This window comes from Anguilla anguilla, chromosome 8 (assembly GCF_013347855.1).
Source record: "Anguilla anguilla isolate fAngAng1 chromosome 8, fAngAng1.pri, whole genome shotgun sequence".
Taxonomy (NCBI): Eukaryota; Metazoa; Chordata; class Actinopteri; order Anguilliformes; family Anguillidae; genus Anguilla; species Anguilla anguilla.
This window is the reverse complement of record NC_049208.1, coordinates 37,955,014-38,027,102: the sequence shown is the minus strand read 5'-3', so window position 1 is coordinate 38,027,102 and position 72,089 is coordinate 37,955,014. Positions and strand designations below refer to the sequence as shown.

The window sequence follows — 72,089 nt, the reverse complement described above, 5'->3', positions numbered from 1 at the left end:
CTTTGAGAAATTATAGTTTTCTCATAGAAAAGTTGACTAATTATGCATGTGATTAGTTGCAATAATGCCTTACTGAGGAAGTTCAGCTATATTTTCAACCTTCCTATTCAACTAAATACAATGAAATTTCAGGAACACAAAAATAAATGATGACAAACATATCTGATATGTTTCATAACCAATGCTTTATTTTACGAACTTAGAATAAGGCCGTTCTGTGTCTGAGATGTATCTCTTGAAAATTTTTCACTCGCTGCTTTCAATCATTACAACCGGCACACTTCTATAGCGCCAGTTGTAATGATTTATCTTCTATGTAAAATTGATGATAAAATATTAAATATATCCAAAATGCGAGCAAAATACCAAATATATTCAAAATGAGAGTAAAGCTGATATAGTTTTTGTTACCCTTCATCGCTACCAAATTATGTATGGACTCATTGATTCATATCATGAAGTAAAATGTTAATTCCATTTGACAAAGATTATTCCAGTCTGTTGGGCTTGTACTAAACTATTGCTGTGTGCCTTTGTAGCCAGTGAAGTAATATATTGGCATTCATATCTATTTTTTTAAAATACATTTTGCAAATATAAAAGCAGTGATTGCTGACTTCCTGAACATTTCATTAAGTGGTCATCCATACCTTCATGTTTCACTAGGGTATAAGTATGAGGTGACATACATGCCAAAATCCCTTACCCATCCATAAAAATGGGCAAGGTGAAAGGTGAGAAGGTGAGAAAACGCAAATAAAATTTGACAAAAGTTTGACCTTCATTTTGACCTTCAGGTAATGGCTATAAGGCAAGAAAATTCCCATCGCTAAGAATAAGGCAATAACGAAGTGCTTTAAAACAGCAGGAGCTGTGATGGACCTGCCTGGAAGAGAGAACAAGTGTATTTTCCCCCAATGCACATGAGGGTGGTTCAAGGACCAAAAAATTCATCAAGGATCATAGCTGGAGAATTGTAGAAGTATTTGTTCATATTAATTGAGGGTGCTAGTAATTTAGGAGAACACTTTACTTGTCTAATGAAACTAGCAATAATCCAAAGTAATCGGGATAGATTACACCTTTTGAGTAATCCATCAGATTATGTCATGTGCTTTGTAATAGGTACCATATTAATCTCTCACTCGTCAACTTGAACTCTTACAGTACATTGAAAGGTAAAAGACAAAGTCACTAGTTGAATTAAGGGAGCTGTGTCAGGTTTGCAATGTTTAATTGTAGTTCAGTGATACCTTTGTGCAGTAACACTTGAACTTGTTGCTGTAAACTGCCAGAATGTGTCACGTGTTTGTTTGAAGTCCTTTGAAATGGCACTGTGGCTGAGACCTGGAGTTTGTACAGTCCGTTTCAGTTTCTGTTTAAGTACCTCCAGTGACAAGAGGCCTCAAGAGTTAGCTTCCCTGATCATCCACTATCAGGGTGGATCGGAGGCCAGTCCCGCAGAGATAGTGGATTGGCGTGATGAAAGCGAAGATGCAGAAGTTTTGTACCAACTGCAGCTCTTGGCCAAGTTCACCCTCTTTATCAGTCAAAGCAAACAATCCTTTCCATTCAGTGAATCTCAAAACCTGAAAGGGGCCCTGCCATAATCAATAGTGCCCTGTGTCAACTCGGAGATGCACCGAATCGCTCTGTCCTCATTCTGTTTTTCATTCATTATCCCAGACACACTCACACCCTCGTCCCCCAGCTGCATTAGCTTGATAAATAAAGATATCTCATTTTCTGTGGTTAGATATTTAATAATGTATTTCCTCTGCCCACAAGTTTCCTACCTTTTCACATCTCAGTTAATACATTACGCTTTGCTCATATCTTCCTACTAAGCTGTGATATCTTTTTTTCTTTGATCTGATATTGGTCATAGGCCTGTCCTTCATCTGAATTGGATTGCATTTCTGCCAGAATAATTGCATTGCATCTTCACTTGTATAATATGATTGTGTTTGATGTTGTATTGATTCTTGTTAATTTGTGCATTTAGTGCATTTTTAGGGGGCCAAATCCAAGTGGTATAATAATAATAATAATAATAATAATAATAATAATAATTATTATTATTATTATTAGTGTGGTTATCTTTGGCAATCACACTACTATTATCTCACGTATTCTATTTTATTCCACCCATTCATTTGGACCACTACTCCTCCCAGAGATGTCGCACCACATACACATGCAATATGTCAAATAGAGCGGCTTCATTGGGAGTGGTGTGCTACTACTTTGTGGAAAGTTTCAGTGCACGGTTTCTGAAAAATTCAACTTTTTGTGGGCAATTTGAACCAACTGAAAAACAAACCAAGTCAAAAAAAAAAATTACCAAAAGAAACATTAAGTTGAACGAACTCAAAAAAAACTAAAAATTAAGTTGAAAAAACTCAAAAAATAAAAAATTTAGTTGAAATTTCTTGAGTTGGATCAACTTAATTATTTGATTTGAGTTGGTTCAACTCAAATTTGTTGAGTTGGTTCAACTCAAATTTTTTAAATTATTATTTGTTTTTCAGTTGGTTCAAATTGCCCACAAAAAGGTAAATTTTTCAGAAACTGTGCACTGAAACTTTTCACAAAATAGTAGTAGTAGTAGTAGTAGCAAACTCAAATTTTTTTGAGTTGGTTCAACTTATTTTTTTTTCAGTTGGTTCAATTCAATTTTTTGTTTTATTTTGAGTTGGTTCAACTTATTTTTTTCAGTTGGTTCAACTTATTTTTTTGATTTATTTTGAGTTGGTTGAGCTAAATTTTTTTGAGTTGGTTCAACTTAATTTTTTGATTTATTTTGAGTTGGTTCAACTCAATTTTTTTGAGTTGGTTCAACTCAATTTTTTGAGTTGGTTCAACTCAATTTTTTGAGTTGGTTCAACTTAATTTTTTGAGTTGGTTCAACTTAATTTTTTGATTTATTTTGAGTTGGTTCAACTCAATTTTTTTGAGTTGGTTCAACTCAATTTTTTGAGTTGGTTCAACTCAATTTTTTGAGTTGGTTCAACTTAATTTTTTGAGTTGGTTCAACAAAATTTTTTCATTTATTTTGAGTTGGTTCAACTCAATTTTTTTGCGTTGGTTCAACTAAATTTTTTAAGTTGGTTGAACTCAAATTTTTTGATTTGGTTCAACTTAATTTTTTCATTTATTTTGAGTTGGTTCAACTCAATTTTTTTGCGTTGGTTCAACTAAATTTTTTAAGTTGGTTGAACTCAAATTTTTTGATTTGGTTCAACTTAATTTTTTGATTTATTTTGAGTTGGTTCAACTTAATTTTTTGAGTTGGTTCAACTCAATTTTTTTGAGTTGGTTCAACTTAATTTTTTGAGTTGGTTGAACTCAAATTTTTTGAGTTGGTTCAACTTAATTTTTGGATTTATTTTGAGTTGGTTCAACTCAATTTTTTTGAGTTGGTTCAACTCAATTTTTTTGAGTTGGTTCAACTTAATTTTTTGAGTTGGTTGAACTCAAATTTTTGAGTTGGTTGAACTCAAATTTTTTGAGTTGGTTCAACTTAATTTTTTGAGTTGGTTCAACTTAATTTTTTGAGTTGGTTCAACTTAATTTTTTGAGTTGGTTCAACTTAATTTTTTGAGTTGGTTGAACTCAATTTTTTTGAGTTGGTTCAACTCAATTTTTTTGTTTGTTCAACTCTATTTTTTTGAGTTTGTTCAACTCAATTTTTTTGAGTTGGTTCAGCTCCATTTTTTCATTTATTTTTAGTTGGTTCAACTTATTTTTTTGAGTTGGTTCAACTTAATTTTTTGAGTTGGTTGAACTCAAATTTTTTGAGTTGGTTCAACTTAAATTTTTGAGTTGGTTCAACTTAATTTTTTGAGTTGGTTCAACTTAATTTTTTCATTTATTTTGAGTTGGTTCAACTCAAATTTTTTGAGTTGGTTCAACTTAATTTTTTGAGTCGGTTGAACTCAATTTTTTTGAGTTGGTTCAACTCAATTTTTTTGTTTGTTCAACTCTATTTTTTTGAGTTGGTTCAACTTAATTTTTTGAGTTGGTTGAACTCAATTTTTTAGAGTTGGTTCAACTTAATTTTTTGATTTATTTTGAGTTGGTTAAACTCAATTTTTTTGAGTTGGTTCAACTTAATTTTTGGATTTATTTTGAGTTGGTTCAACTCAAATTTTTTGAGTTGGTTCAACTCAATTTTTTTGAGTTGGTTCAACTTAATTTTTTGAGTTGGTTGAACTCAAATTTTTGAGTTGGTTGAACTCAAATTTTTTGAGTTGGTTCAACTTAATTTTTTGAGTTGGTTCAACTTAATTTTTTGAGTTGGTTCAACTTAATTTTTTGAGTTGGTTCAACTTAATTTTTTCATTTATTTTGAGTTGGTTCAACTCAAATTTTTTGAGTTGGTTCAACTTAATTTTTTGAGTTGGTTCAACTTAATTTTTGAGTTGGTTGAACTCAAATTTTTTGAGTTGGTTCAACTTAATTTTTTGAGTTGGTTGAACTCAATTTTTTTGAGTTGTTCAACTCTATTTTTTTGAGTTGATTCAATTTAATTTTTTTTGTTCGTTCAACTCAACTAATAAATTAAGTTGAACCAACTTTCAACTTACAACATTCTAGCAACTGCCTAGACCACCATATCAACTACCTAGCACACGATTTCTGAAACACGTTGTTTTCTTCCAAAATAGTAACACTGAATATTTCTCTAAGAATAATGTTTACATTATGTATAAAGCTCTGTTCAGCACAAAGTTGACTTCACATTGGGGGCAACCACACTTCACTATTTCTGCTGGAATTGTCTAGTTATTATTAATTATTAATTATTATTATTATCGCCACAAGATCCTGCTCTACAATATATATATATACTCAATGAAAATACTGGAACACATACACACACACATATGTAGTATATGTATACATATACATAATATCTATACCATAAAGTACCTTTGGGTAACATACAGAGCAATCAGCACTATATAACAGATAACAATCTGAAAATTGAATAATCAAAGGGCTTTTTGTAGAATTTTTACTATACATGCTGTGTGAGGCAACAGTAATGTTTATTTTAGGAAATTACTCTCACATTGATAATAGGATAAAAGTGTGAAATATGAATTACTGCTCGTGGGAGGCTGATAAAAGTTTTTAGATTGCTGAGATATCGCAAGCCAAATTCATCAATGGAACTGAGCATTAAAGGGATAATGTTAGGCTCTCTGTGGCATTATTAATGTTATCAATCACTATCCGATATAAGCACTCTCCCATTGTAGCTGTGGGTGTTTGAGGTCTGAATCACCAAATATTTTTAGAATACCTTAAGATATACAAACAAAGAGCTTCCATCCTGTTGATAACACATATTTTAGATCCGGAGTACTATTTTTTAACAAACACACTTGCTTCTCCCATGGAGAGATAAAAGAGTACAGATTGTATGAGGCAATAAGGTGATAACATTTCATGAACCAAAAACTGAGATTAGACTGACAGCAGACAGAAAAACACATTTTTGTACCTGAATGAACTCTTCCCAAATGTCACAAAAATTCTTCTCTCCTTAAAGATAAAAAACTATACGTGACTCATTGCTCTCCGTCAACACATATATGCCTTTGACATGATTGTCTATATTTCAGTACATTATGCCAATTTCCGAGGCAAAATGACTTTTCCAAAAATATAGGTGACATTCAAACCTATTACTATTTCTCTGCTTGATGATAAATAAAAGCAACTGGGCAGCTTTCTGACTTTTCAGATTGGAAAACAGATAGAATAGATGAGTAAATTTGACTGTCTTTCGTGGTTTGTCAGAAGTAAGAAGTTTGGAGTGTTGTGGGCAGATAGGCCCAGAATACCACAGCCATGCTGAGAGGCAGGTAGGGGGTTGGGTTTGGGGAGGTGGGGGGTGCAGTGCAGTGACGCACCAAATACTGAATTTAGGCCAGTACCACTACACTGGGAATAACTCAGATCTAGGCTATAATAAATTAATGCTAAGTGCCCTGTTGGCCAGGCAAGTTTCTTTTGGATGGAGGCAGGCAGTCCGTGGTTGCAGCGTATTTTTTTTTAACATTCGCAGCCAATATTGACAACGGTCAAACAGAATATGAGAAGGATAGCTTTGGGCCACACGCAATGGCTAGTTTTCCTCATGTCCCTGCCCTGTTTCATCTCAACTTCAGGGACCATCCTAGTCGACATTAAATATTTATCCATATGGGTGCTCCAGGGGTAAAAGGAGGAGGGCTTCACCATGAAATGTTGTGGTTGACATCAACTGATATGAACTTCAAGAAGAAGAAAAACTAATAGATGAGAAATTGGGTGCATTGCGTTATCTCTGTGGGGAAAATCAGGATACTGCAATGAGCCTCATCTTTACCATTGGCAGGCAGGAAAGCAAACAGAGGAGGAGTAAACAACCTGAAAATGAATGTTATGATTGTCACCGGACGCAGGTAACAAGCAAAAATCCCTGACAGATGCCTTATATAAAAGCATGCAAACAAAATTGCCAGTTAAATGGAATGGGGGGTGGGGGTGTGATTCACATGGGACTATATTAAAGGGTCTAGAGGAAAAACTGTGTCCTGTGAACTGGACATAACTCTTGCAGGAACAAGACTTGACATAATTCAAATGTTGTGTGCAGGTCTAATCAGAATGACCGTGGGATAAATTAACATCACCTTGCAATTTTGAAATGAAAGATATTACTTCCTCACCCCCCCCCCCCCCAAAAAAATCTTAATTTGTCTTCTTCACTGCTCATCTATCCTGTTATCTTGCTTATTTATTTGCTGTGATACACTGGCAGATATGTCTAGAACTGCATGGTACCAGCTGATACCACATGATTCATTTCTCTGTGAAGATCTTTATGGTTTCATACTTTACAAAATGATAGTTTATGGTAGCTGCCCTTTACTTCAGATCCATTATCAAATTTACTTTACCATTGATTATATATGTATTCCTGAATCCGTACCAACCTTATTTTTTGAAGGCCTAGAGCAGTGGTGGCCAACCTTGGAGGGCCACACAATACTTGTTACTCAGTAAGTAAGGTTGGGCCTAAACTGACAGCTGGTTTTCAGTGGGAAAGCCTACCCAGTGGCTCTCTGGGATGGGGGTGGATCACCACTGAACTACACTCCTCTTTTTGCTTTTGAAATAAAGATGAAATTGACCAAAAAGGCTTACAGTAACTAATTCAAATATTTAACAGTTTTAGTGCATGTGATACTAATGGCTGTTGGGTTGGTAAAAAGTAATGATTGTAATAAGACAGATGTACATCTGATCACTGACCAATCAGAGCGCAACTATCTATAATTGCAACTTGTATGTTTATGTAAATGGGAAACAACAGAAAATTCTTGTATGTGCTTTATCAACAGTGCAACATGCTACTAACTGCTGACAGCAGAATGCTTGCTCTCTTAGGAGTATGGGTACACGTATTGTTAAGCACATCATTTTTAATGAGTATTACTACCCATTCAGAAGAGGTAGTTTTGGACAGGATGAAGTCATTTTGTTTGTTTAATATGTGCATTTAAAACACGTGGAAACACAAAAGCTTGCAGCCATGTCTCACATTCAAAAGTATTTTTGCATGAACACTCAAAAACGGAACTATTGCTAAGGATAAAATATTAGCCAGGAAAATGAGGAACCTGTCTCCAGCAAATAGAATATGATAATACGATCAGTCAAATCTTATCCCGTGTTATTACTGAACACAGTGTGGGCGTTGCTGCGGCTTGTTTCTCAGAGGAGCTTATGACAATGTCTGGACAAAATTCCAGGATTTGAAAGGACAGCTCATATCAGATGCTGCGGACATCCAGGCTCTGCTGTGAATCCTGGAGGAGGATCAAACGCAGCACTGAGGCCCAGCAGACTACCCCGAGACTGGACTCCTCACTTCAGTTTCGCTGCCTGTCGTGCTTGTTGATTACAGTCGCAAATACCCTACCATTGCTGAGCACCTGGCAAGTACAGCACAACACTGTAATGGAGAGGTATGGCTGTGCTGAATTGCAGTGTAGTAGCAATATGCATACAACACCCTGTTTAAACCACCTCAAATCACATTTGGCTTGAAGTCCTGGTTTGACTCTTTTTAACTTGTCGATAGTCAATTCCAAAATCCATCGGTAAAAAATAGGCAGAAGGAGAGATGCCAAAATGGGTACTTCCCTCAAAACAAAATGCTTAGATTTCATGTAGTATCGTTTGCACGTGTTTCATTAAAACCGGAAATTGGGTTTTATTGTTGATGCCCGTTCAACTCAATGCTGTTAATGACTGGTGTTTGTTAACCACTCTATAAACATAAAAGGAAATATTTCCGGCTACTCTTCCAGCAGTTGTCAAGAAACAAGCATGCGTGTGTTCTTGGCTGTGTGTTTTTAGTCTGAACATAACTATAGACAATTGCATATGTCCAGGAGACCCAAACAAAAAGCCAATATTTTCCACCATACTGAAGGGCACCTTGAGATCACAGCACACAAATAAAGGCTATTGTTCTTATGTCATGAGTTTCCTGAGTCGTGAGTTAGTTTCTTGTGTCAACAGTGATTGCCCAAATATAATAATGTAGGATTGCTGATCTACCATCATGCTTCTACTGTCCATAGCCAGTCCTTATCCATGATGAGCATATAAACCTAAACTGACCCTTGATCAGCACTCCTTATGCTTTATAGCGCTATTGCACTTTGACAGGGATGGGCATTTTTAATCGCCTTCACAAACATTTCCCATTATATGCTGCATATGCTGCTCTATTGTATCCTTAGGGTGCTACAGAACATTTTGCCATTACCATGGAAACGTCATAACAGTCACTGTTGTCAAATTTTCTATTTTACACTTATCTAGAAATATGTGCACTCTGTGGGTGGGATGAAGGGAATTTGAATGTGAGAAAAACCTGGCTAAATATAGCAACTGCATAGATCCAGACAGCAGTAATTAGAAAAGAGGGTGGATTTTCAAATGTACCCAAAAGACATTCAATTATGAAACTTTTCTGTTCCTAGGCTTGTTCATTTGCAAGAGAGAACCTTGCTACCATGTGGACCTGCATGGCACGTTGTGGATCTGTATCTAAAGAGGATAATTAAAACCACATAGACTTCCAGAACTGCCCTTCACTGTATTCATCCATCCATCCATCCATTATCTATACCAGCTTATTCCTGGCCAGGGTCATGGAAGGTGCTGGAGCCTATCCCAGGACAGTTTGCCAGTCCATTGCAGGGCCACCATTCACCATTTACTACCCCAGTTTAAATTTTAAACAATCTGAAAAGTTACATATATTGGACAATCTAAATTCTTAAATATGAAATTGTCTCCTTGTTCAGACATTTAGAGGAATCTGTGTTGATTTGTGTTGTTGTTTATTTTTGCTTTCTGCTTCTTGCTCATCTGTGGAATTATCTTTTTGCAATTTTGTCATCATTCCAGAATAATTTTTACATGATGCAGTCTGAAAAGCTTTCCGTGGGTGCTGTGCTTTGTGAAATTAGACAGTGTGTTTATTCACAGATGAAACGAGAAACAAGAGAGAAGGGAAAAATGTTACTTGGACAGACTAGTGAACAGTTACAAGTGAAAAGACAGCTGCTTGCATGGCATGCTCTACAGTGCTTCATTTCCAAAGGCTGGGCTCCGAAGCTATGTATCTCTTAGACTTAGATTAGCAGTTTTTTATTTAAATTTATCAGAGCCTACAGGAAACAATTAGACAGGAGAAATCACTACACTGTATAATCCCTTACTATAAAGGGGTCAGTACTGACTGAATAAGTATTAAAATATTAAAAACAGACTATGACTTGAAACATTTATTGGAAACCTGTGTCTGTGTCTGTCAATATATTTATCAGGTTATTTAAGCTCTAATTAAAATCCAATAGTTTCTTTAACAAGGGAAGTATTAAAGGCACTCTCTAGCACAGTGGTAACAAACCCTGATCCTGGAGATCGACCAGTTGGTTTTCATTCCAGCCCTAACAAAGCACACCTAATTCAAAAGCTAGCGATCTCATTGAGCTGCTAATTAGTAGTCAGATGTGCCAAATTATGGCTGAAATGAAAACCTGCAGGACGGTAGATCTCCAGGAAAAGGGTTGGTTACCACTGCGCAAGCAAGTTAGCACAAGATTTACTGCCATGTGAACATAACGACTGTGGCATTTGTGTGCATCTTTTTGGTTCTGGTACTCAATAGTACTGTTTGCACTCTGTTGTACAATCTATAAAACATAAATATTGCATTAGACTATGGATAAATATATAGATCCAGAGAGTGTTTTCAGCAGCTAAATACATTCGAATTTAAACAGCAGACTTTGAATGCCACTAAAGTTGATCAGGCACTAAAGTTGTGCTGTACAAAAGGTGGGCTTAGCTTCAATGAGGTTGATTTGGACCGATGATTCTATGTGTCCCTACACTGGTTCATATTGACTGTTACATTTTCCTATAATACTTTTCAGTTATTGCTTATACTGTGTAAACGACCATGTGTGTCCCATAACATAATTCCCATAAGAGTATTTGAAACGGTATTATTGATTGACACATTTGACAACATGACTCCCCGAAAGCATTCTCTGTTCCCCACTGAAGAGGAACCAATCTGAGGCCTGCATATGAATATGCTAGATGTGGTGGGCTTAGGGCTAAATGTGAGAAAATGCATCATTTTTGGAGGCTTGCAATTTTTTAAAGGAATGTAATGTTGCAGCCGGTAGCTGTTCCAATACAGCGCAGCTCACTAATAGACAGGACAGCTGAATGCTCACATACTGTGGATGCAGTCATGTATCAAACATATGAAATTGCCATGATTTATGGGTCTAAGAATCTATGTATGATGACATTACAAGTTTGATGTGTATGCCAAATGTGTAGCCTAGTGGTAGGGAGTTTGATTGGCAATGGTGGAGTTGCTGGTTTGAGCCCCTGGTGGACATGTAGGGACACTGACTTGGGTCTGGAGAGATGAAGTTAGGTCCCTACAAGAATGAACACTGCCATTGGGCCCTTAACCCAACCAACTGCTCCTGGGGATTTGCCTCTGTTCTCTTTCTCTCTCTCGCTCTCTCTCTGACTCCCCAAAAATATACATATATTTCTTATTGAATCCTGGAAGATTATTTTTGGTGAAGACAAAATATTCCCATGTATTTGGAATATGCACTGTAGAATGTGATACAAATATTTTTGAAAGCAACTTCCTCTCCTCTCCCACATACAGTTTTAAAAATATTTTCCTTACTGATTACAAACTATTACTTCTACTCTCCTTATGACAAGAGAATAATTATAATTTGATTGTAATGACTCCCAAGTGAGTGACTAAACAAGCTGTAGGTTCTCTGTATTTTGTATTTTTATGCTAAACCAACAAGTGACCCAAGACTGTCTTGTAATTCCCACTGTGATATAATTGTTACTCTGTTACAAACACTAAATCAACCCTTTTTCATCCCAGTGAAACTGATGTTCTGGAGCAGTGTATCATTTTTGCAACCTTGAGCATTCCTCAAAGATGGTCAAAATGTACTTACAAAACTGACATTGTTGCAGGGAACGGGTTTTCAAATGTATCTTTTAACAGTAGCCATGGGTTGGACTGTATAGGTCATGTGTACAGTGCAACCATGGCTCAAAAATACAATCTATGAGTACATTAAAAATCTAATTTAAAAAAATACTTCACTGTTTTCCATATTCCTATATGTATCGGTAACTGTATCAGTTGTTAGCCTTGTTCCTACTTATTACAGTAGTTTCTGAACCCAGAGTTCCACTTTGCACACTCATCATGACACCTAACAATACTTTTCTACATCCTCAATGCTCTTTGTACTGGTTCACACCATAGCTTGAGTTAAGTTTTTTCAAAACGTTTTGCCCAATTTCAAATGAAAATATTTTTTAAACATTGGCTCCCGTTAATACAATTACAGCGCTAATTAGTGTGTTGATCAGCCATCTTCATAACTAAAAAATATGAAAATGTATAGCAAAAAAGTAAATACTAATAAGTATTATTTCTCTAATTATCAGTTCCATTGTGTAAATGGGCGTGTGAAAACCAGAACCAACAAGTCTTTGCATCTCTCGCTCTCTCTCTCCCTCCCCCCTTAAATATATTCTTTAAGAACCAATCCAGCTAACATCCCCTGACTGCTTAAATAATTTAAATATCCACAATTCCTTGGTGTTCTTAGACCTTAGATTTAGTCTGGCATCCTCAAAGCTAATTAAACCATGTGTGGTTAATGTAAAATGGCATATGGCAACACAATGAAAACTTGCATTTTCTACAATATTTTCTTCCCTGCCTGAAATGACCTGCAGGCTTAGTGCAAAACATCCATGCTGTTACTTTTCACCATTGTTCTGCCTTATCTAGATAGCCTAAACACTATCATATATACAGTAAACAGTATTAATTCAGTTTGTTCACAATAATCAAAGAATAGCATGACCTGTTACATGGCAGCCAACAGCAATAAATAACAGGTCAGGCATAGTCTATCAGGATCGTCAGCTATCTTGGCTTAATTCTGCCCGCTTCTTTGCGATATAGTGTATACCAGGGCTGCCCAACTCTGGTTTTGGAGATCCACCTTCCAGTAGGTTTTCATTTCAACCCTAATTTAACCCACCAGATTCTACTAAGTAGCAGTTTAACGAGATCTCCAGCTGTTGTGTTTTCTTAGGGTTGGAGTGAAAACCTACAGTTTACAGTAGATCTCCAGGATCAGGGTTGGGCAGTCCTGGTGTATACCTTGATTTCTTGTTATTGTTGCTATCCTATCATTTTAATTAGCGACTTGCATAATTACAAAAATCTTCCTCATATAGGCCTATTAACAAAACGCAAATGAAATGTACTGAATAACAACTTCATAGAGTTCCAAGTCGGAGCATTGAGGCAGCTAACTGAATAGATTGCTTGGTAGTATAGAGACATGCCTTATCTCCAGTACAGCGCATAGTTAATTGGCAAACGTTCTGTAGATCAACCTTTAGTAAGGTAATCTCCCGCATTATATTCAGTTATTCGTTGTTAACCGGTTACCCGTTTAAGTGTCATCAGTGCACTCAATATATTGAAGGACTGCTAATCTGCCGTTGTTCCTTAATTGTTCCTATTATGTTGGAAAAATACTGGGTTCACATTTGCTTATTTCTGCGCGTGGCTTGCGTACTTTGCGCGCATTTCTATTTCGGTTTTGCTGGGCTGTGGCGCTTGAAATCAAATTGACTGATGTTTCTAACTTATGCGTTAAAATAAATTATATCTCAAGAAAAACTTAAAATACAGACAAATGATATGTTCACTAATGTAAAACTAAAACCACTATCCGTGCCCTGGTATATCAGTAGCCTAAATACAAATAATTTAAAAACAAATTATTTGTGTCGCGTTTCCTCATACAAACTACCCAATGCTGTCTCAGCAGTTACAAAGGCATACGCGATTTTTCAAGTAAATGTAGTTTTCCAAGAACAATATATGTATTTCCATTATTGTCTCTGTAGACTGCTCATGTTACAGTTCTCGTAAGGTACAGAGAGCCAGGAACAATTTAGATCTAACCTTGCGATTTTGTCAGTACCGGGAAAACAATGATCGCAGTGTCCTCGTGATTTAACATTGTAGCGCAAAGCCTGCGTTCACTGCAGGAATGAGAATGCCATTTCAGGTAAGATTAAACTGAATCCGGCAAGTGACAGAGCATGGGCACGTGCCCTGCGCAATTGAGTTCAAAAGGAAAATGAAACGGGCAATACTGCATTCTAAATTGCTATTTTAAATTTCAAACATGGAAGCTCTTGCAAGTGATCGTCTGCATTACGCTCGTACTTTGAATATGTAAATACACCACTTTCTAAAACCAAGAATCTACGAGCTGCGCAACTATGTAGAAAGCATTGTATGAGGCATGTCATACTGTAGGCGCGGACCAGAACCGTAAGTGCCCCGCCGTTGCTTCATAGAGACGCCCTCATTGGTGGGCAGAGAATGATTTGTCATTTCTTTGCCTTCATGGGAATAATATGGGATCACATGATTCTCCGAAAACCCCCAGTTATTATAATATGTTTATGAGTGGGAGTGGTCGGTTGAGGTGCGGGGGAGGGGGTGGGGGATGCTTGGAGAGAGGCAGGGATACCCGGGGGAGAGAGACGGACCACCGCAAGCACGTCCAACAGGAGAAACTACTGTACCGAGGACGTTTCTTAAAATAGAACGATACATGCAGAACCAATCTGAAGGAGCGTTCTCAACTGAGGACACTCTAAAGAAGATATAACATAATGGTTCTAAATGCTTATCTGTCAACGGACAAAAGCTGTAGCCTATATTAAACACTTAAGGAAACGTTTTTTTAAATCAAAGTGCCTCTTTATATCTTCTGGAAAAAGTAACACTATTCCACGTTTAGATTGTTCCAATAATATAAACGAGAAACCTCTATTTTCTGTTAATTTCTTTGTATCCAACTTCAATATTTTCCGTCAAAACAGACGTCCGAGTAATTTCGATGTGCACACTTACGCCGCGTATTGGCTGAGAAGACAGTTGAAGGAACCAACAGGAGAATAACGGGGATTCTGTGAATTCTGGCTGGAATTTTCCCCTATCTCTCAGGCTTGCTTGAATCTGGATGTGGCTTGCACACCTTACGTACGGCGAGGATCTAAAGGGTCGCGAGGGCAGTTCATTCAAAGACAGGGTTTGTGTGGGAGCTGTTTAACTAATGATTCGTTATTCATGTTTGTCCTTGGTTTCAAAGGAGAGACATTTACTCTTGTTTTCCCTCTTCTTTATCCGTACCAGTTAAATGAAAATAGCCACTCGCCCGGAATCGGAGACAAGGAGTGAATTTTCAGCCAGTTTTTTTTTTTTTTTGAGAGCCTCTCCGCGTATGATTCCTTCTCGATCTAATTCACTGTAGGAACATCGCCTCTGATCATAGACCCCCCACGGCGATCATCCAGTAAGTTCCAATGTTCAGATCTTCTGTTAATTTCCCCTTTAACTCTTAAAACTCATATATGGTCGCCAAATCTGCAACGTGAGAGCCATGACTTTATGAGTTTCCCCAGTTTATTAAACAGCCTTATGGCGTTGCTTCGGATTTTCACAGTTTAATTTCAGTTCGTGGAAAACTGAGATTTTGCTTCCTAGGGCGTGTATACATATGGATGAAACGGCGACAAACAGGTTGGTGCTTACTGCCAGAAACTTCGAAAAAGATGTAGCCTACAACGATACTCTTCCTGCCACGTCTTCTTTCTCCTGGACCTGATTTGTTTTTACCAACTCCGGGGGATGCCACGGGCTAAAGCTGAAACAATTACATCAAAAACAAACCGACACATATTACACACGTGATAAAAAAATAACCTGAAATCGTTTTCATTTCGATCCTTTTCATTATACTGCAACATTGACTGTCGTATCACGAGAAACGTGGGCAATCTCTTTCCTGGTCGTTGATGGCACTACGCACCGAGAGGACTTGGTTTGGGCAGGTCTTGCGCAGAGTCTCTCGGCTGCAGGGCACCTGGTCCCGGCGATCGAGCAGTCTCTTGTGTCTCTCTTCTAACCAAGAACAGGATACGGGAACCTGTTACAGGGACCATAACCGTCCCCGTTGCTCCGGTATTCATCGCACTCATCATCACCAAAACCACAATATCTGTCCCCCTGGTTCCAATCGCTGCCAGAGCTTTCCTGACTGCTGCGCCTTTTTGGACAATCCGAGGGGACATGAACCCCTCACTCGCCGGTTCCTGGTGGCCATGAAGCGGCAGAACGTGCGGACCCTGTCCCTGATTATCTGCACGTTCACCTATCTCCTGGTTGGGGCGGCGGTGTTCGATGCTCTGGAATCGGATTTCGAAATGCGGGAGAAAGAGCAGCTTGAGGCCGAGGAAAAGCGACTCCAAGGGAAATACAACATAAGCGACGAAGACTACAGCAAACTGGAGACTATCATTATGGAGGCCGAGCCCCACAGAGCCGGGGTTCAGTGGAAATTTGCAGGCTCATTTTACTTTGCAATTACAGTCATCACCACTATAGGTAAGTTTGCTGTTAAAGTTTGCTTACCTTCAGTTACTTACGCGATTCCTACGTACTTTTGACATGAGTTAGAAATAACTTTTATATGCTTTTATTGTGGACGTTGAATTTAAGTGTCCGAGTCATAAGGCGATATAGCTGTACACTATACATGCTTTGCGACGTGTATTAAATCGTAGCCCACTGGACGGTGCATGGACCTTTTGCTGCAGCCGAAACCAACGTACAGCGTAAAGGACAAGTGGATACTTAATGTGCAACACGTATCAAGCTCACATACTGTCTTGGGTACTACCGTTTTCTTTGCTTTGTTTGGCGTATATTGTTTGTTCCCAGAAAGAGGAGAACTAGTAAAATAGTCCAAAAGGATGTTCAATCATCCTGCATTGCCACCTGCCGATTTCATGTATGAGCCTGCAAAATCAATACTAATAACCTACATCATAAGTTTATTTGTATCTATATGAAAAGAGATGTAAATTATTACGTGGCAGTTTTAAGGGGTAGTGCATGTGATATGTTCAAGAACAAAAGACGATGTTCACAGATTTATGTAACTACAATCACGCAGTTTAGAGTATCCACCCTTTTATTCTACATCATTGACTTATTTCGGGATTAGATAATTTAGATACAAAAGTTATTTAAGAAGTAACCAACTAACATTTAATTGTATTCTTTATTCCAGAAACGTATCGCCAAAGCAGACCTGCTTTATCCTAACTTGAGTTGCAAGAAAAAAGGCGAATTTCTGTCTTGTTAGTTTCATTTGCATACAGTTAAAACAAAAACGCCACAATCCTGTGTCATTTTGTAGGTTCTGACATTTTGTGAATCTAACTAGTAGGCCTAGGCGATTTGCACGGTCATATGCATGACATATCCTATTAGACTGTACCATACGAACTGCGTGGTGCTGAAGAACAGCTCCAGGATTTTATTTCGCCGAGGACCACATTAGGTTGCAAATGAGGTCCGGAAAGCCTCAAACATAGTTGCTATTGTGAGGTAGTTCTTATAACTTGTTCGCACGAGGACACACAGTATCAAACTGTATCAAACTACCAAACAACGATGGAACACTGCAGACTGCCACCGCTGTGTTTCAACGAAAAACATAGATCACAGCGTTAAATGGGAACCTGGAATCTAAAATCTAGACATGAATAGCCTACCTTCTATTATATAAACATCCACTTCATCTCGTTGCTGGTATTTGAATGATTAGCCTAGTGTGGATGAATTAAAATGAATCAACAGCGGCTGATTTTGCAAAGATACTTAAATTAGGCCTACGTTTTTTATACATTGAATGCCCACAGGTGTTCTTTATAAAACTTCCGATTCAACTGAGAGCGTGCGGCTTTCCATTAAAAATGCATATAACATCAATAGACATTTAAACACGTTTTTTTTTTCATCGCAGTTACAATTAGCTATAGCATATTTAGCCATTGACCGGGCAGCAACATATCTGACAATTTTTAAACAGGACCTGAATTGTTTTATTTATTTATTTTATTTATTTTATCTCTGTAAATAAAAATAAGCATAGGCTACAGGCTAGCTATCGAATGTCAATACGGTCTGAAGTAAACACAATATTTTTGCAAGTTATTCAAATTTTTATATACTTCTTATGCTTTGGATAAATTTAAAAATGAGAATGAACGAGTATTTGGCATCGTGCTATCCATTTTTGCGCACAATTCCTCCTGCCGAGTTTGATCAATATGCAGACCAGTTGTTGCTTAATTGTGGTGGAGGGATTTGTCAGAAAAAAAGTTTAGAAGAAAGAAGTAATGTTCAGCAATAATTGGAAGAGATGCAAGATCGTAGACATTTTGTTGCTGAACATTTTATGTGATTACTACAGTGTATGTGTTAGTGGTGGAGGGGGTGGGGGGGGGGGAGGACGTAATACAGGCATTCCCCTTTTCAGCGAATTGTCAACTGTTTTCTTCGATTGCTCTTGGAGGCAGCCATCTGCGGATGACGTCATGCTACTTGGTGATGTTAGGCTGTAATTGTAATTCGATGAGTCAAGGCCACAACACGTACTTCTACGAGTGTTTAATTTCAGATTACAGATGCTGTGGCGAGGAAGCAGCTGCAGCATTCGTAACAATCTTTACAAACTGCCACTACACTTCTGAAATGAAATACTCGTATTATAACTGTCAGAGAAGAACAGTTTTTCGAATAAGCAGAACTGTTCCTTACATTTTACCATTTTCTGTCTTTAATTCCTCAATATTACCGAATAATGGAGGGCTACTGCTACTGGGACTCTGTGGGTCTACACCTTTTAGAGGACTAACACGGGTTAAATATTTTTAACGTGTGCTGGTGTTATGGCAAATTTAAAATTATATAAAAACTGCAATCCCGTGCGAGTTCAGGCTATATAAAGCCTGACAGGACGAAAAACACTCACCCCCTGAACCAGTGAAGCAACAAGTCTCAATGTTTGTGCGTCGACCATGAAAAGATAATAAAACAGTTTGCTATTTAACATAGTTATTTTTCCTCATTTCTGATTTCCTTTGATTCTGTTCTGAAGTGCGCCGAAGTAAATAATGTTCATTTTGTTAAGACTGAGAGGCGTTTGGGATTATATGAGGCCAATGTTTCTTCTGCGACATACCTTCATGCCTTCTCTACCTTTTACTTGACACGTTGTAAGTCTCGTGCACGAACACCGTCTCCTTATCACAGTGGTGGAGGACGTTATTTTTAAACATTTCCTGACCACGGCTGAAGTTACAGGTTCTGGTGCATAAATCTTATTAAAGTCTGAGATACAACTGCGTAATTCAAGGTAAATTGTCTTTGTATTGATTTTTTGTTGTTAGTGTTGTTATTGTTTCGAACAGCTCTCTTTCGATGTCATTTTCTGTGCTATAGTATTTATTATTATCTACCTCTTGTGCGGAAACTTCACCTGTGCGGGGTTAAAAAAAAATCGCCTAAGGGTGCTCTCAGTAGGCTATCTAATGCGGAGAAAAAAGGGGGTTTAGGTTTATCGGCTATCGCGTTTTTCAACGCAAAATTAACATAGGCCTAATACCATCGAATAAATTCTGATTTTTGAAACAAGGAACGACCTGTTTCATAATCAATAACAATAACTAACCACAAAAAGAACATAGCTGCAGTAGACGATTCAAACATCATCCTTACTTCGAGTTGAAACGAGTAAGTACAGGTTGTTAAGATATACAACAGGCTACTTTACCTGGTGTTTGTGGTAAAATAAATAAATAAATAAATAAATAAATAAAATCACTAGACACAATCTCTCATTGGTCAGTTTCTGAGAGTGTACTTTAAATTTTGGTCGTCACTTCATGATTATTAATTAATATTTTGTTATACAAGACATCCATTTAGTACTCTGGCACTGTTGGGCCTTATGCGTTACAGCTACACTAGACACAGACAATCAATTACTTCTTGAGAAGTCATTGCACTGATTGTACAAAACTCACCAAACAATATTGAATAATTGCTTTAATGATACACTACATTCCAAATTTGTGGTATTGCTTAATACTTAGCTTGTAACCACAGGGTTGCAGGTTGGACATCTGGGTAGACAGCTACTGTCATATACTTAGCTTGAATTAAATGGATTATATGTTCTACAAATGTATCATCTGTGGATGAGAGCTGAGGGCCTCACTAAAGATGCTGGCCTTAACAAACAAATGATTCAGGGAAATTTCAGACTAGTTCCAGTATAAACAACAGGAAGCTCAATTAGAGATTAGGCCTATGTTATTCTCTCTTGCTGTCTCATTGGACATCTATGAACTAACAGGTGGTATTTGCTTCAGGTCAGTGCAGTAAAATTTCCATTGGTCACAACAGATGGCTGGGACAGGTACTGGAGTTTCTTTTTGTCCTGAATGCTATGGCATATGTGAAAATCTGGGTGTAACTTCTAAACAGTATATTAAAGAAGTGAAAACTTCATATGCTGCAACATGAAAATCTATAGCCACGCAATTGTAACCAAGTGACCAGTTAGCTAGCTGGTATTATCCAGAAATAAGAAGTGGACAGACATATTTTGAGATACACTGTATTTCTCTTAACTGACCATGCAGTTGTCTTCAGAGCTGAACTTTCTAAACAAAGCCAGAAGCCAAACATGGGTCCTTAATACAACTTTATTTCACTACATTTTTAAAAAATCCATCAGTTTGATCTCTTAATTCTTCTCAGTTGTATTTGTGCAAAGGCCTCAGTAAACTCAGGACAGTGAAAATGCTGCATAGCACACGCAGAATTTTTCTTTAATCTCTTCCATCCACCAGCTGAGCTACATGTATGTAGTCATTGGTCTGGAGGACTACACTTCTCAGTCACATGATAGTCCAGAAGATGTGTGATGAGACAAGGGGAACCCTGTTGACCTAATCCTCCCTCTCTTTGCTACGATCAATTCTTAGTGGCACTGTGGACCTCCCATCTATAGTGGGCGCTGGTACAGTTTGGGTCTGATTAAAGACCATGTGACTTGTCCCTACACCAAGAACACTGCCCCCTAGAAAGCCCAGTTCACTCCCTTAACATGTAGAAGTAGCAAAAAGATAATTGTATTTCTGCCATGTTCTACAAATTTCTGGTTATATTACAGGTCATTGTGATGTACTTTTGTTACGTTTCTTTGATTTTGGTTTTTGGAATATTGACTGAATGGTAGTGATTTAATGTGCTCCTTTTTGACCTTTCTTGTCTAAATAAGCTTTGCTTCTCAACAATAAAGATTAAGTTACCGCCACTACCACTGCCTCTGCTGCTGCTACTGCTACTACTACTACTACTGCAGCTGCTGCTGCGGCTGCGACTACTACTGTTACCAGAGGTGGATAACCCGGCTTGAAAGAGTAAAAAGACTGGCCATTTATTTGCTCCACCACCATGCACTAAAACAGCTGATTCTAATTAGCATAACTCTTCAGCATGATGGGAGAACTAATTATTGTAACCAGCTGGTTTAGTGCATGTTGGTGGAGCAAATACATGGGCAGTCTTTTTACTCTTTGAAGCCGGGTTACCCACCTCTGACTGCTACTACAACTACCAGGCTACCGCTTAGTAGAAACACTAGAAATTTGAAGTTAAAATACCTCCTATCAAGACATATGATTTATTGGATTTTGAAGGCGTACAATCAAATGACTGTACACACAAAACATGCTTTCTTCTGTCATCACTGCCTTGCGCTATACATATATATTTTAAAGTAAATGGCTGTTGTATTGGAAAGCAACACAGCATCAGGTGGAAACAGAAACTCTGTGACCTTTAAATGGGGAAAAGTGCTATCTTTCTGATAAGCTTCTGTTCCTGCAGTGGATTATAAATAATGAGTCTAAATTTGCCTTGCCTTTATGAGTTAAGCATTACTATATGGCAAATCATGGTTATAGTTTACCTAACAAGCAATAATGGATACCATACACTGTACTGTAGAAAGCTGAAACCCATATAGATAGGTTTCTATATGATATGTTCCATTTTGACACGGTTGTTGGTGACACAGCAGTGGAACATTTATTTAAGCTGTTTAGAACAGGTTGGCCCCACCACCTCACATTGTACACAGTTAAGTTACACTGTGTCATCTATTACCTTCTGAGCTTGATCCACGGTCTTTAAATAGACTCCGTTAAGTCTTGGTGCGGAATTAATGGCCTGTACGTCTAGTGACTAATCACACTGGGATTTAACCTGCTGCCCCTACTGATGAGGACAAAGTACGAACAGTTACGGCCCTACAAGGCGTACTGCCTCTTTTAATTCCCCCCCCCCCCCCCCCCACCCACCCCACCCACCAATAATTCCCTGAGGTCCAATCGCGAGGCTCCGAGCATGTCTCAAGCCCTTTGCCTTATCATTAAATTCAGGCACAGTCCTCGCTGAAAGCTTTGCCGACATGCCAGCTATGTAACCCACAGGTCCGTGTGTCTCTCTGTGTATATCTCTAAAGCCAGAATATGTATTTTATGGCCGCCCATAGTGTGCGAAATCCCCGTGCACAAACGTACTGTGTAAACAGGCCTTCACGATGTGACCCGAGCAGATCTGTGTGGGTCGGTGCTCAGACATCAGAAATGGTGAAACCCTTACATACACAGCTGACCATCTGTGATGACTGGACAAAATCAGTTTTCATCACACAAAAATTCAAAGAGAGAGAGAGAGAGAGAGGGGCTTTACATGCCATTGGCTGTTATTGCAGTCAGGGACCCTCTCTCCTGGCGATTACTGGTTGAGTTCAATATGACATCCTATTTGAGGGTTAGTAACAAGCACAGCCGTAAGCAGGAAAGCATTCTAAATATCAGAGTCTACTTCAAAATCTTAATGCTAAACCCAAGGCCCATTTTATATTGGAAATACAAGTCTCTTTCTTCTTGTTACTCTTCTGTATTCTTCTCATTTTTGTTTTAGCATAGCAGATTTGTGCAGTACTAGCTACGATGCATGATCACATGAATTGAAATCACACATTTAATGCCACAATATTTTGGCGTGGCAGTTACAAAGAATACTGAGCCAAGCCATGACTTTGTAATGAAATATATCAAAAAATGAGAGATTAACAGAAACAGAATTAAAATAAAACAAAATAAAATAAAATAGTGCCAACGAATGTCAATATTAAACAATGAAGGTGAGACAGTGGGTATAGAACTTCAAAGATTAAATAGAATGAATTCATAATGTACAAACAGTAGAAATGTTAGAGGTGAATGTTTAAAAAAATTTTTTTTTTAAAGAATTGTACATGAAACAGGTCACAAATGATCCATCTCTGTTTTGTCCACTGGAGGATTCTCATTTTCTCTGTGAGAAAACAGACGTTTCCCATTCAAACCAGTCCTTTTCATCTCTGCTGAGTCATCCTGTTTTCAGGTAATGTGGCTAGACTGTGGCATTTAGTATTCATAAAGATGATGTGTGGAAGAAAGTGCTGGTGAGGAAAAGAGAAGGTGTCGAGGTTATGTACAGCGGTGTGCTTTGAAGTGATGTTCTCGAAATAATAATCTATGTGACTGACAAGCCAATGAATTAAAAAGTAACACAGAAACAGGGAGAGAACAAAATATCCACGTGACACAGGGAGCAGAACAACTGACTCTTTCTGCTAAAAAAAGGCATTGTATATTTCCATCATGTCTGCGGCACTAAATTCACTCTTCCACTCTTCAGGTTGCCAAGCGTCTGATATCCACCCCTTTCAGTGATTAATTGCTCTCACTGTTTTCCAGGTCTGGGGTTTGTGCTTCTCTGGGCAAACCCATGAAACCCTTGCCAAATGCCCAAAAACAATCATGCTTTCGGATATGCTCTTAGTAGTTTTTCTTTGGCATCATCGTGTCCTTCAGAACTCCTGCACATTCACAGCTTCTTTGCTTTAACAGTAGGCATCTCAGGAAGAGGCCTGCCATTCAAACTGGGCTCAACAATCTGTTAGCTCATGCAAAATACAGCCTAGATTGCCACTGTAAATAAAAGCACAGACCGCTCATCACATAAATAAACTTGTCCATGTTTGCTTTCTTCTGCCTGTCTGGCAGTCAGATTGTATTTGAGGCTTATAGATGACAGATGTTATTTGAATTTTTATTGAATTATGTTAGACATGCTGTGTAAGGCGTCTACGGGAAAAAGGATTGAATATTGTGATCATATAGGTGACTTTTGAGATAAATGAGCTAGGATGAGAAAGAATGATATCCTACCCCTTTGAAGGATGTAGAATGGGATATTGTATGTATGTTAGGTCCTCTGGTTCTACCTTCTTTTGATGGGCTGACCACAAATGTTGTTTTAATGGACTGTGGTTTCCATTCCTGAAAATCCACTCAGGCAGAATTGTGCTTGAGTGCAAAGTGGCATTCGACTCTGGGTGTTATTGTATGCAAAATGGGTGTGGTTAGGTTAGAATAAAGCCAAAGCATCGCTTTGCCTTGTAAATTGCAATGGGCTGCTCACTCTTCTAGTTCGTAGGCCCATGTACTGTAAACAGATACTTAAATATTTCCTGAAAGTCAAATGTGCTTTTGGCTGCGATGAGAGCCAAGCCCCTCCCGTGGAAACAGTACCACTGTTTGTGTTGCTCTGAGAAACTGTCCTGCCATTGTGTGTTGATGAAGGGGGCGGGGGCAGCCACCCCTGTGAACCGGCACAGGTGCCGCGAGTCATGCACCCCCCCCCCCAGACCGAAGACTGAACCGCTTGCACCCGTCACTTGACTCCCGCCTGCGAATCACCACCTCCCGTGACGTTTTCGCCACATTCTGTTTTTTTCTTTTTTCTTTTTTTTTTTGCCATCTGTCACGGCCCACATTAGAGTGTCTTCATGTTCTTAATGCATTCTTCTGTCACTTGTTTGCTCTGCTTTTATCCGGAAAGGTGTGGTTATTTTTAGGCATTTTGCCGGGCTGTTCTGTCGCTGAACTTTTATTACAGGTCCGCCTGAGAACCTTTGAGTAGCAAAAATGTTCGGTAGCCTGAGCCACTACAGTGAGCCATTCCAAAAAGGCAATGCACTATCAATCTGTTTTTCTGAATAATATAATCATCAAGCCTGCCTCCATAGCATTAGCAAGTAAATGTAACAGATGCTAATGTGCAGGGGTTAGGGTTTGATAGCTGTGTATTCATCACTGGTAATGCATCTTTGAAGAGAGCCAACGGCAGCAGCAAATATGTACCGGGCTCTCCGAGCAACACGCCACCGTTGACCTTTGTCTTTCGGCTGGCCCGATCATGGCATCGCTTTCGGAGAGCGTGGAGGTGGACCTGGTGACTGCGCGCAGAATCGCGGCTACTGGAAGCGTCAGGCTGAAGCAGTGCCACTGCGAGTCAGCCTGGGCGGTGCGGTCTCAGAGAGCCGGAGGGCCCAGGAGCCCCTGTGAGACACGCGCTTGCGGGAAGCTCAGCCGAGCGAGGGCCGACGGGGCCCTCCAGCGCCTACGACTCGGGGGCCCCTGCCAGGTAAAGACGGATTTTGTTTTGTCAGGTGACATGCCACCGGTGCGCGGGACAGAAATGCTCCAAATCCTCAGCGCCTTATCCGGCTGGCGGGCCGGGCCCTCTTTGCCGATGACTGACAGCGCTCTGTGGGAGTAGCATTTTTGCGAGCCCTCTCTCTCGCACTCACCAATCCTGTACACAGACTGTAATCCTGAATGGATTTATTTTGTGGTGAGTGCAACACAGACAGATTTGGCAGTGCAGCTGTGCTTTGATTTCTGTAGGGACAGCGTCTGCAGCACAATTACAACCGATCTCCCCTGAGAAGGGGGTACACCTCCAACAACAAGTGGGGCCCAGCCTCTGGGATTAGTTTGATGGCTTGGATCGTAAACGGGACTTCTGCAGACCATGTGCGCGGTGCACAGAAATCTAACGTCTGTACACAGAGAAAGGATCCAATGAGGGATCGAGGACAGGGAGGCGTGGTCCATCACAAACCAATCATACGCAGGATCTCACAAAATCTTGTCTTTGCCCTTTCACAGCCTGCGATTTGCTCTCTGAGGTCCCTAATTTATTGCCCCGCCACAGCTAACACGCACGAGTGAAGCTGGCCTCGTGAAGAGGGTTTTTTTCCCCCAGAAATGGACAATAAAGTCTGGAGAAACACTGTAAGGGATATTTGTTGGAAAAAGGGGACGTGAAGTTCAGTCAATATTACTTTACAAAGCTCCAAGTCAATTATGCTCATTCTTTCTGGCAGGCAGGTTACAACAATTTGCTAAGTGGAAAGATGATTCTGGAAGCAGTGTCAAGATTCATTTAGATAATGACACATACACACACACACACACACACACATATATATATATATATATATATATAGACATTATCCCCCCAAAAAATGTATTAATTTTCATTCCCCTGTGTACATTCTGTGGAGAACACAATGTCTCTTCCCCACTTTCATTTAAAATTGTTATGCATAAAAAGTCCTGATGTGTGCACATTACTTCAGATGCATTCCTTTGCATTTCAATAACTACATCATTCTGCACTCTGGGATTAAAAGCAGATTTACTAAATGAATTATTTTCATGATGCTAATGGGGTGCTTGCAATTCAGGGAGATTGTAATTCATTTACATGGTTTAACAAAACTGTGCCTGATCATTGGTAATAAATTAGCTAATGCTTTGTAAAACAGGCAACGCATGTAACACATGCAATTAAGCGGTAACTACTAACTACAAAGCATATTTTCTGTTTTATGCTACTCCAATTTCAACCTGGAAAAAGTAAGATCCCCAACTTAACCCATCCATAACCGTAAGACTGAATCATGACCCTAAGCCAAAAACACTACACAGTTAAAATGTTCAGTGTTAAATTAACTCTTACAGCATGTAATGTGGTCCCAGTTCCACTATAAACTTTGTTGAATTAACACTGGACATGTTACTGTGTACCTCCTAAGTCTGGTTGAGTGATATACCTATATACTTTTACTCATGTACTCACTCTCACAATGCCTATGTACTCAAGGATACTAACTAATATCTATTGGCAACAGAATATAAAAGATGATTATTCCGGTCACAATGTTACTGTGAAAATAGGGCATTGGGCCCTAATGTGGAACAGGATTGTCGAATCAGCAATCTAAGTACAGGTACAATATAAACTATTGATTATTTCTGCTAATGTTGCAATTAAGGGTTTATGAGGTCCATAAATCTTCGGCATTCCAGGGCAACACTGCCATTGCTTACTACTGGACTAATGGTAATAATACCATGCAATGAGTTTGCATGATGCATTCTTCTGTATCCCCTGAGCGTGTTACATTAATTAATATAATTAACGAAACAAAATTTTTAAACCTTTCTCCCATCCACTAATCAGAGATTCAGTGAAATGCACAGGGTCCTCAATGCAGTGGTTCACATGGGCGGGAAAAGTGTACCATGATTAATAATGCATAAAACAATGCAGTTATTACTTTTAAATATTGATCTATGCCTTTTAAATATGCATAATGTAGGACATTTCAGTAATGAATAATCCAGGATTTAAAAAGTAGTGAAGTTAGATGTGCTGGTGGAAGTCTGCACAGCCTTTTAAACTTTGTGAAGAGAATGAATTTGTTTGTTGGATCTATCTATTGTCATCTTGTTATAAAATGCATTCAATTTGACTTTCATTTGTATTGTGAATGCGTTCAGAATTGGCATTCAGAGCACAATTCGTTCAGTGTTTTGTTATAAAAAGTCAACATAATCTTGCCTCACCATTTTATGTATTTGCATTTATGTATTTTTTGGATGTATACTACGCGGTTTGTACATATTTTGGCATCACGGATTTGGATTTCTATCCCAGATGGAGTTAAGGTTGTCTCATTTTTCAAACACTCAAAACCCTCCACCACACGAAGAGACCAGTAATATACTTGCTATTGCCATTTATGGCATGAATGCTATGAATCTAAACTGACAACATAAGTGTCCATTGCACTTGCAGAATCTGTAGTTCTGATGTAAGAATGAAGAACTTCATAAACCCCCTAATGGATATTGCTTGGAGAAACCAATCCAGAGGTTTGCTGAACATTGATTGGTTCAAATCACTGAGTCACTGACAATACATAAAGTCTCCACCAGTTCTTACAGTACATTCAGAAAGACTCACTCTCCCACTATCACTTGGTTGGGTTGAGGGGATGTGCATGTGTGTTTAAAAAGCAACAAGTTTCAGGGTCACAACAGTGAACCCACCTGTGACATGTCTGGAAGATCTTTTTCTTTCATTCAAATGAGAACCATGTTCCCCCCAATTATTACCCAATGAGCAAAAACTTGAATCTAGACACCTGGGGGAGGGGAAGGGGGAATCTAGGTTGAGAGACATTTTGACAAAAACGGACTAGATTAATCCCAATATAGCTCAGGTTTTACCCTGAAATAACCCGACTACAGTCTAGTTGGCTAGAAAATTCTCACCTTTCAACCAAACGTAGCTGAGTTTTCCCCTGAACGCCAAGGCGGTGTTTCATTCACTTTTTACCACAAAAATGTGGTATTGTGATGAAATTTCCCTCTTGTGCAGTGTTTATCCGTTTTGGGCTGTATGAGAACACAGGACACAATCCAAGCCATGACATATTACCTCGCTCGCTAATCCTGAGATTAGCCAGGGGCTTAATGATTCGTGAGTTTCTCCAAGAGTGCCTGGGAGTCTGGGGCCAGAACTCTCCCCGCTTCCGGTGTCACTTCACATCCTCATCTCGCAGCTCGTCTCACGTCATCCTTGTCACGTCCAGTCAGGATACCCATAACCCGCCTGAACTTTTCCCACGTAAACAGCACCATGTTTAGGTTGCATTTCTTGTTTTTGGTGCCCATTGTGTGGTGCTTTCAAAGGAGGGATCGGGTATTTGTCATATTTGTGTTTTTTTAAAATACCATCTAATGTATCATAGAACTACAGTGAGCTCCATAATGTTTGAGACAAAGACATTTTTTGTGATTTGTAATTGAAAAATTCACATGTGGTTAAAGTAAAGTTTCTTTTTTGTACACTTTGGTTTCACCATGTAGAAATTGCAGCAATTTTATAACCCCCCCCCCCCCCCCCACATTTCAAGGCACTACAATATTTTGGTCATTATAATAATACTATGTTAACAAACTTTATGAAACTATTTGTCGTATGTTCTTTGCATGTAATGACTGCTTGAGGTTTGTGATCCTTCCCTGGTGATGCTCTGCCAGGCCTGCACTGCAGCCATCTTCAGCTATCGTTTGTTTTGGGGCTTGTAACCTTATGTTTTCTCTTCAGCATATAAAAAGCATGTTCAGTTGGATGCAGATCGGGTGAATGACAGTTAAGAATTTTCCAGTTTTTGGCTGTGAAGAACTCCACACTGCTACTTTAGCAGTAAGATTGTGATTACTCTCTTACTGTAAAGTGAAGCACTGTCCAATGAGTTTGGAGGAATTTGTCTGAACTTGAGCAGATATGATGTTTCTGTCCACTTCAAATCATTCTGCTGCTGCTATCAGCAGTTACATCATCTATGAAGACAAGTCAGCTGTTGCCTGTGGCAGCCATACATACCCAAACCATAACAACCTACCAACATGTTTTACAGATGAGGTGGGGAGGTCTGCTTTGGATCTTGAGCAGGTACCTTTGGCCTCCTCACTTTGCTCTTGCGATCACACCGATACAAATGAAATGAATCTTGGTGTCATCGGTCAAAAATACCTTTTTCCAGAACTCTGCAGGCTCTTTTAGGCACTTCTTAGCAAACTGTAACCTGGCCATCCTGTGTTTATGGCTAACTAGTGGTTTGCATCCTGCAGTGTAGCCTCTGTAGTTCTGTTTGTGAAATCTTTTGTGGGCAGTAGTTACTGATACATCCATGCCTGCATCCTGAACAGTGTTTCTAATCTGTTGGACAGGTGTTTGTTTTTTATGGTAATATGGTGAAAATTCTTCGGTGATCAACTTTAGAGGTCATCCTAGGCCTACCAGGCCATTTGTGATTACTTAATGATGTTCCAAACAGTTTGTGGTAAGCCTGAGGTTTAACCTATGTCTCTTTCTTATTTTACAGCCTCATAATGACTTCCTTGAATTTCATTGGCACAGTTCTGGTCTTCATGTTGACAAATGGCAATAACAGATTCCAAAGGCAATCAAAAGCCTAGAATCAAGACTAGACTCTGAATGATCTCTTATACCTGTACTAAAGTGAAGCCATTTGTCCTAAAAATTATGGTGCCCTGAAATGAAGGTTCATTATTCATTATTAACTGGCAGTTCATTATTATAAATTGATATGGAAAAAATAGTGTTTTAGATTAAATAAAAATTAGTTAAAAGTTCACAGTATTTCACAACAATTTCATGAACAAAGTAAGCACTGTTTTTTTTTTAGTTTATAATAAATATTTTTCAACCCTTTTTTTGCGATTCAGTGTTGTGCATGAAATTAATTGCACACTCACAAAAAATGAACAATGTTCAAAATGCCAATTGTGGTTAAACTTAATAGAGGCCTTAACCTCTGACGGAGAAAGAGAAAATACTGTATTGAGAGATAAGCAGCTGTCACTGTCAAGTACTGGCTGTGTACCCCTGATTCACAGTATCTGGGAGGTTTATCTTAGTACAACAGATAAAACCCTCTGGTCATATTGACTGGTGTGTAAGGATATTATGGGTGCCCTTCCTTAGCTGCTCTGTGAGAGCATCTGTGCAGACACACCTGCTGTTAAAATGAAACAAGTAATCTTGTTGATAATTTTGTTATTTTACAGGGATTTCACCTTTGCATTTTTCGTCTTTCTAGATTCTTTGTGGAAGTTTCAACATAAAGTTGAAGTCCTGCTAGGGTATAGAATCAGCTTTTCTGGTTCTGTAGTTTAAAAAAATGTTGGCATATATCTGGATATTAAGGCTTTTTAAATTTTGGACAATTATATAATGACTTATTTAATGACTATCTACTTGAAAGAGTAGGGGTTATATTTATAGTTTTGATTTCTTTCTATGGAACTGAACTAAACTTGAGCTTCTTACCCATCTATCACATAGAACTGCACAGTTCTCAGTGCATTATGTTTGCCTGTTAATTTTCACAGAACTATTATTTGACAGCTCGCTGGTATTGAAAAAGATTAAAATAAATAAAAATAAATAAATAATATAATAAATAATAAAAAATAAATAAATTAGTTGCCTGTTGTGATTTCGTGTGATATGTTCTTTCGGTAACAAAGGCCTCAACAGCATCCTGAAAAAGTGGTGCTCTTCCAGTGGACTCTGACCAAAGGGGAAGGAAAGGGTTAACACCCATCACCACAGGGAGGCTGAGGTACTGTTAAGACTTGTGCCGGCTGCCTGTAATCAGATATGTGCACATAGCCAGTCCACTGCACAGAGAAATTAGCCTTTGAGGTTACCTTATTTATTTTCTCACAGTGGGGCCCTGGATGCGTCTTGCCTGCCCTTGAGGCCTGAAAAAAGGAGAAAAAAGAGAAAATATTAGATGTGGTGCTTCACAGCCGTGGTGCTTGGTGGACACATATGCTCTGCTGGACACCAAAATCTAAAGGAAGAGTATGGCTAAAACTGTGCTCACAGCACCACCTGCAGTAAACAGCAGAGACTACCATGCAAGATGTGCTTTGCGTGTGTGTGTGTATGTGTGGGTCTTTATGTGTGTGTGTGTGTGTGTGTGTGTGTGTGCCTGGATGTGTGTCTGCGTGGGGATGATTGTGTGTGTGTCTGCATGTGTGCGTGTGTGTGTGTGTGTGTCTGCATGTGTGTGTCTGTAGCCTTGTGACTGCGCGTGTGTGATAGTGTGTATGTCTGCATGTGTGTGTGCGCATGTGTGTGTGTCTGCATGTCTGTGTCTGTGTGCGTGTCTGTGTGTGTGTGTGCATGTGTGTGTGTCTGCATGTCTGTGTCTGTGTGCGTGTCTGTGTGTGTGTGTGGGGTTGTGCGTGCGAGTGCATCTCTGTGTGTTGATCCTTCAAACAGTGAGTTTCTGGAAGATGTTTATAAATAGTAAATGTATAATACACCGCGAGGGTAGCCATTGAAATCTGGGTAAACATTTTCTGGGTTTCAAGTTCTGAATGGCATTTATTTTGTATTTATTTTATTTTATTTTTTTACATGAAGGGGATACACCTCATTAAGCTGAAAGACAGTCTAGTTTAAAGGATAGTGATATGTCCTGCCTTTCTACATTGGGAATTGGTTGTTTTTGTCACTGTGTTTGCATAGTGATGAAGCAACTACTGTGAACTCCATACTGTTTGGGACAAAGACTATTTTAGATTTGTAATCAAACAATTCACATTTTTAAACACCCCCCCCCCCCCCTCCATTTCAGGACACCATAATGTTTGGGAGATATCAATGTTATGTAAACGACAGTAGTCATGTTTAGTACTTCGTGACATATCCTTTGTATGTATTGAGTAATGGCTGCTTGATGTCTATAACCTGTAGACTTCACTAAGTGCTGAGTATCTGGAGTTGCTCTGCCAGGCCTGTATTGCAGTCATCTAGAGATCCTGCTTGTTTTGGGGGCAAGTTGTGTTGTGTTTCATATGCTGAAGACAAAACCTATGTGCAAAATTGATTCAGATCAGGTGAATGACTTAGCCAGTCAATAATTTTCCAGTTTCTGGCTTTGAAAATCTCTTTTGTTACAATAGCAGTATGTTTGGGATCACTGTCTTGCTGTAGGATGTCCAAGTCCAATGAGTTTGGAGGCATTTGTTTGAACTTGAGCCCATACAATGTTTCTGTACAGTTCTGTACAATTCATTCTGCTGCTGCTACCCACAGTTACATTATCAACAAAGTCAAGTGAGCCAGTATATGTAGCAGCCATACATACCCAAACCATAACACCCTCACCACCATGTTTCACATATGAGAGCGATGGGGGGGTGGGGTGTGGGGCTGCTTTGGATCTTGGGCAGTTCCTTTTGGCCTCCATACTGTGCTCTCGCCATCACTCTGATACAGGTCAAACTTGGTCTCATCTGTCCACAAGCCCTTTTCCAGAACTCTGCAGGGACTATAAATCAAAAATTGTGCAGTACAGCCCCAAATCGAGAAAAAATATGCCCTTGTCGCAAAAATCACAGAGTTCACTGTAGATTACAGTATGCAATATATATTAAAATCAGCAAAGCGTGGTCAAAGGTCTCTCCTCAATTAATCATACTGTTTAACATTTAACCTTATTCCGAGCATTTGACACATTTCTTATAATAAAATGGAAAATCAGAGGTTTGGTTTGTTCGGCACATTAAGATGATATAATTTGTGAAAAATAAAACAAATAATAGACTGGACTGTGTTCATGCTTTAATGGAAACATTTTTTAATTTCCATTTTTATTTTAAAGAGCATTATTGTGTAAGACATTTGGCATCAGTAAAAATTTAAACTTGCATCCTCAGTTCAAAGGGCACATTGCCAGGTAAAAACCAAATCAAGCAAGTTGTCAAAGTGCTGGAAATGGTGCTGTGTCTACCCCCCTTCCCATTTAAGTGGTCTGCTTTTTATTAATGCATATGTTTATGTATATGATTCCTATAGATGCAACATTCCCATCCCACACCCCTCACGTAACAACCCCATGTCCACCACCCACTGACACATAAAACTACGATTTAGAGTGGGGAAAGGGGAGGCATGTAATGGGAAAGAAATTGAGACAAATAAACGAAAACCTCAATAAAGATGGACAGGATCTCATAAGATACATATACAGACAAGAGACAATCATTTAACTAGTGTTATTTGTTATATGGAAACCTGGGTTTGGATATCTCTATTACAATTTTTATACAGACAAAGCAAACAAGAGGAGCAAAAAATGTCAGATGGTAACTGTCTCTTGGGAGCTATGCATGTATGGTTTGTCCATTCAGGTCTATTTGGGCAGAGAGTTTTTTGTATGGGGTATTTCTCTCTGGTTCAAGTGTGAAACTGTAGAATTAACTCACCAGCAAGAATCACTGAATCGTGTCCAAATTTAACATTTTTTAATGAACAGTATTTATTATTTATTATTTTATTTTTGGAGAATGCTTTTGTTATTTTCATTGAAATTTGGTCTGTGCACACTTGACATATGTTCTCACCCCTGCGGCTTAATTAACTTGAATTAAAAAAATGAGAGATTTTCTTTTTTAGATCATTGAGAGAAAATATGTACACACGAGCGCATTGCAAAAAGGAGCGCCCTGTTGCTGTTGCACTGCTGTCGGGCTGCATGTGTAGCGGGCCTGATCGTTCTTTTCTGCCGAGGAGTGAAAGTGAGAGAGAAGGTCAACTGAAGGGCAACGGAGACAAACGAGCCAGGGACGGCGAAATCAGAGTGTGCGCCGGGCTGGAGAGCGCATGACCGACCCCGGTTAAGTCATCAGACCCCGGGCGAGGGACACCGCGCCTCTCATACTGACCGCCGCCGTTTTCCACGGTAAAAAAAAAAAAGGCGAAAGGCTCAGAGTCCGCCTTGCGCAACGTTTAACGTGGCGAGTTAAAAGCAACCCTTAATTGACAGTTACCAGGAGTCGCGCGGCTAATCTCTGCTGGCCTCCATTTGAAGGCGGACCAACTTCAATGTAGCTGAGCTTGCAAGGTTTCTTATTAAGGGGGGGTGGAAGGAGGGGGGGCAGGAACAGAAAAGCATTGACACAGAGCTAACGGCTCTGTCTCCGCGCGGGCCGCGCGCTAATCCTTGTTGCTTAGCAGCGCCCAGAGACCCGGGCACGGCGCGGAGCGTGGAATATTACTAGGTGGCAAGAGCCGCCTCGTGTTCACGAGAGGAAAGCATCGGCGCTCCAGCTTATTAAAAGAAAGATGCTCAAAAGTGGGATAGCACAGCAGGGTGTGCTAATTTCCCCCATTATAAGCCCTCTCCTCCGCGCTCCTCTGGCGATAGTTGTTGAGGAACCCGCGGATGAGATTGCCCAGCGGGGACGGCACCTGAACGACCACCGGGGCGGATGAGTCGCGGGAGTCGCCTCGCCTGAAAAGTTCAAAACTCGGCGAGCCATTTTCCAATTGGGTGACCGTCCCCCGTGGCGTAAATCACTTAAGCGGGGGAGCGTCTGGCCGCGCAGAGGGGCTCGGATTGGGGCGATTCGCTCACCGGAGCCGCTCTGATTTACGGGGCCGGGGGCTGGTCTGGCTCCGGGTGATGTAACGGGGAGCGACAGGCGGGCGCTGTTATCGACGTGCGCGCGTAACCTTCCGCGCGGCCGCTCGCCTGCCCGCCCGCCCGCCCGCCCGCCCGCCCGCCCCCCCGCCCCCCTGAGATCGCGCGGCGGCGGCGCTGGGCATGTGGCCGCTCTTTGTTCCCGTCGCTCTCTGCTGTCGCTTTGGTCAAAGGCTCAGATCAAAAGGGGGGGTTAGATAATCCAGGCCCCACCGGGGTATTACAGACTCCCCTCTTCATGTGGAAGGTTATCGTCCTTGTCAGACAAACACACCGTGGAGTCAAGGGGTGTGTTTTCTTTCCTTGATTACAAGCTGAAGTGATACGGTCCAGGGCCAAGGTCCACCAGCTTACATTTCATACAGTAGTTTGTGAGTCAATCCCAAATTGTATCAATTCAAAATTCTGTCTGGTAGAATGTAGGATGTGGTGTTAGGTAAGCCTGCAGCTTCGTTCTGTAGTCTGTAGAAGGAGGGCACCTACAGTACTTGGATCTTTCCACAGATGACCAGTACGTTTCCATACCTTTTGTAAGAAGTTGCACAAACTTCACTGCTCCACTGATACAATATTTACTTACATATTTACTTAGCTATCCCTGCATATTTCTGAAGATTTTATTAACAAAAAACATCTATTTCAATCTGTAAAATAAAAATGTCATATTATTAAGCATACAATACACATTTGGGCTAATTATTAAAACATGAAGGGGTGAAAATATAACAATATCATAGCAATATGCAATTACATAATTACATTAATACAATAATATACTGAAAAAAATCTTCGGTGTGGTTGTGTTGCGTGATTGTGTCTGATTGGCTGGATTCTTGAGTAGCACATTATTGTTTGTGTTTTTTTCTGAGCTGTGGAACAAATGTACTTGTCTGAGAACAATGTTATAAGTCATAACATGCCAATGCAGTGACCTAGCAATAAGTGTGATGCATTTACCTGTTAGTGCCATTTTTTCTTACAGTATGCAAAGCTTTATTTCCTGATTGGTCTTTTGTTGGACACTAGTCATTCTGGATGAGGGATGGGTGATAGTCAAATTTCTCTGCCACTTGGGTCCACTGTTGGTTTAGGCAACTAAATTTACACCCATCCTGAAATATGTACGCCATTTTCCACAGAGCATTCTAAACGAACCGTTACCTGCCTAGCTTGCAGGATGTGTATTGCATATAACATTTGAAAACATTTGTAATACTGTGTACTGTCCCAGTATCTTATAGTCTCATTTGCATCTAATGGTTTCTTTGCACTTTGCCAGCTAGGTAGCTGTTGTTTGCAATCAATACATATTTCTGACATTGAACATTTATTTTTTTGGCCAGGTCATTGTTTGTTGGAAAATCCAGTTGGTAGCTCATGTTGACTTTTGCAATACATTTCACCAAGTAAACGTAAGTAGATTTATATGTATTGTATTTTGTACTGAAACAATACTATTATCTGCTCACAGTGCAAGATTTGGCTTTCATCTTATAAGAATATTGTGGAAATAGTCTTAAATTTGTATTTAAGTATTAATTGATATTAATAGTCAATGATGCTGTTCCAAAAGTTCTATATTTAGGTTTCGGGTCATATGCTATTGAAAGTGTTTTGAAACCCTTGAGCTTTCACCAATTTAGATAATTTGAAACAGCAAGTTCAGTGTGTTATAAAGCACCTCTCTCAGCTGATAACAATCTCAGTGGGATCTGAAACAGTGATGAAACATCTCTGTCAGAACAGGACAAAAGGTAAAATATATCATACTATAAATGTTTGTGAGTAATTAAAATACTGAAATGCTCTAAGATTTTGAACAAAAATGCATCCAAGCATGCAATATGTAACTAATTATATTTCCAAATGTAACTAATGATGTTCAGTGGGGGGTATAATTTTAACACAATTTTAGTTCATCAGTACATTGTAATTCACAGAAACGGAGGTCCTTTGTGGCAGGATCAGAGAGCAAATATTTGAATGAAAAGTACAGGCAGAACAGAGAGTTGATTTAATAATCAGATGCAAGAACAACTTCAGAGTGGGACTGTATGTATATGAATGTGCGTGCATGTGCATACATAAAGCATGTCCATGTATGAGAATGTAGAAAGCAGTATAGTTTTAGTTACTACTTTACTATTGTTTTTAGTTTAAAAAAAGAAAAACAATATGATCTTATGTCTTGACAACAATTGAAATTAAGATTTAATTTTACAATTTGACATGCATATGCCAAAATCAAACCCACTCAGTTTAACTAGGGAAAATGTTAAGTAATATATAATATTAGATTTAATTACACATAATTTGCACTATATTAATGCTTGCTGGGACATATTCATATTTTTAATTTCTATTGGCAGCTACAACTCTGACACAATCCTTATTTTGGTTTACTTTGAGTTAAAAAAAGATTTAAAGCCATGACTGACACACTTTATCACATTGAAAATCCAATTTAGGGGTTAAAATGATTCAAAATCACTTTTTAAAAGGGGGAACTAAAGGAAAGTTTGATGTTATTGTATTGCATAGAGACCTGGGCTATATGAATGGTGGAAAGATCAATTTACCATAAAGAACTGATTGTAAGAGTTCTCCTTTAACCGTGTACATCATTAAAATTAAAACAATTTCATCAACACCCTTTAAATAGCCCCCACTTCTTTACCCACATATAAAAGTAAAGCAAACAATATTTGACTTGAAATAACTATATTTTATAGCTTACAGGTTTTCTGTAATTGTACTACCATTTTAAATGGTAGAAATGAATAATTTCAGCATCAGTTGGTTGGATGAATTGCATCGATAGTGCTAATACAGTGCCTATAGACAACCATACAGATTAACCATATAGATTAACCTTATCAGCGGTTAATTGTGTCTCTCATAAAAACAATTTGTTTTCCTAACATGTGGCAAAGAAGGAAAGTAAATATGGATGGAATCTCATCACGTGCACCAGTACCTACCTACACACGGATGGATTCTGTATATTCTACATAGTTTGCAATGTATCCATTCACACACATAAGACAATAGATTGGCAGTAGGAAAAAAAAAACACTAAGTATGGTATGGAGACCAACAACAAGGGGATTCATCTGTCAGCAGGGCACCAGAGAGCTTTGAGCAGCTGATAGATAATCATCCCAGAGTTGACTGATGTATTTTTGAGTGCAAACATTTCACCACAAAAACTGAATAACCCCTAATCATGTGCATGTTTCTCAGTTAGCATGTAAACAATAGCGGGGCAATCAACTGCACAAAACAGCTTAGGCAGACATACATTTCCCATATGAAAATACAGAGAAGATAAAGAAAGTATGAAGGAATTGGTTAAGCCTGCTGAAAGCATGGTTGTGGTCACAGATGAGTCAACAGATGGCACTGACAATTATGATTTTCACATTTTATTTGTTTTGCAAGGAAAATCAATTACACCAGATTTGAGAGTTGTCCTTGCTGACATGACACACCTTGTTGTTGTAAATTACTGTTCACTCGCAGATGGTATCATAAATGCCTGTTGGACTTTGATAAGCATTTGAACAACGTGAATTAATCTCTGATAATGCAAAATACATGCTGAAACCATGCCAGGAAACCCTCAAAGGCAGACCTTTTAATCTGCTATGGCCATTGTTGAACAACTAAGAAATTAATACTTATCTTTGGCTCAGCAGATGCAAAACTATCAAAGCAACAAATAGCTAATGCATCAAAACATTTGGAGAAGTTGTGGAGAAACCGACAAGATATTTACCGTGATGCACTCCAAAAGAGACCAAGTTTGTTCACAAATTCCTTAAACCAAGTTTAAGGAAAACCAAATTCCCCAACCAAGTCTGCACACTTGGCCAAACCAAATCCCCTCTGGACTCAGTCCCAGAATTATTCTTCCGAACTAAACAACTACACATTATTTACACAATAAAACAGAACTACAATGACACTGGGCACAGGCGAGAAATTATTCCCACAATTAAGTTAAATTACAAAGTTTAAAACTTTGCTTTTAGTTTATTTTTAGTTCTGTTTTAATACATTATTTCACTGACCTACCTCAGCTACAAAACAATTCATTGTAATGAATAACCATCTATTTTTATTATTTTTTTTTGCAGGTGATATAACTGAACTTTTTATGTGTGTAGGCTACTTCCAACAGATTAAATATTCAATGATAGTTTTTATACAATGACAGTATAAAAATACGCAACTGCCAAATGTCTGTGGTTCTGTTAGCCACGCAGAATGCAGTATATGTCAATGTGGGGATATTTCTGTCAATCATGGTTGAGTTGAATATCAGCGAAGATGACTGGGGAGATGTAATGCGATGGCTGTATACAGTATGACAAACACGTGCGATCAAAGATGGCTCTACGGAGTTCATGCAAAGGGATGACAGAACTGCTTGTAAACGGTGATGCTGCTTATCCACTGAGGGAGATGAATACAAGTTACAGTCAGTAATGTAAATATTAAATGATAAATAAACCTATAAATTGGTTATACTTTAAGACCCACAAAGCAATGTGTTCTGTGGAAACATGCATACTGATTTATTGCACATATGAAATTTCCTAATCACTATTCAAACTTCAAACTGTTTTCAAATTTTTTTGAGACCTCATAGTGAAACTTAAGTATTCTGCTGTGCCACAAGATTTGGTTCTAGGTGCTCCATAGCTTCTTGGTTTAATCAACAAGGTAAAATGTGTTTAAAAATATCCTCTATATTTCTCTATTTTCTGACCATTTTCAGATTTTTTTTTCTTCCGTTTGTGATTACATGAGCTGTGTGCAAAAAAATCCCTTAAAGATGCATTCTGTTAAAAAGCTGTAAAGTTGACCAACCTGGATTTAGTGAATGAGAAGGTATCAAAAACAAACATGTTCAGTCACCTCCATATTATTACCTCGTATTATGCCATACCACGGACAGAGAACTTGGCAGGCACAATGCATGCAGAGAATACAGACAAATGTGTAATTGATTGATTGCTAATGTAGAGAACTACATATTAAGAAGTAGATTCAGAAAAATGAGCAACATTTATCAAGTGACAAATGGACCAGAATATTGGTAGCAGCAGAAAACTAGAACAGAACAGAGGCCTGTATTTCTCCCTGTATCACAAGAGGAAGCACGGATAAAACACTGGTGCTCAGCGTCCAGTCCTGCACAGTTCATTTTGTATTATAACATGATATAACTATATGGAAAGAACCTGTCAAGTTACTGTACCTCGGGTGTTGCACAGAAGGGCTACCCAACCCTGTTCCTGGAGATCTACCGTCTTTAATGTTTTCACTCCTACCTTAACAAAACACACCTCATTCAATAGCTAGAGATTGCTGAGCTGCTTGTTGAGCTGCTATTTAGTAAAATAAGGTGTGCCAAATTAGGATTGAAATGAAAACCTACACAACTGTAGACCTACAGGAACAGGGTTGGGCAGTCGTGTTGTACAGAGTATCGTACAGAGTGGAGTATAGTCAGGGCCTTGTCTAACATACCTGTGGCAAAAATGACCGTATAATGTTTACAATGACCGTTTCAATTCTTATCCTGTCCCAGTATGAAAATACTTGTGGAACTTGTAGTCCAGCAATGCTTATTCACTGTGTGGTTCCTTTGTCACGGTTCCTCGTGGAGTTAATATATTTACAGTTCAAGAACATCGGCAGAGCAGGCTTTTGAAAAGACACTTCAGAGCTATTTCACAGCATGTGCTCAGAGGATGAAAACGAATGGGATGTTCTTTCATATGATGAACTGTATTGCTCTTTTTCCCCCAAAAAATAAGTGTACAGTATTACTTTCATGGACCTGCTATCACCTGATACTTGATTGAATTTCTACTTGACTGCAAGGCAACAGAGGATTAAATGACATCTGAAAATGCTTGTCCATGTATGTCTGAAATAGTTACATACTGTATAACAGCTGGATTAATAATGTTACTACACTGGAAGTATTCTATAATTGTGACATTAAAAATGATAAGTGGGAATTTATGTTAAATGCAATGCAGTAGTTGCTGGTGTTATTGCTAGAATTTTATTATGTGTAGAATGTTTTACAAAACAATTATGGGAAGTAAGATGCTTGCTGTTTACATTTGCACAGGTTATAAAGCTCTCATTATGATATAAAGAAGTGGGAGAGAGTACCTATTTGCCTTTTAAAATTCTGCAGTTTTTTAATGCCAGTGAAATGCTAATGGGATAATTTGTTAATAGTCATATGCAAATACAGTATAAATATATAACCATGCTGTAAAAATATGGCTATACATGTGAAAAAAGCTGGACACACATTAATTGATTATACAGTTGTTGATTAAATCATTTTTTCTGTGGTAACAGCACAATTCAATTCTAGATTTCTAGTACTGGGTAGGACATGCTTTTGCCTCCAGAACATGAATTCATTCTTAACATGAATTCAGCAAGGTCCTGGAAACATTCCTTAGTGGTCCATGCCAACTTAAGGTGTACCAGCAAAACATTACCCACATCATTATGCCACCACTACCAGCCAGCACAATTGACAAAATGCAGGATGGACCCATGGATTCATGCTGTTTATGCTAAATTCTGACCCTATTATCTGCATGTCGCAGCAGAAATAGAGTTGTCAGACCAGGTGTTGTTTTAATAATCTTCATTTGTTCGGTTTTGGTGATCAAGTGCCCACTGCAGACTGATCTTGCTGTTCTTGGTATTCTGCTGCTGTAGGCCATCCGCTTCAAGGTTGGACATGTGCATTTAGAGATGCTCTTCTGCACACCACTGTGGTAAACAGCTGTTATTTGAGGCATGTTAACTTGAACAAGTCTTGCCAATTCTCCTGTGACCTCGCTCATTAACAAGGTGTTTTCAGCCAAAAAACCTGCTGCTCACTGGATATTTTTTGTTTATAGCACCATTTTCTGCAAACTCTAGAGACTGTAGTGCGTGAAACGAGGGCAGCTGAGATGCTGGAACCATCACATCTGGCATCAACAATCATACCATGGTCAAAATTAGCTTATACCATGCAGCTTGCCCATTCTAATGTTCTGGTCGAACAAGAAACATCTGCCCGCTTTATATGTTCACTTGTTGCCACATGATCATCCATTGATCCAAGGGCTTCAAATTAGAACTGTCCTCCTCAGATCATTCATTTGCATTGATTGCCTGCTCAAATCAGGTGCCTGTACTCTGTTTGCAGGAAATGCGGCTAAACTCTGGGCATCAGGCACAGTTCACCAGCTGTATCTGCAGTACTTAATAGTTGCTCCCTGAATGACAGGCAGTGATGAGACTACCTTAAAAACATGGCTAGATGCTCACAATTGTGAGAATGTAGGAAAGAAATGTAAAAAAAAAAAAAAAAAAAAAAATTAGGCTGAAAACCCGGTAAAAACCTTTTTGTCATTTTCCATTTAACCCCATTTCATGGTTATTTTTCTGGACTCCTATGTCATTTGCTTGTCCTGCAGTTGTTTGAACAGGTAATTTATCATTCTTGTCTGAGGCCTGAGTGTTCCAGTAGGGGTTGTGTTCAATTGATTTCTCAGTTCCTGCCTGAGGCTAAGGTTGAGTTGTCACTAATACACTTTCTTTACTTTCTTGGTTTTAAAGGTAGAGAGGACAGTGAAACAATGACCAACCAGATGCAATTAGACAGTAAGTCGACTACCTAGTACGGCAAGTACAGGCAAAGTTTGCAGGCTTTATAGTCAAAGACATTACTACACGCCTTCTAGAAAAAAAAAAAAAAAAAAAAAAAAGAAGCTTGATAAACTTGCCCAAAAAAGACTACAGAAAACACCATTGCTGATATACTGCAGTTTTCCCATGTGTTGAAAATCTGGAACCATTCTATCACTCATAACATCCTTGATACCTTACATTTGTACTTATGAACTGCCCTCTTAAATTCAGACCACTAGTATTTGATACAGCCAGCACATGGTGTGTTGCAAGCTGTTGCACTGGCAAAGTGCTGTTTTAATCATGGATTTTGATACACCTGAGCTTCTCGGTAAGTTTTTGACTCCCTGTGCGCCAAAGTGGGAGGAGAGCCACTGCTGAGGTGTGTGTCAGTCAAGATCAAGCAGTACACTGCAATTTTGGTGTAGCTCATTACAATTTTGGTGTCAGTCTTGTCTGCGATTTGCCTGCTCAGACCATGTCTATGCCAAAAGTCGCAGCCCAGTGTATGGCAGATTGCTAATTTTGGGGATTTCCCATGCAATGCATGAAAGATTAGACTATCCAAAAACATATGATCCACAAAAACTTTATATCCTGTCCAATTTGAATTTGATACAAGTCCCACAAGCAGGAAAAAAATTAATATTCTTTACATTTGTTGTTTATAGTCTCTTTTTTAAAAATAATTTTAATTCCTGCATTTATTCTTGTTTTTAATAGATTAAAGCTGTTCTTATACTGCACTGTGCTCCCTGTGTAAGGGTTGGGGGACGGAGACCAAGCGCAACCGAACAGGGATCTTAAAGCGTCTCACTAAAAGCTGAACACGCCACAAAATCTCTTCCGAGATCGAGGAAGGGTAAAGATAAATGCACAGAAACGACTACTACCCCACGGGAATATCCCCACTAAATAAGGGAACCTCAAAAGGAGTACTCCAAACCAAGGGGGAGGAGTAGATAGGTTCTCCAAAACTCAGAATGAAAATAAAATAAACAATAGCCCAACGGAGCGAGCTGATGCAGACCCAACCTCCGTAGTTCAGAGAGAGAGAGAGGACTAACTGCACAACTCGCAGAACTGATCTCCTCCTAACTCTCTACCCAGTAACAATCCTGACTAAATGAGTCACGGACGTGCTAAACCAGATACCTCCCTTATATAAGTTTCACGCAAGAAATTATTAATGCCTATGGGCATAATTCTTGGACGTGAATTTTATATATAGGTACGAAGCGCTGAAAAGCACTGTTTGGTTACCAGTACTGGCTCTTGTGTGTAGATGACACTAAAGCGCCATCTTTCTGTGAACCCACACCTTAAGTAACGTTAGACAGGTGCTGCAGCTAACGCAATCAACACGCCTGCCGAGCTCTGAACCAATCAGCGCGGAAGGGGTCTGTAGGCAGAGTGAATTCTGCATGCGTATGGACCATTAACCCAAACGACGTGACAAACTCTAATTAGAGAAGCAGGGGTGGAGAGGAATAGAGCAGAATGATCAAGCCACCCAAAACCATGACACCCTGGGGTGCTGTATTACATTCTTTTTCTTTTTCTGTTTATAATGAGAAAAATGACAATAAACGCAACTTTTCATTTTAATTAAGTGACTGTAGTCAAAATGATAGCTACAGTACTGGCACAAATTATGGATAGACTGCATTTATGATAATGAGTTTGATGATTAATGCAACATTTAGCAACAATTTCTTTTTTTGGCATAATAAATGTAATATGTAATAAATGGAATATCAACATAAAACAAAAATTAAGGAATAATTAGTGATGGAATGTGTTGTAATTTTTTAAATTTCATTTGAGCAACAGTTTATACCGAATTATTTTACTGCTATGAACAAGATAACTGACATTGTCATAATCTTCCCTCATCAAGATAATGTTGTCATTATTTCTTAGTTATAACATAGTGTGTTTAAGCTACAGATTTAATGGGAAATTAAAACTGGCCTGTAATAAATGTTTAGGCAATGTTATATTGAAATTCTGATGGAAGAAAAATGTAAAGAAAATGGAACAAATTTCTCTTATTTATTCTTTTCCGTTCCAGCAAAAGAAAATCTTGAGAGAAAAGTCTTTTTAGTATATCATTATCCTCATCTTCCAATACAGTGGTAGACTATAGAAATTGGACGTGTGGATGGCTCTTAAAGGGAATGCAAAGAGATCATTTGATTGGCAATGAATGAATCCACTGCAACACACCCACTGATAATACATTCAGCATAATCCAGCTCTTTTCCACCTCCTTGCCTCTGGTCTTAAAAATATAAACATTCAATAGCCAGTACACCCATGCATTGCACCATTGACTGCGCCCATGCGCTGCGCAACTCTGATTCCTGAAAACAGAGCCCATAGTGTTGTTGGAAGGTCCATCTATGGTCCCAGCAGTGGCAAAGGCCCAAAAGTGTTCTTTTGTTTGTATCCAAACATAGCACCTAGTTCCAGTTATAGTTCCAATTATGTTAGGCAAAGTCCAGATGCTTGAATTTGCTGATTGCTCTCAATAAAGACTTTGTTTGGTATGAAGGAGTTATTTTATGGTTAATTTTTGTTAATTTTGAGACTTGGGTAACCCTATATTTAACTAAACCCTGCAGGTCTTGAACTGTGGTCCTTGGGCTTCTTCATTGTGTCCTGCACTGCACGTGGGGGCAGCATTGCACTTGTGTCCTCTTCCTGGCAAGTTTGCAACTATCCCAGATGTTCAAAACTTTTTGATTAGTGCTATAACAGTGCTTAGAGGCATGATTGCCCATTATCTAATTTATAGGCAGTTTAAAGGGAATACACATGTACGGCATGCTATGTAACACAACTATACACAGTTTACCCGATTGCTTCAAGAATACTGGAAAATTCACACAAAAAATGTATTAACATCACCATGGCAACAGACATTATTAGAATGGCATTTCTAAATACCCCAGAAACATATTTGAGCAAAGGCCAACAAAGAAATAGACACAGTACCACTTTTGCAGGAAAGGCAACAGTGCTGTGTTCCAGTACTACAACCCTCTAATGGATTTGTTCTGATATTGGTGTTTCCTATATTTTAATAAATAGCATCTTCTCCCTCTTCTGATTTTGTATGGCTGGTATTTGCGTGCCACACCCACTTAGAGACATTAATATTCACTTAAAGTCACATAATCCCTACCTGAACACCTGGCAGTCTGGGCAAATGATCCCTTTTACTTGTCAGATGAACAGAAAGAGAAAAGACAGGAATACAAAATGACAACGAGAAGCCTAAAAATAAATATTTCATTTTCATTCTATTTTCATTTTGACACAAATCCTCCTCTATATGAAGAAAAATATATTTTCGTTATGTTTTTCACAGTCTCGGGCTTACTGCTGATGCATGACAGACACTGAATGAAACACCAGTGGTGAACTCAAACTGTACCACATCACCTTTACAGTAGCCGCTACTTTGTAATATCTTTTTTTCACTCAACCATCGTATTACATGCTGTGAATGTTTGCAGTCTTGCGAAATTGTCAAATAACAAAACTGCATAAACTCCTTATTATTATTATTCACTTTGCCAATTACCTTTTACATTTATAGCCTATTGCAGTTCTAGCATTTCCTGGACATTACATTACTTGGCAGGTCTGACAAGTAATTTTTTTACAGATTATTAATGCAGGTGAATTTAGGTCACTTAATGACTTGGGGTAGTTATTGGTTGGACTGTGTGGAACTAAAAAAAAAAAAAAAATACCACAGAGACCAAAGTTATGTGACAACTCAGACAAATCAGAGGGCATGTTCGGTTGTTGTTGGTGCTAGGCATACACATATTAGTGCATTCTCAATACATTTTTGTTATGCTTAGCTTGTTGGTAAATGGCTGGCTAGTGCTTGACATGTTGGTAAGCCAAATGACTCGCTATCTAGATAAATATTTATGATTAAATGATGCTGTTATGTGTGCTGTAATTTGTACTTTGTAATTTGTAACACGTCTGAGATCAAAACATCAGTTTAACCCAGTTAAACTTAAACTTTAATCAACCTGTTTCTTCAGTTGACAGGGGAATTGTTGCCTATCTTTGAAAATTACACAGAATTCTTGCAGCAGCTGTTAATCTTTTCATTGCTTCAGCTCGTCTGAGAACAAAGGCTGGCACGAGTAGTAAATTCCAAAAACATAAATTCCTATCATAAATTCATTTTTTGCCCCATTATTAATAACCAAAATTGCGGTTGAGTCTTTTCCGCGAATCCATTTTAAAAAATTCAGTAAATGAAAGGAACGGTTTATATAAATCATGACTCATTCAGACAGATTGTAGCCGAGTGACAAAAGCACAACAGCTTTTGATTCCCTTGGTCATGTCCTCAGTTTGAAGCCGCGTAGTGAAAGAGGATATTAGAGCTGAGTTATTTTGAAATAAGCTGGGGTCCTGTCAATAAAGCACGCTGATAGGAGCAAGAGTTCACAGCCGCTCAACAGGCTGCCATTACGAGCTGCCCTGTTCAGTTCCATTCAAAAACATATTCTTTATTGAATTTGATTGAAATTGCACAAACAATTACTTGGGGGGGAGGGTTTCACCAGTGTCCACGGGGGGGTTTAAGTGAACCATATGACTCGGGTCTGGATCTGCCAAGGATGCCTATAGACAGAGTTCCACACAGGACCAGTCCCTGAAGGGGCTCAAGGGAAAGATCAATGAGTAATGAATGTGAATTCACTAGATAGATACATGCAGTGTACAATAAATATTGCAAGTACATTTCTTGCACTCTAATACGTAATATTTTCTTATTGTCTTATGACCAAACAGAATCACTAAAACCCTTGTGCAGCTTAGCTTAGCTAAATATTGTAAGCTTAGATTAGGTAATATTATTGAAGTCACAATACATTATTTTGTTGAATTTCAGAAATATAGAACATTTTCGAAGATTTGTCACTTAAGACGTGTTTGAGGAATACAGAGCTCCTGTCACCAAATATTAAGGCTATGATGAAAAATTATTGTTCGCATAAGATATTAAATATATTGGTAAATTTGCATACTGTGCTTAACATGAGAGCAATAATTATGTGAACACACGCTGTGTTTTGAACATTTAAGCATCTTAGAAAGCAGAAAGTATGTCAGCGGATTTAGGCACCACTGACACTGTCAATAAAGTTTAAACCTTTTGCTCAGATAAAAATAGACTGCATCAGTATCAAGATTTGTCAGTGCATATGTTACAAAGCAGTAGGTGTTCATGCATTAAAACGCTATCCATTCTATGTAATTTTATGTATTTCTTAAAAATGAAAACAGGAATAGCTACAAGACTAATTGGTTGCTATGTCAGACGTCATGTCAGACGTCAGACGAATGCTGTATTCGGGAAAGCACGAATAATGCGATGGAAACAGATATTTCTTCTACCTGAAGTTGCTTGTTATTATTCGGATTCGGGGGGGAAAAAAAGTCAGCTCCATGTCAAGTTCTCATAGCCTCTATCTAACGTTACACGGGCAGAGAGAGAGAGTATCTGGAACTCCGGTACACAGCAGCTGCCTCGTGACAGCGAACCTATCATAAAGCTAGCTGGCATTCAAAACCTGTTTCAGAGGGTCTTAGAAAGACGTTATGTCCTCACTGCGTGACCACACCATTTAAAAAGCAAGACCGTGCTAGGGAGATAAATTTGACTCACTTATGGTTTCATGCAATTTTATTAAATAATGCCATGACAGAAATGTATGGTATACATGGTATAAATTAATTGTCTGGTATAAAACGAGAAGGAACTATTTTTTCTTGATAGAATCACTGTTTTCATAGAATTAACGACCAGAGGTTTTTGCTTAACAATGGTGCAAATAGAACTACCAACCAGAGTTTCTGCATAATGACGGTCCAAATAGAACTACCAACCTGAGTTTTGCTTGACAAACCACAACGGTAAAATAATATGCCCAAATGCCCGCAGAAGAATATTTCACTTTCAGCTGATTAAATCTATAAAAATCTATAAATATAAAAGTAACCATATATAGTCATTGTTGGTATCACTAACTCTCTCTCTCACACACACACACACACATTCCTAACCCTAACCCTAACCCTAAAACAGCCTCTTGAACTTGTGGGGACCAGCAAAAGGTCCCCACCTTGCGTAATTTTCCTCATCTTTCTATCCTTGTGGGGACATTTGGTTCTCACAAAGATGGTAATACATGTCCACACACACACACACACACACACCAACAAACTTTGAGCCACTGCGCTGCAAAACATTTAATAGTTCTGTGCATCAGCCATTATGTTTCTTCAAATCAATTCATATCATTGTGGATGATAGCCACAAGATAAAAATGCCCATTCTGTTTGCAACATAGGACTTTGACGACTAACTAGTCGTTTCATTTACTACACATTATTGAGAAGTGATTGCCATATTCTGTAGTCGCCCCCACCGAGTCAGCGCACAGCAGGCAGCGAGCTGAGAGCTGACCATTCCCGGCTATTACTCAGGGAAACTCTCGCATCGAGGAGGAGGCGGTGTCAGGTGCGGGAGCTAGCGAGACAAAAGCCTGGTGTGCCAGCTGGATTTCTTTCAAACCCCTGCAACCCATACATCAAAATGAAGCTTAGAACCTGTAGTTTTAGCTGTATGTAGGGTTCAGACAGTTCATAAAACTTAGTTTAGAAATAAAAAAACTAAAAAAAATATTTAAAAATAAAAAGAGAAAGAGATGAAAAGTACAGTATGAGGATGTGGAAATATATTTCATAATTAATTATATGCCAATGTTATTTTTTTAATTTGATGCTTTGAAGGCACAACAATTGCATTGCTAATGAATATTAGGTTAGATACAACATTTGCCCGATTTTACGTGACTTCCGGTATAAACCACGCCCACTTCTGGTCTTCTGTCCGAATACAGATACACAGACAGATAATTTTGTTGATTGAACAGATACAGATACAGATACAGATACAAATAATGATGTCTCTGCACACCCCTAATAGAGACCCTACGTGTCATGGTGTTTCAGCTCTGTGCATGGGGTCATGCCCTTACAAACAGCACTTGAATGTAGAATAGCAGTTACACCGAGCCCCTAGGTCTAATTGGCCTACATATGACAGTGCAGATCTAAAATAGATAAATAAATAGAAACCCGCTGTCTTCACTTGCACTTAAGTTTATTCGCTACCCAAAATGCTACCCTGGGATGGATAAAATATCACTGACATGTCAAGTCATGATTTGAAACTACATTGCTGGGGCACCCACAGAAGCTTTTAATTTACAGATGATTCAGCTTTAGTGGGCTATTGTTCAGAGCAAAAAAGAAAAAAAAAGTAAAGGGAATTGTACTTGTACTTTTAAACCATGGCTCTCTCTATTTTTGGATATTATGTTATCTAATAAATCAGCTGAAAGTGAAACAGTACTGTGCTGGAAATATTCTCAGCTTGTTAAAAAATCTCTTGCCTCAAAAATAACTTAAATTAATTGGATTATAGACGGTCCCTTCTTAGCAAGCATACAGTATATCCTTGTGCTTTTTTTATTTGGGGGCTACATTATGTTTGTAGATCACTGGTTGTCTGTGGAGATTAGAATGAGCTTGTTTGAGGGATACGTTCCCAAATATACCCCTTCTAATTACTCCAGTCCTTGCTAAAATAATTATTTACAATTGATACATGTGGTTTCTGAGTCGTCCAGGGCCGGCCCGTGGCATAAACGGTCTATGCAGTTGTTTAGGGCCACATCCGCTAGGGAGGGCCACACGACCACGAGGGGGGGGGGCACATGATCCAATGTTTATCTAAGGTAAATAACGTTATTCTTGCAATTACGTTATTCATCCCCTATCACGGAACTAGCGGTATAAATTTTAAACGGAATGGCAACCGAACATTCTATAACAATGTAATGTAAGAAGGATTTTACCAAGAGTATCCCCCCCCCCCTTTCGCTTGGACAGATTTGCTTAGGGCCACCAAAATCCTAGGGCCGGAGTGGTCCACAAAGTTTTGCAGCGGCTGAGAAGAGCACTATGCCTCATAGTGCAGACACATTCACATTTTTAACATTTCAAAGTGTATGGTCAAATACAAATGCAATTATTGCATGGTTAATCATTCTTATATAAGTTGCATTTGTACATATTAAACTAGAGCCACACATTTGTGGGTACTTATTTGGATTTTATGTTCTCATCAATAAGAATTGTTTTTAACCTGGTTTTTTCCATTCATGTTAATTTTTGGAGAAGGGATGATTTTTGGAATGGAATTGGAGATTATTATGACAGTGGCCTTAATGTGACCCAGTAAGAATCTGTCAATCAATATTAAAGCACTGTACATGACGAGGCCATTTTTATTCAGATTTTATTTGACTCATGGCTGTGTGTTCATCAATATATTCATACATTTTGGAGAGATATTTGCATTTTGTTTATTCTTTGGCCTTCAGTCTTCATTATTGTTATTGGCAGTAAAGTTTATCGTTTAATCTGGCCAATCCTCACCCTTTTAGGGGGTGTTCTATTTAAGGCTTTATACCTCTGGATGTGAGCACCACAGAGACTTGGGAAATGGCTTCAATGAAGCATGACACTTGTACCATTTACAATACTAACTTATTTGATTAGTTTATATTCATAATGTAGGTACAAATAAAGCGCCAAGATACTTGACAGATACTAATACCCCATATTATGTACAATATGGATTACAATAAAATAATATTCCAGCATCAGAAAAATGAAATGTTACAAGCAGTAATATGTACATATATGCCATGTTCGTATGTGTCCTTGCTAGACTTAATGCTTCCTCCTCCTCTTCTGACCCCAATGTCAGCATGGCGAGATTTTGCTTTAGCCATGCTAGTGATTTGGCAAAGCTAGTAAAGTCATTCAAAAACTGATGGGAAATAAATGGTGCTTCAATGATTGCTTGTGTATTCCTGTTAGGTTACGGTTGACTGGACAATGCTGGGCTGAATCAACCATTCATACTGTTGTGTGGGGCTCTCAATCGTTATGATAAATTCATTGAAACATGCCATACACCGTTGGAAATATTGTACTGTCCTCTACTGGATAAAAGAGTTGTGAGTTATCTATCAAGCCAGAACACACTTAAAAGAGGTATAATACTGTAAAAAGGAAATGGGGTTTTGTGCATGGCCGATGTAAATGTGTACTCTGAATTGCTATTTGCTTGTTTAATTCTCAAATAAATTGTTCATGACAATAAATGACCCTTGGGTCTTGAAAGTATATATATTGATAGTAGAACAACATGGTGTAATTGAACAAGAATTATTTCACCATTCAGTTATTAGCATTTTTCACAGCTGTATTGCCATACCTTCAGACTATTGTTGGCTTTATCTTGTTGCTATGACAAAATACAAATTTTTAGTGGTGAAAGAATATTTTTATGAACTTCCACATAGAGACTATTGTCCAGTGTGTCATGCTTGCATGTAGTTGCAGATGAGACAGCAGGGAGTGAGTGCTTGTTAAATGGACGACCTAATTGACCACCAGGGGGCTTGCACAAAGGGGTTAAGAAGAGTATTTTACTGCAATAGTTTAATGACAACAATCATTCCATGGCTCAAAAAAAAAAGAAAACTTCAAATATCTTGAAAATTCCTGCCAAAAATAGAAAGTTTATATGTTTTCCTTAAATCTATTCAATAAGCATATATAAAATAAATTTTTTCAAGCATCTTTTAATGTATTTGCATCTAATTGGAATATAAAGAAAAAATGTACTCATTAAAAAATAATGGTAAAATAATGTGAATTTACATTTGGAACCAGCTGCCCTGTGTCAAGCTGCTATGGAAAGGGTGATCATTTCTGAAAGAACATACAGAACTGTTAAGCACTCTGTGTTCTTGGGCACAGTTGTCATCATCAGGTAGATTGCTAATAATGTTACTAAAAACTACACAAGGTGTTTTTGGTGGACAGCCATCTTACAATTTTCTTTCTTCTTTTAAGAAGAAAATCTTTTTTAAAAAATGCAACGCAGCATAGCAATTAACGTCATTGGGCTCTTAAGAAAATTGGAGTTGGATTAACCTCCAGAATAGATGTAGAAAAAACGTTGCTTAGAGGGACTAAATGACACTTGTGTTGTAATTAACTCGGCAGTTGAAGATATTTTATACTGAGTAATAGAAGTTGAATAAGGATGTTCACTGAAATGTTGGCTAGCTTTGTGGAGGAAGGGTCATTGACGAATAATAGCCTTGTGAAATATTTTTTTTCTCTTTTAAAAAAAAATCACTGTGGTTTCAGAGCCATGCAGAAACATTTTGAAGAGCAGGTGCTCAAGATCAGAAAAGGGCACACTAACCTAGAAGAACAGTTTTAAGACTCTATATATTCCGTACAAGTTATTGTACGGAATATATTTCACCAGAATGAATGTTTGAAAATGAATGACAGCAACAATAATAATATGAACATTATTGTTTTTTTTATCTAATCAAAAGGGCACTTGGGGCAAAAGAGGCAGGTGGCACTTGGAGCCACCCCCTCTGCACATGCCTGTGTGATTTCAAATATGACCAAGGTGATAAAATAGACAAACCTAAAACAGAACAGAGTGCACCATAGTTGTCATATATAGAGCAATCTTAAAGGCATTAAGTATGACTGTTGTTCTTAATATACAGTATAATAGGCATATAATATTAAAGGCATACATATTAATTGAAACTAGTTAACAACTCATTCTTATCATTTCCTAATTTGCTGCCTGGTCATGACAAACTCTTCTTAGTCAGATGCCTGTTTCTTTCATACACTATATGGAATAATTGTCTCTGTGTAGAAAGGTGGATGTGATTTGGATACATATGATAGCAGACACAGGCCATTAGAATGGTGAAGGCAGGAATGTGAATGGTAAGCATATGTTTAAACTGGAGTATGGGAGTAGGAAGGTGTCCCTTTCAAGTTCAAGTTCAATCTGTGGACCAATTGGAAAGTAGAGATGTGATGTTATGGACTTCAGTAAAATAAGAGGATAGACACGTGTTTGGTCAAACAATCGCCTCAATGGGTTCACATACATAGGCCGTCCATGCATTGCCTTAATTGCCACGCATACTGTACATAAGGCTTTCCTGGAAAGATACTGTACGCGCATGGAATGCCGTGGCCAGCCAGTTCACCTGATGCTAATCTGATACAGCATATCTACATCATCTGATATAGCATGCTGTGGGCCAATATGCGCATTGTCAGATAGTACAACCGTGTTTTACCAAAGCCGCTCTAGTCAAGCTGATGTCACATTGGGTAGGATCACTGATAACAGGTCATTAGGAACGGAAAAGATATATAAATAGTCTCAGATAAATCATCCTAATGAATTTATTTATTAATGGGTCAAGTAAAAACCCCAGCATCACATGCAGTCCTTTCTTTACCTAACAAAGCCTTTCCAATTGGATTCACTCAAACGCAGATATTAGTTAAATAATATTTTCTTAACATAAATGAGAATATTTATTGGATGTTTCTCACTATTTTTATTTTAAGTTTATTTGAATATGTTTGAAACAGATGTTCAATTAAAAAAATCTTCTGTTTGGTCATTTGTGGTAAGTGTGGTTGTGGTTTCATCTCCCTTTTTGTTTGGGGTGGGGGCAAATCAGGTGCCACATCACATGGTTTTCTATTTTGTCAACGATTTTTGTTTCAAAGGACAGTATGGATGAAATAATTCACCTGAAATATGTACCATCAATTTCTGGTGCCAGGTCCTGTTCAATCAAAGCCCTGTTCTATTTCTGACACAATCAGCATGTCTCTGTTCCTGAATTTTAATTGCCACATCTGTGCGCTCTCTGATTTATTCACAAAGGTTTCTATCAGCAGTAAGTATTTAGCTAAGTGTGATATCTCCATAGCGGATGGGATTAATAATGGATACATTTCCACTGTTCTGTGTACCTTTCATGGGGCAACTTAACATTAAGGGGTTTATGATATTCTAAAATATTTTGCTCAGGGGGCACTATAGTGGTGGTTTATAGGTGCACACATAACACACAATTTCATTTTACCATTTCTCCCTACTGCCCAAAATTCACTGAACCATATTATACAGATGAGAAAGTAATACTTTAAAATAGGCTGTCTGTGACATAGAATTAAATTCACATACACCTTACTGCTGTCAGAAAATAATGTTCATAATTACTGAGATGACATTATTTATCTTGAATAAAAATGTAAAGAAAATGATTGCAGAAAGTGCTCTCAAATTAAAAGATTGTCATAATAATGATTTTCTTATCATTTCTACAGTTTTCAGTGTTTCTAACCGCAAGTGAGTTATTTATTAGGAGTTATTTAAAAAATAAAAGGGTGCTTCAGTGATTCTCTCGTGATCACCACACAGAGCATTTTCTAATTAAAAAATCTGATCAATTATCAATCAGTTTTTTTTTTTTGTTTTTTTTTTGCCAAAGTTGTATATAAGCTAACATTTATTACCCAGATATATTCAAGCAAATAGGTATATGCATTGCCTAATCTTAGCTAGCTAACATCGTGGATGTCAGGTAGCCTCTGAAAAGTTGTTCAGTACAAAAAAAGATGGATCAGTTAGTCCTGTGCTTTTCAATGCAGGTTGTTTAAACAGATGCTCTACCAGTTAATAAGAATTTCTTTAAGACCAAATGTTGCACATATATAATCGTCTGGGTTCTTCCTATTCCCAGAAATACTGGCAAATGTGACCTCTCTTTTGTAAGTAGCGTTCTGGTAAAATGCTTATTGATATAATGCCATTCAAAACTGCTTCTTCTAATGAGATCAGCTGAATAGGTGCAGGAGCATTACTATTGTTTTCTGGGCATGTTGCTATTGAGCAAGAAGGCATGTGTAACCAAGAGTATTATACTGGAGGAGATTCACCGTCATAGGAAAGTCTTGTGTGGGAGTCACAGCTGACACCTCCTTGTTATTGTGGACACGCGCCTTTACAGCACAGTGGAGGGTAGAAGCAAAGAGCTGGTCTTCATAGGATTCCATTAGATGTGGTATCCAGTTTAATGAGCGCAATAATTATTTGTAAATGGACTGGAGAGATCGGTGTTCACCTCAGCCTTTCCTACTGCTGTTGACTGCAATGCATTTTGTCTTGCTTACAAGGGCAGCAGTGTGAGGAATTGAGAATCAATTTCTGTATCAATTAAAATTTATATTTAAGGAGCGCCTTGTTAGGTGATTTCGTTTGATATCGGAATAGCATACGCATCCACACACACCCACACACACACACATACACAGGTGTGCATGCACACACGCAAACATACACACTTGCACAGACACACACACCTGAGGTTTAGTGGTATCTGTTCTGTCAAACAAATGGCTATGTTCCCTTGACAACAAGAGAATGGGTTCATAATTACAGGACAAGCACAATAAGGCAGCCAGAGAGAGCAGTGCTGCAGCAAAAACTGCAGCCTCAAACCACAAGATCAGAAACAAGAGCAGGACAGCACAGAGATGAGAGGAAAACAGAAACAGTGCCCTCCAAAAGTACGATAACAGTAGATTCAAACTTGTTGTTTTTGCTTTATACTTAAAACATTTGGATTTCAGATCAAAAGATGAATATGATACAAAAGTAGAGACAAGCAGCTTTTGTTTTATGGTATTTTCATGCATACATCCTTTACCATTTTTTACGGAAACATGTTTTAGTAATGAGTCCCCACATTTTCAGCTGTGCAAAAGTGAGACTACTGGTGTTAACGCTTGCTCAGTTGTTTTCTTTTTATACATATACATAAAAGAGCAGCGAGTCTATCTCTGTTCTAGACTCTATTTTTTAACCTGTGGAGATTGTATTTGGAGTTAGAATGCATATATCATCATAAAGATCAGAGAACTAACGATGGCTGTAAAGCAACTAATCTTTAAGAAGAGAGAACAGAATAATCATTAAGAAGGGTAGTGTAGCACAGAAACTGGGTATATCAAATACAAATACAGCAATTAGCAAATAACTTGAATCACTGGTGGAATGGTAATAAATTCTATACAGGTTGGCTCGGGAAAACAACTGCAGTTAATGACAGACAAATCCTACGAGCTGTGACGAAAAACCCTAAAACAAAGGTCAGTGACATCAACAGCAGACTCCAGAGGGCAGGTGTGAAAATGTAACAAGCCACCATATGCAGAAGAGTTTGAGAGCAGAATTAGAGAGACTACAGGTGCAAGGTGCAAACCTCTCTTCAGCAGCAGGAATCAAATGCCAGCTTAGAATACAGCGGCAAGCCACAAGAGACTGGAGCAAAGTTTTACGGACAGATGAGACCAAAATAAACTTGTACCAAACTGATGGAAAGCAGAAAGTGTGGAGAAAGGAAGGAACAGCCCATGATGCAAAGTATACTATTTCATCTGTGAAATATGGGTGATGTAGTGTCATAACTTGGGCATGTATGGCTGCTTCTGAAACAGGCCCACTCTTATTTTCTGATGATGTAGCGGAGGATGGCAGCAGTAGGATGAATTCAGAAGTGTATGGACAGATTTTTTACAAATAAATTCCTCCAGCCTCATTGGCCTGCACATATTACAGCAAGACAATGACACCAGACACACTGCCTACACAAACAAAACATTCATTACTGGGAAAAAGCATAACGTTTTGGACTTTTCAGACAATTAACCAAATTGAATTGATAATTAGATTCAGCTGATTGAACGCAGCCAGGCTTGATTTCAGCCAGCCCTGTTGAATCTAAACCTCCCTCATATTGAACCTTACCATCAGTGTGAAGTAGTCACCACAAAGTTTCTTCAAGTACACTGTTCCACAATCAAAGGAAATTTCAGAAGAAATTATAAAAAAATCTGTTGCAGTATATCAGTCTGGAAAGGTTTACATAGCCATTTCTAAGGTGCTGGGACTCCATCAAACCATAGTGAGGCATTATCTCCAAATGCAAAACACTTGGAGCAGTGGTGAATCTTTCCAGGAGTGACCAGTCTGCCAAAATGTCTCCAAGGGTGCAGCGACAACTCATCCAGGAGGTCACAAAAGATTCCAGAAAAACATCCAAAGAACTGCAGACCTGTTTAGCCTAAGCAAGGTCTGTGTTCATGACTCCACAATTAGAAAGAGACTGGGCAAAAATGAGATTCATGTAAGGCAGAAACCACTGCTAACTAACAGAAACCTCAACGCTTGTCTTACATTTGCAAAAAAAGAACGTGGATGATCCCCAAACCTTTTGTGATAATGTTCTATAGACAGATTAGTCAAAAGTGGAACTTTTTGGACGACACAGGTCCCATTATGTCTGCTGTAAAGTACAGCATACAAATACCATATTTCACCATAAGAACATCATACCAGCAGTCAAACATGGAGGTGGTAATTTGATGGTGAGGGGATACTTCTCCTCGGGACCTGGACAACTTGTCATTATTGAAGAAACCATCAATCCTGCTCGGTACCAGAAAATTCTTAAGGAGAATGTCCGGTCATCTGTCCATGAGCTGAAGCATAATTTGGTCATGCAGAAAGACAATGATCCAAAACACAAAAACAATTTCACATCTGAATGGCTGAAAAGAAAAACAAAATGAAAGTTTTGGAGCGGCTTAGTCAAGTCTGACTTGAACCCAATAGAGATGTGGTGGCAGGACCTGAAACAAGCAGTTCAGGCTCAAAGACCTACAGGTTTGTCTGAAATACAACAGTTTTGCAAAGAGGAGTAGGCTAAAATTCCTCCACAGTGATGTGAAAGACAGACATAAAATTATAGGAAGTTTTTGGTTGCAGTTATTGCTGCTAAAGTGCAATCAATTTTTAAGTTTAAGGGGGTAATTACTTTTTTGCACAGGTAATATTAGGGTTTGATAACTTTCTCCATAAAATAAATGAAATAATAATTTTTCAAACGTGTTTTGTGTTTACTCAGGTTCCTATTTGTCTAATATTACATTTTGTCTAAAGATCTGTAACCATTCCGCGTGACAAGTATGTAATAATTCAGGAAATCAGGAAGGGGGCAAATACTTTTTCACAGCACTGCATACTATTACTAGTTTTACAGTTGTATGATCAATGTATTGATTCATAAGAAAAAGCACCAAATAAAATAAATAAATGAAATGAAGAACTTCCAGTTCTCCTGTTTTGCCCTCTTCTCAGTCTTCTGTGTATTCTACATTGGAGCTGGGCTGAAGACAATGACTTTTTTTGTGTGCGAAACTACCACTGAAATAGATGCCTTCAGATTACTTTGATCAGTGGAAAGTGTAATCACTTGATCTGTGGAAGCCCCGTATCTTGTCTGCATTAAATTTAATGAATCATTCATATGGGAGAATTTATTGCAGCCAAAACGGGGTTACGCGGTGAGTAAATAACATCTATTGCACATTTTGAAAAATGAAATCATTGCCATGAAGTCGACTTACTGTCACTTCGATGCACATAGTGCATAAAATGTGAACGCCTACATGCATGTCAGTAAATTGCAGTGAGGGACCCGTATACACACTTCACTTTTCTACGTATGACGTTAAAATCTCTTGATAATCCAGAATAACATGTCAGAACCGCATGTATGACTGACTGCTTGAGAGATGAATTGCTTTTCCATGTTTGAGCTTTGCCCTTCGCCATCTGAATTAAACGCGGCTGAATGATATCTAGTATCTGTCTCAGAGCCCTCTAAATGCAGAGGTCCATGGCTGCTGCCCCAGGCTTCCAAAGAGGCAAAGAGGATTAAGTTGATACCTATCGTGCTGATTCCATTCAGCAGATAGCACAGAAGGCCTTGTGCAGACTGTTTGTGTTTGAACCCTGTAATCCACAGCAAAGCAACAAAAACAGAGGCCGCCCGCCCACGTTGACTACTGTGAGCCGCCTCTGCATGCTCATCACAGCTTTGACTATGAATGACAGCGCCGGTAGGAGAAAATTCTATGAGGGCGCACGTTATGGTGCTCCTTATTTTAAAGTTCTTGACACATTCAGACCTAAAACTAATTGGAAGATGCCATTAGATATACGTATTCATTGATGTTTGTATACGTGTGAATTGTCTTAGGTTTTCTTTAGGACCTGCAAACTCAGTTTTAAAACTCAGTCATGTAGGGTCACTTATAAAATATGATTTTTGTTTCTACAATTACAGGCGGCAAGATAATTTATGAACGCTTAATCACTTCACAGGAATTCTAATAGCCTTAATAATCGATACTAATTATCCTGCTTAATGACTAGGGCTTGTGAGAAACAACAGTTTGGCAGAGACATGGCTTTAAGTATTAACAAAAATAATTGGCATGTCACACGTGGACTTAAAACTGAAGTTGACAAAGTTTTATTGGATAAAAACGTTTTTAGGAATCAGCGATAACTCTCTCCTCTTCCACAGTAGTAGCTTATTCTGTACATGTGCTTGAGAGTTCAGGGTAGCTGAGATGACTGAAGAGGAGGGTGTCATTTACTCCAGAGTTAATTAAACAGACAACACAGACGATGATAGCATTAATAATACCATTTAATTACAGCACTCCAAGCATTATGTCTCCGGGGAAGCCATCACTGTGTGCAGATAAAGGAGATCAGTGGCCATTAAGAGGCCTGTGAATCAAGGGCTCTGGGAAATAAAGAGCTTGGCAGATCTACCTGCACATTTATAATAGCTGTGAGATGGACATGGTGGATCAAGGCCCCTTGATCTGTGACATCTGTGAGCCTGCTGCACACACCTGTCTGACCTCTGGGACACTGTTTAGCTGACACTTCAGCAGTGGCTTTACCATGGTTTCTGTTACTGTAGTGTAACTGTCATGTGACTGTCGCCTGAAGGCATGGGAAAACAGGATATTTTGGAATGGAAGGAGGCGGTACGAATGAAGATAATGTGAATTCCAGACACTGCAGATGTTCTGTTGTTCTGGCATCAACTGCGAGTAATGCCTAGTGCACACTGCACGATTGTAGCCAGGATTTTGTGTCGCAGACTAATTTTCAAGATCTTGAGAGAGTCTCAACAAAAATCCCATCTTTGCTCGATCGGTGCACGTGCCCGTGACCAACAATCTTCTAATGTGACATGGTCAGAGACTCACCCGATCCAGTCGTAAGCCCATCTGTGACTCTTGCGAGAATATTAAACCTGATTTTATCTTAAGTCTTAAGGCATGGTTTGTGTCTAGCATGTGATACACAAACACTCTTATTTACACGCGGAACCGTCAACGGCCAATGAGCTTTCGGCATGTAGCTTATAGTTATTGGGTTATATAGTAGACATGGTGAATCAACTAGAGGCATAACTGCTTTTGCCATGTGGAGTGATTTTATTGAGCTTTAATATAATGATTCTTGTGTCTGAAGGGGGGGGTAAGGTGATATACTATCATTGCTTTAGCCTATAACATGGTTAGATCAGATGTGATATTTTCTTTGTTTACATCAGCTCATCCCTGTTCTCCTCAACTAAAGCGAGACTAAATAGTTTATCGAGCTCGCTATCATTTTACCTATAACTCTCTTTGAAGGAGGGACAGACCGTGCTGTCCCTGTCTTGCTAACCATCTTCTTGTCTTTTCTTTTTTTAAGCAGTGTTTCCACACACAATAGCACACAGACAAGTGCCACCGCTATCTGCTGTCAATTGTCGTCATCCATTTTCATTTTGCGGGCAAAGATCCTTGAATGCACATGCACTGCACATGTGCTCTTGCGACAACCCAGCACACAGAGATCTAGTTTATCATGAATCCTGTAGTGTGTGACCCTTGTGATTACCAGTCTTTTGTAAGTTGAGTGTGAGATGCTTGCCGTTGTTAGGATTTTGTAAGGATTTTAAAAGTTAGTGTGCACCAGGCATAAGACAAAATGTAACAGTGCAAAAATGGTCAAAGATACACTGTGAATAGCATGGGCCAGTGGCTCAGAGATGAACAAGTTCCTGCCATGCGCAGGAGGCCTGGCACAGCTCTGGTGGTTATTGCCTCTTGATCAGCCAATCAGAAGACTGGAAGCATGATTTCCTTTGGGGGATGAGAGGGTAGCATTGAATCTTTCCTTAGGGGAGAATAAATAACAGTGTATCTAGATACACTGATTGCTCTGCCAGACCTTGCGTTTGGTCTGTTGAAAATGGTTATGCAGTTCAGACACTTAAGAAGGAATTCACACTCTCCGCTTCACAAGTCAGAGTCCTGTGGTGAAAGTAACTTTCTCCATTACCATATGAAACACTGAATACAATTTAGCATAATGCAATATAACTCTAACTTGTCTGACAGCATTTTTGGCTTAGCTGAAAACTTGTAGCTTTGTGGCTTTGATTAAGAACCATGCAATAGTGCATAAATTATGCGATAGTGTTGGCCAATTTATGAATTGAGCCTCTATTTCATAAAAAAACAATGCTTAAAATATATTGCACAGCATTATACATATTATGGATGGATCGTAAAGAAATTACCTGGGCATCCTAACAAAATTTAAACTGAAAATTTAAAATGAAAACTGACCATCTGTTCTGCACCTTTTTGAATTGTTTGAATAAAGCTTAATCTCCACTTAAACTACTACACGATGAATAACTAAGTTGGGGTTTTTGGGTGAATAAAAGTTTGGAATTTGACCCCCAATTTTGGATGCTCAGTCATATTTTTTTTTGCCATTTCCTCCGTTGTGCTCAAAGACTAGACTACATACACAGGTGGTTTAAGCAGGCTGTAAAATACCCCTCCTTGAGAGGCAATACTATTATTATTATTATTATTATTATTATCATCATTGTCATCATCGCCACCATCATCATTATCATCATCTGGCCTGTATGGAGTTGGATTAAACTATAAGAGTGGGCCAGATGTTGGGTTAATGCATTTCACAATATTAATACCAGAGAGCCATGAAGAAAATGATTAGTGGTTCGAGTATAAATGATTGATAAGTGTATGAATCGAGGTAATGAAGAGATTGTGTGGACTCCATCCCTTTCAAGTTCAAAGCGATATGAATAATATTCATATTTCTAGGTCGCCTTGCAGCAGTTAGGTGCCACAGCTTCGTAGCTGTCAGCAAACTTTTTGGGCAAGCATTAACAATTCAGAGCAGTTTATGGTAAAATATCCCTGTCAGTGTTGTGCAGGAAATACCGCAAAACTAACTTGTTGTACGACAGTTTAGCAAGTATAGCATGACTGAACATATCGAGATCTTCCTTTTTCCAGTATTCCGACTGCATGCGGCACCATTATGTGTATATGCTCAGAAGTTTGAAAAATCTTACTGTAACAACTAACAGCTTACTTTTAATCTGTGACAACTGCCATTTGGAAGCACTATTCTTAAAAAATAATATGAATCTATCATCAGATTGTCTGAAAAAATAGTTGTTTGTTACCTCTGCAGTAAGGATAATTAAATGACTTTTACAGGCAAAAATACTTAAGGTTGCGTACACATGATAATGTTGTGATGACAGAAGACTTTTTTTTTCCAATGCTCTTGTCCTATCAGACTTGGAGCTTGGTTACTGGGAGTGAGTGTGGTTAAGAAAATGTATCCTGTGCAATTACTTCAGGGCAGGTTCAACTGTTGCTTGAGCAATTTAGCAAGCAATTTACCGTCGCTAAAATCTAGGCTAATTGTGCAACAGCTGAAGGATTAAGGTGCTTTATGCTCAACAATGAAGCCTTCAATCTAAATGCCCATTATCTCATTTAATCCATCTTCTCAATCTAGAGCTAACCAAGTTTAGTACCGTGAAGTCAGCTAACTGTAAATAATTTTGTTTGTGCAGAATTTATTGTTTGTTTTTCACAGTTATTAAATTGGCAGCAGTTCTCAGGTACTTTTTCTATAGATTTTTGTAATTATTACTTATATTGCAGTTCTCTTTGAGAAGGTAAAAAGCATATCATGAAGCAATAAGCCTTTTTCTGTTAATTCTGTTGGCAAGTGACAACTGAATTTTACATCTAAATGTTATGGGCTGGAATATGACCAGACAGTTCCGGTATTTGATGACAATCCATTATCTGGTGTGTTTAATGGACATTAGTGAATTAAACATTTGAGTCAATGTAAAAGATACTGTTAATGTGCTGTGTCTTGTGACACCAACAGAGAAAATATATCTAAATCCATAAATTATCTGTATAATTTGGTATCTGTTAAATATCAACACCTTGACATCATTTGTCTCCAAATCACACACTTCTATAGGTTGATATATTGATCTGTCATTAACAAGATATCTTGTTGCAAAGCTTTTGTGTATGTAAGCCTCACATTAGCCTATATCTGCGATGAAGGCTGGCCTTGTTCTGATGATGTTCTATGTATTTGTCAAATTGTTTATTTCACATTGAATTATGTTATGCTTGTTTCTTTTTAATCCCACATGCACAGCAATGAGCTGTAAACAACAGAAGGAGAAGAAACTTGCCTATCAGCTAAATGTATTGTTAGGTCACACGTATCAATTGGAGGAGTTTTTTGGAGGGTGGGGGTTATGCTGCCAGACCTTTCTGTTGTCTTTGCATTAGCTCCTTTCTGATTCATCATTGGAAGATATGACTGTCAAATTAACCAATGAAAGCCTTATAATTTCAAAGCATCATTGTCCAGGACACTTCTGGAGTTTTTTCAGACATTAGATTTCTCACTATAGCTGAAGTCTCAGGTTGCAATGGCAGAATTCAGATTTCTGAGCATATCCACTTGATGGGACTTAGCAAAATAGACAACAAAAAAAAAATAAACAACTGTTGATTACCCCTTGTTAAAAGACTTAGTACTGCTATACACAACCAATACAGTTCTGTATACAACCAATGAAAATGTATGTGTTATTAAAACTATGTTGGAAAAATACATACATTTTGAAAATTCATGAATACAATGAATTAATGTTTTATTCATATTTATTTTTATAATTAACAATTTAAAAAATGAAATATTCTAGATTCTTTACTCATTGTTTCAAGGGTGGGAGCAAAAAGGCACATCCTGTGGTATTTATTTTTACTACAAATATACAAATTATTTATGGAGCTACAGTAGCATAAAACAGGAAGAGTAAATTATTAAATTATGTACTTTGATCAAAAATTGCCTAACTAAGAAAAGAAAAATTTTAGATTTTGGGGAATTCAAAATTGTATTACAAAAACACAGATACTAAATAAATAGGGGTGTGATTAATATGATTCCTCCAAATGCGTATGCATATATATATATATATATATATATATATATATATATATATATATATGAGTTTCTGAATCAAGTGGGTTAAACATCATTGTGTTATCATACAAATTGTTGCTGGGGTATAATTATCACAGGGACAGCCAAAAGGCAAAGGATTGGCAATATAAGGTGAAATGGGTTCCTCATTGTGTCTACTATACAAATTATAGTTTCAGACAAAGCATTCACTTTAGGAATTGTGGCTGGTGTTTCCCCACCTGTCAATATCAACTTATATCTTTTAAGCTTCCTTCTGGGGGTTTGAATTGCGTGTTGTCCTTGAAAGTAAAAAAAAAAAAGTTCTGGAAAAGGGTGATTGAAAGTCCTTGAATTTCCTTTGGGAATGCCAATATGAGCGGACCTGCTTAGTTACTGTCTGTGTATTGAGGCTGTTAGTTCTAAATGTTAAATTTCTTCTGCATGGGCCAGAATGTTACATTTCACAGAACCTGTCACCTTTTTCAACCCTTACAAGTTTGTAAAAAGATCATGCATTGTTATTCCTTAATTCATTCATGAACTTGTTTATTCATTGCCAGGACACAAGAAAGTTATTTTGAAGTATCAATCATTTGCTTTCCAGTGTGATATTTTTGTATTGCTGTGAAATATAAATTTAAACATTGCTGGATTTAGCATGCTAGAAAAGTGTAACCCTATCAAACACCCTTAGCAAGAACAGACAATTACGGCTACCAGACCAACCTGACACAACCCATGGTGTCAATCACTTGGGAAAAACTACCTGTCATTATCAAGAACCTCCTCCTGTGCTGTATTTTATACTGCAAGTAAAGTAGATTACGCTGTGCTTCAAACCACAGGCCTCAATGGTCATTCTGCACAATAAAACTTTAAAGACCAATATCTATTAAAAAAAAAATAGAACTACTTGTACTCTTACACTTCTGTAGAAAATGTTCTGCTTCACATCCCATAGGATTCCTTACTCCTTTCACAGTATATATGTAAGGAATAAACCACGACAGGCTGTCCCGTTATTGGAAAATAATGTACGACGGGGGTGGCGATGCGGCCGAGGCGAAGCCGAGGTCACTTAACCACCGGTGAAGTACATTATTTTCCAATAACGGGACAGCCCAGAGGGGTTTATTCCACTTATACAACCGGTTACCAGCAATGACTATATGTGGTTACTTCTATATTTATAGATTTTTCTCGACTTCGATTTATTGATTTTTATCTAATTTTATTGACAGTTGAAAGTGAGATATTCTTCCGCAGCCGTTAGGGCATATTATTTTGCCGTTATCAAGCAAAACTCTGGTTGGTAGTTCTATTTGCACCGTTGTTAAGAAAAAACAACTGGTCGTTAATTCTATGAAAACAATGATTCTATCAAGAAAAAATAGTTCCTTCCCGTTTTATACGATACAATTAGCACCAATTTAGGTAATTTTTGTCATTACATTATTTAAGAAAACTGCATGGAACCATAACTCAATCAAATCCATCTCCCTAGCACTGTCTTGCTTTTTAAAATTCTGTGGCGGCACAGTGTAGACATAGCGTCTAAGACCCCCTGAAACTAGATTTGAATGCCAGCTGGCTTTATGATATGATTCATATGATATGATTTATGATTCGCTGTCACTTGTCACCTAGCCAATTTAAAATCTCTGGGTTTTAGGTCAAAATGGTCTCATGGTATGCTTGTTATCCCGGCTAGCTAGCTAGCTAGATAATTATTGAATTTTATTCAAAACAGCGGTTATAAACACAATCGTTCACAATGATACAGAACAAAATGTGTCACATAGCCATGAGTTAAATACGGAACACCTATTCTACTGTGCAATTAAGGGACGATTCCGTATTTAGCGGGATGGTTGGAAACCCTAAATGAAGCAATCAACAGTAACTAGAACTGTGATTCAACGTTGCCATCAATTGTGAAATTGGCCATTGAAACGGGAGGGGATGTAACAACAATTCAAAATTGAAAGAATAATGTTGCTGTTTTAACTGCTTTAGAATGCTGGATTTTGTAACGCATTGATTTTAGAACTGTTAAAAGGCCGAGGTGTCCCTTTACTGAGAATTGATGCCCACCCTTGGACCAATCAGAATCGAGTATTCACTCAAGCCGTTGTAATCAAGAAATAAACTGAAGACAATGTGTAAGCAACAAATCTGTGTGCATATGAGTGCATATATTTGGGAAATGACATCACAGGGCCGAAGGTGAGACTGAAACCCCTTGTGTAAAGGAGAAAGATGAACAAACAAGACAAATGCTAAAACTAAATTTCAAATAACAGGAGTTCCATACACAGGGGTATATTCCACAGCAGATACAACCAACTATTGCCTTCAACTTGTTTTCAGCTTAGTGATATCCTTTATGAATTTCAATTTCATTCCCCTCTGCCCCTTTTCGTTTTAAAATATCAGCATTAACTTCTTTAGAAAAGCATGACAATGTTCCTGTGTGAGTCAGCAGCTTCGGGCTGGTCCCGCAGACAGATTCTAATTAAGCTAAAAGCTTCACTGGCTTCTCAACCAATCTGTTTTTAACAATAGCTCCAAAGTTACCACCCCTTAGCACTGAACAAGGGAGGAAAGTTCTGACTAATTAAACTCCTCCACAGTCCTAGAGCCTGAACAAGATGAATGGGGTGCTCTGTACCTGCTCTGGCAAGTGTGGGAGGCCCATTTTAAGTGCTTTGATTATTTACTCATTTTATATGCAAAGCCGTGTAGTAGAGCATCAGTGCTAAAGACTACTGTACAATAAAGCTGGACTGCAGCATTGAAAAGTAGACTGGCATGACATAATTCCACAGTCTTTATTTATACTGGACAGGAATTCTTCCCACTCTTCCTAGTCTGTTGAATAGCTCTTTATGAGAGAATGTGGATTCAAGAAACGAAACCAGGGCAAAGCCACCACATGCTAGCAGCAACTCACTGATCTGAATCGTGTTTAACTGCTTCTTAGGCTAGCTCAAGTTGGTCAATGATTGACAGTCCGTTGTGGCTTCAGCCATTTTGAGGTTCATGAAACCTCACCTTCCCATCACAGTTTTGCTCATTTGCCGTTCCCACCAAGGTCTAACCCAAGCCCTGTTTGCCTCTCCAGATAACAGCCCCGTGTCTCACATTTTTGTTTCCTTCCCCCCCAGGATACGGGCACGCAGCTCCAGGAACAGACGCAGGGAAGGCCTTCTGCATGTTCTACGCCGTCCTGGGGATCCCCCTGACGCTGGTGATGTTCCAGAGCCTCGGCGAGCGCATGAACACCTTCGTCAAGTACCTCCTGAAGCGCATCAAGAAGTGCTTCGGCATGCGGATCACCGACGTCTCCATGGAGAACATGGTGACCGTGGGGTTCTTCTCCTGCATCGGAACCCTGTGCATCGGCGCAGCGGCCTTCTCGCACTACGAGGAGTGGAGCTTCTTCCAGTCCTACTATTACTGCTTTATCACATTGACTACCATAGGGTTTGGGGACTTTGTGGCCCTCCAAAAGAACAGGGCCCTCCAGAAGAAGCCCCTGTACGTGGCCTTCAGCTTTATGTACATCCTGGTGGGCCTGACCGTGATCGGGGCCTTCCTTAACCTGGTGGTCCTCCGCTTCCTGACCATGAACAGCGAGGACGAGCGGCGGGACGCGGAGGAGCGCGCCTCGCTGGCGGGGAACCGGAACAGCATGATCATCCACCTCCAGGAGGACTCCGGCCACGGGCGCTCGCGCTACCGGGCGGAGGTGACGGACCTGCAGTCGGTCTGCTCCTGCACGTGCTACCGCTCGCACGAGTTCGCCGGCCGCTTGGCCTCCCACCAGAACTCCTTCAGCTCGCAGCTGAACCCCCAGTACTTTCACTCCGTCTCCTACAAGATCGAGGAAATCTCGCCGAGCACCCTGAAGAACAGCTTCTTCCCCTCGCCCATTAGCTCCGTGTCACCCGGCCTCCACAGCTTCACGGATAACCACCGACTAATGAAGAGAAGGAAATCCATTTGAGCCTTCGGCAACACCTAACTTTAACGTTATAAAACTTCATTACAAATGCTGCTCCCACCAAATCTCATTTTAGCACTTTTTGTTATATATATATATTCCAGTATATATAAATTATGTTTTCTTTGATAAATCAGCAGAAGGTGGACAAAAACAGCAACTTTGACAAGACAAGAGACACGACCACTGTTCCCCTGGAAGACCGAGGGAATACTAAGCATGACGCATGGATAACTATCTTTCCTGAGGATTGTTGTTCTGAAAAGATGTCCACACTTCGCTCAATCCACTTTGGATGAGTCAGAGTACAATATTTTAATGTTGGTTTCATACCAAATATTGCACACTAAAACTATGGTCACAGTATTGTACAAGAGGAGGGGGGGAGGGGAAGGGGTATTATTTTTTTAAAAGGGAGTGTGCCTGTTTTGACCTTAACTTGAATTGAACGCAGTCAAGTGCGATTTCAGTGCCACAGTCAAAACAAATAAATAATCTCTGTGTCAGAAGCTAATTTAAAAGCATCAGGTATCATTTTCTATAAGCAATTATATTTTGAGAAGGGAAACTGGTTTCTTTGACTTCAGCAAATTGATCATGCCAAAATATTCTTGCCAATCAGAGTCATGCGCATTCAATATCATATAAAGGGTCTGCCATGGTTGATTTTATTTCTGTTTTTTAACGCCACACATTTCATATATGTATGGTACATGTATCTAGAGGTTTGATTTTCAAGATTGTATAAAATATGAACATAGAAACGGGGGCAGCAAAGATTTTTTAAAAGCTTGCCAGTTTGAAAAAGTAAACAAATGCATGTACTTAGTAAAACTGGTATGCATATTTCAGAAAACAGGATTTAAAACAATAGTAAACTAGCAATTGAATTAAATATTAAAAGCAAATAATCTTGGAATGATTTTTTAAAGAAATAGTTTGTCTATTCATTTTTGCCACTTTAAATAATTCCAACAATTAAATGTAATGGAAACTGTGTTACAATACTTGCTTTTCAAATTTTGATTAAAATGGTCTTATTTGTTAAATGGATGAATGATTTGTCATGGGGATGATAATAATATTTGCTCTCAGGTTTAGAAATGAATAGCCTTCTGTGTTCTAAGCTTCCCAAAAAAAGAAAAGAAAATTACAATGTTGGGTAGGGAAGGGGAGGAGGGGTGAAATTGCATTTAGATATTCTAATGCTAATGACTTCTTTCATCTGTAAAATAAAATATATATATACATATCAATTTATTTTTTTAAGGAGATACACATTTTCCCAGGAAAAGCTCATTGAGATGCATCATCTTATCAAGGGAAGCTATGTGTCGGATGACGACGACGGTCGGCCATCTTGTCAGCACAGCAGAGCGTTCTCGACAGCACTCCCCGCGTAAATGTAAACGGAGGCCGAACCGAGACTGCCGGACCTTATGAGCAATTCTGTAAGGATGTGGGGAACGAGGACAGGGCGGCCGACGGATTCACTCGCCATGTGTAGCACTCAACCATCTAGATGTGATTTAATGGGCCAAAAGAGAAGCACGGCACAGACAGTATTACAAATCACAAACCTCCGAAATCGACCGGTACTGGCTGGGTTCTAACTGTCACTTCATACATAACAATGTAGTTATTACTATGCCACTCTCAAATAATAACCAAGAAAAGAACTGTGAATAATTTTTAAAAAAGCATCTATTTCAAGATGAGCCATCAGAATAAGGTAGACCACTATATTCCGAGTTGGGAATTTGACAGTTTTAACAGGCCCTGTACTAAGCAGGTCTATTGCCATTGTTTTAAATGCAAATTTGTTCTGCTGCTAGCATACAACAGGGTTGAAGCCAAATGCATTTAAATGCAGGCTTTTATGATGACACACATACGAGCATATACTACTCACTACTGAGGTTGAATGACTAATGAATTGATACAATTAATCTCACTTCAGGACATTCACTGGCCAGTTTGCCAAATCCTCAAAAAGGTTAATAAAATAATAATAATAAAAATAATAATAATATACAAACATTCAGAAGTATAAATAAGCCTGTTCTCAAAAGACTGTGAGTGATATAGGATGCCAGGAAAAAAGTAGATCCATTACAGCTCTGTAATTTTCTGAAAAGGGGTTTTTATTTTCTATTAATTTAAGCCCTTTTGTAAATATGTGATTTTATAAATGACTGTAAAATACAATATTATTTGATATTTTCAAGATCAAGTACAAAGGCATTTACTTCAATTAAAAGCGAATGCAATTATATTCCACACAATGTCTTCTGTGCAGGATAATGTGCCTTTAAGAAAATGCATCTTTGGTAGTTTTTCTTAAACAAAGGCACATTGTTAATCCAGACATTTGATAACTCCCATTAATTTGTCCTTTCCACAAGAACAATACTAGTATTCACTTTTAATCTGAACACCAAGCCAACCAAAACTTCTGTTTACTAATGTGTGCAGATTATAAGAGAGAAAATTATATATACTTGCTCACGATATTTTGTGATCTTAAAGAGAACTATACAGTTATAAAGAGAGATTAAATTCAAAGCAAATCAAAAAAAAAAAAACTTTTCAGCCATGCTTTTGTTATTAATATCCACCACTACATGCTCCATTTGACAACTAATGCATGTATAGCTATAAATTGCAGAATTGCTCATAAATGCTTGAAATATTAGTTCATATAATGTAGATAATTGTTGTCATGGTTTTCCCCCCTAAAATGGGCTGATAATTCACTTGTTGTTTAATTGATGTTGCTTGCTGAAGACCCAAAAAACAAATCAAATAACACAGAATCAAGAATATTTAACTTAAAACAATTTCCACGAAGAGGGTCCTAGCCTCTGACATATTTGTGTTAAATCTGGGAAACTTCAAGGCTTTGGAATTCCCTCAGCAAATTCCTTTAACTGTCTTATTCTGGTATCCCGTTGAATGAATTTATTAAAAGAGGAGGCTTTATCCACGGTTACATGTCACTGTAAAACACACTTTTTAATAAAAAAGCGATTTCAAATTTTTAACAGCTTTTGAATGAATAAATAATAAAATTGCATTCAATTATTATTACATCTTTATGGTGATCATAAACTGAAGCAACTAGACTTTGACTTTATTCAATTTAACCACAATACATACTGTT

The 72,089-nt window shown here is 38.5% G+C and overlaps 1 protein-coding gene across 1 annotated transcript; it reads left to right on the top strand.

Annotated features, from left to right (window-relative positions):
• The first annotated feature begins 14,199 nt into the window (after nt 1–14,199).
• On the top strand, nt 14,200–71,511 carry kcnk9 (potassium channel, subfamily K, member 9). The gene is made up of 2 exons (XM_035428452.1): nt 14,200–16,135; nt 68,088–71,511. Exons 1-2 carry the CDS (start codon nt 15,547–15,549, stop codon nt 68,927–68,929), a joined length of 1,431 nt encoding a protein of 476 aa, XP_035284343.1. The 5' UTR covers nt 14,200–15,546; the 3' UTR covers nt 68,930–71,511.
• Nucleotides 71,512–72,089: the final 578 nt, after the last annotated feature.

What these genes read in the sequence shown, in the direction of transcription:
- kcnk9 (XM_035428452.1), top strand. Translation starts at nt 15,547, where the DNA reads ATGGCACTACGCACCGAGAGGACTTGGTTTGGGCAGGTCTTGCGCAGA. An exon ending in TACAGTCATCACCACTATAG is followed by an intron (nt 16,136 to 68,087) that starts GTAAGTTTGCTG and finishes CTTCCCCCCCAG; the next exon opens with GATACGGGCACGCAGCTCCA.